Raw genomic sequence first — 70,982 nt, 5'->3', positions numbered from 1 at the left:
AACATTTTTACACCTTCCAATATAAAAATACCTACCACTCTGGTCTCTGAACACTCTGTTCTTCCCCTTAGGGCCTTTCTAAGCAGGAGTAGAAAGTGATACGGTCCCTACTGAGATGTTTGTTTACACTATGCTATAGAGACTTAATTCATAAGGCCTGGGCTTCCCAAACCTGACACCTTCCAAATGTCTTCAGGATTGGCACTTAAGCAACTCCTGGGAGATAACCTCCGAGTCCTTGGAATATCTTGCCTGATAAGACTGTCTTTGTATGCCTAAGACTTTGGGCCATACCAGTTAGTTTATGCTAACAATCTAACTTATGGAGAATGTACATTTTTTAATGTCCAGGTCTTTAGATCACACTGTATTTGTTTGGTCTCTAGAGGGTTTGGAGACTAAAGAGCTAAAGCACACAGGTGACCCATGCCAGAGACTGGCCCCCAGTAAAAACCCTGGACTCCAGGCTCCCGTGAGCTTCCCTGATTGGCAATACTTTATCTATATTGTCACATATTATTGTTGGGAAAATTAAGTGCTGTCACTGTAACTCCATTGGGAGAAGAAGTTGGAAGCTAAGCACCTGGTTTCTCCTGCCCTCTGCCCTAGGCACCTTTTTCATTTGCTGATTTTAATCTGTGTTCTTCTGCTGTAATAAATCACAATCATGCATACGATCACTTCTTTGAGTTCTTTGAGTCTTTCCAGTGAGTCATGAAACCTACAAGTGATCCCGGAGACCGTACATTGTCATCAGGAGTGACATTCTCTAGAATGACCCTGGTTCACCAAAACATGGCAAAGATATTTTTGGAGAAAAGGAAAATGAGGCAGTGGAAGTTAATGAACCTTTGACACCTGGATAGATACCAAATCACCCATGGTGTAAATAGTAGCTACGCTGTGATCAGTTACTAGAGGTGAAAGTTACCAGTGGAATTCAGAAATGACAGACCTAACTCCTGAGCAATTGGGTCTCTGGATATATTACTCAGGGTCCTCCAGAGAAACAGAACCAATTATATATTTTTAAATTTTTATTTATTACTGGTTCTGTTCTATATTACTTTATATATTTCCAAACAGGAATAGAACTTGTATAAAAAGATACAACCTCCATAATATAATGAGATTTCTTATAGAGAACTGGTTCATACAATTATGGAGGCTGAGAAGTCCCACAAGATATTGTCTATAAGCTAGAGATCCAGGAAAGGTGGTTGTAGAAGTTCCCATCCAAGTCTAAGGGCCTGAAAACCAGGAACGTCAATGGTGTAAGTCCCAGTCCAAGGCCAGGAGAGAGCCAATGTCTCAGCTCAAAAGGTCAGGCAAAGCCCTTCCTCTGCCTTTTTGTTCCATCTGGGCCCTTGATGGATTGGGTGATGCCTACCCACACTGGGAAGGGCAATCTGCTTTACTCAATCTATTTAAATTCTAATCTTCCTTGGAAGCACCCTCACAGATGCAACCAGAAATAATGTTTAGCCAAGTATCTGGGCACCCAGTGCCTACAGAAGCCTTATACTGACACTTGGTCACCTCTTACAAGAGCATGTGGTGTCCACAGCCCAGAGAATCACAAGTAAATGTAAGTTCCTGGTATGATTTCCTCAATGGCCTTTGTGATAAACAGGACTTCCCCCATCCCAGGACCTTCCCCTTGCATGCACCTTGTCTAAGACCCCGTGGAGCTTACCAAAACCTCACTCTTTATGGTTTCAATTGACCAATCTGGCCTTAGACCAGAAACCCCAAAGCAGTGTACTCACGGACGCTAATCAAGACTTGTCCCCCAGGCCCTACCTCTCTCTCTGCCTGCACCATGCCTTGACCTCCCCGTGTGGCCCATCAAGGTGTGTCTCTTCAGGACCTAAGAATGATAAGCCTCCCTATTTTCAATTTCTCTGTTGAACCTGGGCTCACCATCTGGCTCCCCAAGGTTCTATTTAACAGATGCTAATTTAATAAAATCAGAACAAGGAATTATCTCGTTTTTTGGATCAGTAACATCAATTTTTTCTGGATCTTACAGATGTTCTACTGACATCAACATTTTTTGAGTTTCCAGACCTAACTCCAAAGTAGGGGAAGGGAGCTCCCCCCTAAACACACACACACACACCAAGCAATTCTAGGACACCAGCAGGATGTCTGAGAATTTGACCCAATTGTGAGAATTCGACCTATCTACCCAGAGGTAGAATCAGATTCCACAGGCTAAAGGCTCAGTCCTGCAAGACTATCCCCTCACCCACCCCTACCCCCAACTTTAGACACCAGTGACAAGCCCCAAGCTGTTACCTATGTTTCTGACTGACCAGCTACAGACTGGAGGTTCCAGCAACCTCCTCCTTGGACTTCAAATGCCAGTCACAATTCCAGATTATTATTTTTACTTCTGTCCAATTAGCTATAAATTAGGAGTTCCCAGAACTTTCTTGTGAACTTCTTTGAATTTGCTAGAGCAGCTCACAGAACTCAGGGAAACACATTTGCCACTTTATTAAAAAATACAAAGCAACAGCCAGATGAAGAGATACATAGGGCAAGGTATGGGGAAAGAGCACCACTGTCCTCATGTTTTCATGTGCCCACCAACCCAGAATCTCTCTGAATCCAGTCCTTTTGGGTTTCTATAGAGGCTTCATTATATAGCCATGATTGACTAAGTCATTGGCAATGGCTGATTCAACCTCCAGTCCCTCTCCTCTCCCCAGAGGTCAAGGGGTGGGGGGTGGGGCTGAAAGTTCCAACCTTCTAATCACATGGTTGGTCCTCCTGGCAACAGGCCTCCCCAAGGGTGGGATCCAGAAGTCACCTTCATTAGTATCAACACACCCATGTCACCTTTAGGTTTCTGAAGCCTTCTTAGGAACTGTGGATGAAATCCAAGTACATCTGAGAAATATATCGTGGTCATCTGAATGACTAAATATATATGTCTTATCAATTATGATATCATAGGTGCTAAGAAAAATTAGAGTGATGCACAAAAGAATGGGGAATACAAAAGGGAGAGTCAAGGGACTTGTCCAAGCAGGGTGAAAATCTTTAAACAGTTATTGAGAGATAGGATTAATAAAGCAGATATTGATAGAGCCAGAACCAAGGCATTCATGCAGCTCTATTGGAGGTTCGGTGGACTGATGGGCCCTCTGCTGGTCCACCAACAGTGGCGTGCCCTAAACGAATCCACTCTATTCTCCCTAGTCTGGAGGAATTTTTAAAGCCAGAAGGCAGGATACCTGGGTGGTTCAGTTGGTTAAGCATTTGGCTTCAGCTCAGGTCACGATCCCAGGGTCCTGGAATCGAGTCCTACTCTCTCTGCCTTCCCCCCCAATAAATAAAATCTTGTTTTTTTAAAGGGCCAGAAGGCAAAGATAATGATGATGGGAAAACTGACCTTGAGTTACCAGGGGTCATGGTTTGGCAAATTAATCAGGATAAAGATTGATAAAGGAGCCAGAAATCCCATGGACAGATCCCTGGTGTGAGGATCTAAGGCTATATGAACATGAGTGAGTAAAAAGGTCAGGGTAGGGAAAAACTTTCTGGGACTCCTTGACATGAGATCCCCGTGCAGTTTTCCAAAACCTGTTGGTGAGGTCTTAGCAGAGAATACAGCTAGATTCGGAGAACATTGGGATGTAATAGTTGATGAGATTAAGATGAAAAGTTGGATGAAAATTGAAATGCGTGAATGGACTTTATGTGAAGTGTTTGCATCTCCCTTATCTGTTGTATTATTGGGATGAGTCCGACTACGGATCTCCTCTCCTACCTAGTATTGGAGAACAGAAGGCATGGAAGTTTACCCTTCGGCCAGTATTAATTGAACATGCTAATGGGAACCTACAGAATTGTCAGACCCCACACAGTTTCCTAATTTGAAGCTGTATAGAAGGGGTGCCTGGGTGGCTCAGTCGCTTAAGCATCTGGCTTCAGCTCAGGTCATGATCCCAAGATCCTGGGATAGAGCCCTGCATCGGGCTCCCTGCTCCCTGGGGAGCCTGCTTCTCCCTCTCCCTCTTGCCCCTGCTTGTGCTCTCTATCTCATTCTGCCAAATAAATAAATAAAATCTTCAAAAATAAAAAAGAAACAGCATAGAAGACCTATGGGCAGTAGATGGGAACCTATGGCAAAAGTCCATGAGCGCCACCCAGTGGCGATCACTAAGAGTCTGGACCAGAAAATTTCCAGATAGCAAATAGAATAGACACTGGTTGAGAAACAATTGTTACCTTGCTATTAGGCGGTCCTTGAAACCGTCCCCATGACTGAAGATCATACAATGACCTTGAAATATGAGATACCCTTCAAGTCTTGGATAATGTCAGAGAAACATTCCGCGAAGAAAGGCAATAGCCGGAAGTGTTACATAATTAAATGGAAATGGTTTACATAGGAACATGCTGCCAGAAGAATGCTAGAAATCTTATTCCCAAGTGGGTAGACCCCTTTCCTGAGGGCCGGCTTTGGAATCACCCAAGGAGCTGCCAGATCCTATTGCTACACGGAGTGGTGTTCTATGAACAGGAATACATGGAACAACAAAAAGCGGCTGAGTCCACAGATGGTAACTCCAACGTGGACAGACGACATCCTGTTTGGAAGGCCACCACACAGCAGCTGACTGCTGTGAAAACTCTAGTTAAAGAAAGTGAGAACAAATCAGCTCGGTGGGTTGAATTGCATGCTGTTTTCCTTGCACTGACGGATAAATAGAGCAAGGATAAGAACCACTATGTTTGAGTTTTCACTGACTAATGGGTAGTAGTCGCTGGGCTGGCCATATGGTCAGGCAGATGGGGAATAGAAAACTGGACTGTTAAAGGGGTCCCCATGGGGGTCACCTGTCCTGTGAAAATCACTGGGGAGTTTAAATGGCACAATAAGTAGAGCATGTCAATGCCCATCAGAAGAGCCCGTTTCCAGGATGCAAAGGAACTGGCAAGTGGATATCCTGGTGTGCCGGCTTGAGGCAGCCCTGCCGGTCTGTGAAATGAGTGGACATGGGAGAGATGCAGCAGTGTAGACATTTTCCTCCAGCACCCACTGAGACACAAAATGTCAACAAGAGCTGTCCTGTCGAGGGACGCCTGAGTGACTCAGTCGATCAGCTGTCTGCCTTTGGCTCCAGTCATGATCCTGGGGATCCTGCAATCGAGCCCCGCATCAAGCTCCTTGCTCAGTGGGGAGTCTGCTTCTCCCTGTGCCTGCTGCTCCCCAAGCTTGTACTCTCTCTCTCTGACAAATAAATAAATAAAATATTTAAAAAGAAAAAAAAAAAAGAACTGTCCTGTTGAGGGACACCTGGGTGGCTCAGTCAGTTAAGTGTCTGCCTTTGCTCAGGTCATGATCACAGGGGTTCTGGGATGGAGCCCGGAATCCAGCTCCTTGCTCAGCAGGGAGCCTGCTTCCCCTGCTTGTGATCTCTCTCTCTAACAAACAAACAAATAAAATCTTGATATCTGTCCTGTCGAATGACAAGAAAGAGACCTCTGGATGACTATGGGCAGACTCTTTTGGAGAGTCTGGCAAGTCAGTTATGTCAGACCACTGCTGGTAATTTTGGGAAGTTTTAAAAGAGTCTTTGGGTTTGGGGGGTGTTTTTTTTTTTAAAGATTTTATTTATTTAGTTGAGAGAGAGAGCATGAGCTGGGTGAGAGGTAGAGGGAGGAGTGGACTCTCTACTGAGCAGGGAGCCCCCTGCCCCATGTGGGGCTCGATCCCAGGACTCTGAGATCATGACCTGAGCTGACGGCAGATGCTTAACCGGCTGAGCCACCCACATGCCCCCTTTGTTTTTTCATTGAGTTATAACTGACATGTAACATTACTTAAGTTTCAAGTGTGCAGTGGTGTTGATTTGGTACAGTTCCATATTCCAATATGGTTACCACCATAGCATTCATTAGCTAACACCTCTTTCATACCATATAATTATTATTTCTTTTCTAAATGGGTCTTGACCGGAATAGATACTCTACTGGGCTTTGCATACTTGGTGGTAGCTGCAAATATTCAGAATGCTAGATTTTTTTTAAAGGTCTTATTTATTCATTTGAGATAGAGAGATACAGAGAAAGAGCCAGGGCAGGCGGCGGGGCAGAGGGAGAGGAAGAAGCGGACACCCCGCTGTGCCTGGAGCCCGAGGTGGGGCTCGATCCGAGGACCCCAGAAGGCAGGTGCTTAACGGTCTGAGCCGCCCAGACGCCCCCGTATAGACTCTCCTCGCCAAGCACTCACCCTGCGGGCGAACCCTAATGTCGCCCGATGAAGCTTGTGTGTGCTACTGCCGCCTTGTGGTCATATATTTTTCCATGCTCAGTACGCCCCATACCTCCAACTCCTGCACACAGCGGCAACGAGCAAGAGCAGATTTCTGGAGATAATTAGGAAATGGACGGGCGGGGGGGACCCAGTCGGGGGGACGACCAATTGGCAAAAATCCGAGACAGCCTCAAATGGCTGGGATTCAGAATCTGGAATGCCACTGCCTCATTTGGGTATGGCATTGCTCTGGGCTATCATGGTCTCCCTGTGCCTCCTGACCTCAGCAGGGCAGTTACACCAGTCTTTGAATGAATCCAAGCCACTAAAACTGACTCTTGAGGTCAGAAGCACTGAGCTCCCCTTCCTAGGCTCACCATTAAATGGCGATGAGGAACAGAGAAGGGGCAGGAGGACGTGCCTCCCCGCCCCCTGCCAGCCCCCACACTGAGGGTGAGCTACCCTTACCCCATCCTAGCTATGGTGGGAGGAACTCCCTGTCATGGGCCAGTCCCTCAGCCGTCCTCTTAGAGGAGAGGCCATCTTCATCTCGGGACCACTAAGGCAGCTGAACAAGCTTATGTGGCAGAGACATCAGGCCAAGGTTGGTCTCCTGAGTGCACCTGGGGGAGGCACCTTTGCACACAGCTGGCCTAACTCTGAAACTGTGGCCCCCAGATCGGCTGTTGCAGATGCCATTCTAGTCCCAACCCCGGAGGGGGCTGAACTGAGGCTCCACACCAGGAGAGACACACTAGGCCTTCCCCTTGATGGGTCCTCACCAGGACCGGGAGACAAGATGGAGAGGAGGCTGGGGGGGGTGGCGTGGGGAAAAGAACTGGTGCCTTTTAGAGGAACAAGCAGCACGATACCACCATGGTTGTGGAAAAGGGAACCTACCCTTTCCCCAAGACCTCCTGCAAGGTAATATAGATCCAAAAGACAAGAGGGGAGGGCCAAGAAGGAGGGGCTGGTTTTCATTTGAAGGTGGGGACTCCCCTTCCTCCTCCTCCTCTTCCTCCTTCTCTCTCTCTCTCTCCCTACCCACACCCCAACCCCTACTCCCAACCCAACGTGCCCATTCAGAGTTCCACCTAATAGGGGCTAAAACACAACCCGTTGGCCGCCATAGTACAGGATGGGAGGTGGAGGGCCTACTTCAGGACCCTGATCAATTGGTCAGGAAGGTGGGAATGACCCCCAGAGGATGCTGCAGACCCCATTCCACACATACCTTGTTGATATGGATTTTTACGGCTTCAAGGACCACCCACCCTACATTAGGCTTTATATCCACCTGAGCAGACTGTCAACAGAAAATGCTAGCTGAGCCCAAAGATCTCCTCCATCAGCTGGGAGTGCTGGAGTGGGCTTATCAGGTAACAGATGGTGTGCCTCATGACTTGGCAAGTTAGAGGAGGCGGAATTGAATCCTGAGTCCACACAGTTGTTTCTCTGGGGGGGGCGGGGAGGCTCCTGACAAATATAAGTCATCTTTCCTGACAATGATGGCTAATGTTAAAACAATACAAGAAACCATAGCTGCCCTGAATTAAATAGAGATTCATGAAAAACAAACTCAGGGCCAAGTGTTTGGGCCATCTGACCCAAATCAAAATCAGGATCAAGAGGGAAGCTTTCCCCCCCCTTCCCTTCCAACCCTCCCCCCAACCAAACAAACCACCTACAGCCAGGCCTCTGCTTAAGCGTGAACCTTAAGAAAACAAGATAGGTTATACATTAGTCAGGTTTCTCCAGAGAAACAGAACTAATAGGATGTACACATATAGAAAGAGGTTTATTAGGAGGAATTGAATTCACGTGGGTAGAGACACTGAGAAGCCTTAAAATCTACAGTCCTCAGGCTGGAGCCCCGGGAGAGCCAACGGCATAGTTCCAGTCCAAACACTTGCTGGCTCAAGGCCTAGGAAAACCAGTGGTTCAGTTTGAGTCCAAAAGCAGAAAACAAAACAAAACAAACAAATAAACAAAAAACCCAAAGTCCCTGCTCAAGGCAGTTGGACAGGAAGTCATGCCCTCCTACTCACGGGAGGGTCAGCATTTTTATTCTATTCAAGCCTTTAACTGATGGCTTGCTGGTCGCCCACGCTGCAGCCGGCGATCTGCTTTCCTTAGTCCACTGACTGAAATGGAATCTCCTCCAGAAACAGCCTCACAGACAACACCCAGAATAACGACTGACCAAATACCCTTAGCACAACATGGCCCAGTCAAGGTCACACATAAACTTAACCATCAGAAATGATATTGAACCCTGAGAGACAAGAGGGTCCCAGATTGGATGTTCTCTAATAAATAAGGGGAGGAATTACAATGCTAGGGTTAGATTACAAACTACAGCAGGCTTCCCCTTCAGAGGCAGCCACACTTTTCAATCCCTACCTGCGACCTCCATCAGCACCCAGGACAGCCCCCACGTAGGGATTCAGCAGCCACAGAAGTGAGGACCCTTCTAGAAGAAAATCACCCTCGTAACATATGATTTGGGGCACCAAAGAGTAAATACACTGGCTGGCTCTGTTGGACATGGGTGCTCAAGCCTCCCTAATGCCAGGGAGCACCCATGCTTCAAATGGATCCTCACAGGAGAGGACTAGATTGGGAGGAGAATTAATTAAAGGCAAAATTACCAACTTAACTATTAAGATTGCTCCCTCCCAGGGAAGGTGAAAGAGATAAAAAAAAAATAAAGTCGGTCCAGATTTGCTAAAAGATGTTTCTTTCCTGGTTGGTCCCTTGGAGACTCTCCCAGTTCCCATTATTGGAATGGACCATCTTGGTCCGCGGTTAAACTCATGGAACCAATCTAACCTCAAACTATATGTGAAATGTTTAAAAACCCAGAGCCCTAAAACACTAAAACTGTTTAAGAATGGACGTATAGACGTAGGGGGATAAAATGAATTCCTTTTGATTTTCTTTCCCACTATCTTTAATTAATCTGTAATTCAAATGTGCTAGTATTTGTTAAACGCCAAGAAAACTTTTCACTGGACCTAGCCAAGACTCTGTCTCATGAGCTGTCACAGCCCTGAATGAACACCTCACTGAGTGAAGATGGGCTCCTGCCCTCCCATAAGACACAAGGGTCCTCCTAGTCTATTAAATTCAGAGGTTACATTTGGAACTGAGAAGGGCAACCATTCCCAGCCTGGTAAAAAACAAAAAAACAAAAACAAAAAAAACAACTCTAGTGTTCCCAATGCCCACATCAGAATGGAGGCTCACCATTTGCTAGAAAAATTTGGATTTGAGTTTCAACACATTCTTCACCTTAACTATTTGCTAGGCCCTAGCTCCTGGGTAGTAGTTCATAACTTTTGCATATTTGATGGGGCCCTGAGCAACAACAAGCATTACATAAATTAAAAAAGGGGGTTTTCACTTCAGTTCTTCCCAAGGACAGGACATACAATTAGAAGTTTCTGCCACTGGGGTGCCTGGGGAGCTCAGCCAACTGGTTGGGCATCTAACCCTTGGTTTCAGTTCAGGTCTTGGTCTCAGGGTCATGAGTTCAAGCCCTCTGCTGGGCTCTGCACTGGGCCTGGAGCCTACCTAAAAAAGAAGTTTCTGCCACCACAAAATTTGCTGGGGTCTCTGGGCTAAATGGATAGGCAAACTCCTACTCACAAGCTTTGGCTGTAAGTGGCTCCCATCTCAGTCCAAATGTATTTGCTACTGGAGAGGCAACTCAGGGCCGCATACAAGGCATTTATGGAAACTGAGGCCCTTTCTGGGGCAAAACTAGTTACCCTCAGACAGAGATTTCCAATATGCACTGCATAAAGGAAAAAGCTCCCTATAAAAATCAGATCAGCAACAGAGGCCTCCTTATTAAAATGGAAATAGTATCTGAGGGTAAAGCTAAACCTAGCCCACTGGAATATTAGAAACTCCATGAGGAGATAGCTCCATACGTACCCCACCACTGAGGCTAACTTGCCCAAGGTGTCCCTGCTCAATGGGGACAACGGGGAGGATGGTCGGCACTCTCAAAACAAGAAAAGCAGTGGTTTTCCGACACCAATGGCGTAAAGCATGGGCTATGAGGGACCAGCAATGGATAGCTACAGCCTCTCACTCCCATTCAAACGCTCCAAAGTCCACATGGGGGGCATATGATATGCCCAGGAGGCCAAACTGGGTGTAATATCCTAGCAAAAGAGTATGACTTTGACAAACATGCCCCAAAGGTTGACATTTTTACTGACTCCTGGTCAGTGGCTAATGACCTAAATACTCAGTCAGGACTTCGGCAAGATCAGGGCTAAAAAAAATACAAGCTGACTCTGCTCAGTAGGGAGCCTCCTTCCCCTCCTATCTCTCTGCTTGCCTCTCTGCCTACTTGTGATCTCTCTCTCTGTGAAATAAATAAAATCTTTTTAAAAAATACAAGCTGAGACATTTGGGATACAGAGATGGGAGGAAATCATCACATTGGCTCCCACTAGCCCATCTGGGTACACCATATCTCTGTTCATGCCAAACAAGGGACAGAGGAGGCATGCTACGATGCCAAATCTAAAGAATTGACCAGACCACCAAAGGAGGTAGGGCTCTAGAAAGAGAGGGAGTCTCCAGACCTTTGGGAGGAAATACCCTATCCCTTGTGGCCACATGAGAGGTGAGAACATTTGGGCTGCATGTGGTTGTAAAAATGCATGGCTTTTTTTTTTTCAAAATGGATTGTTAATAGAAGAATCTACACAACAGAGAGATTTTAAACAAAACCATTAGGGACTGCACGAGATGCCAGAAATCTAGACACTGGGCCTACTTCATGGGAGAAAGATTTACAAAGAAAGAGGGCTACCTCTGAAATAGCAAATCTGGGAGACGAACCACAAGAGACTGTGGGCTCCAAGAAACAAACTAAGGGTTTCAGAGGGGAAAGGGGAGGGGGGTTGGGTGAGCCGGGTGACAGGTATTAATGAGGGCACGGAATTCATGGAGCACTGGCTATTACATGCAGTGAATCAGGGAATACGACATCAAAAACTGTAAAAACTGATGGACTGTCTGGTGACTAACATAACACAATAAAAAAAGAAAAGAGAAATGAAATAGCAAATCAATTTCATTAGGCCCCTCCCTGCAGTGACAGGAACTATCATATATGACTGAACAATGGTGGATATTGACATGGGCCTTCTATCCGCTTCCCTACGCAGGGCACCAGCCTGTGCTGATGTATAATTAGATCAAGGCTCCCACTTCACTGCAGAGAAAATGCAGTAACAAGCATTATAAAGTAACATTGCTCGGGTTTTTTTTTTACCTACCCTGTGGTCCCACAGCAGCAGGTGTCATAACAAGACATAATTTTTTGTTGTTTTTTTAAATTTTTACTTATTTATTTGACAGAGAGAGACACAGCGAGAGAGGGAACATAAGCAGGGGGAGTGGGAGAGAGAGAAACAGGTTTCCCATGGAGCAGGGAGCCCAATGTGGGGCTCAATCCCAGGACCCCAGGATCATGGCAGCCCGAGGCCAAGGCTGATGCTTAACGACTGAGTCACCCAGGTGTCCAGCATAATGCTATTTTAAAACAAAGGCTCCTAAGAGAATGTGGAGGCATGTGGTCCCTCCGGTTCACAAGTACTGCTCACAGTCCTGATGACAGAAAATTTGTGCCCCCGTGACATAACTGCGCCATATTAAAATTCACAACAAATGAAGAAACCATTAATAGAGATGCTATGACCTCTGTTAGCATACACATCCACACCCAGACACAACTCAATTACCAATTTTTTAAAAGATTCTATTTATGTATTTGAGAGGGAGGGAGTGTGCCCAAGCAGGGGGAGAAAGAAAGGGACAAGCAGACGCTCCACTGAGCATGGAGCCCAGTGTGGGTCTCGAACTCACAGCCCTGAGATCAAGACCTGAAACCAGCATCAAGAATCAGACACCTGGGGTGCTTGGGTGGCTCAATTGGTTAAGTGACTACCTTCAGCTCAGGTCATGATCCTGGAGTCCCAGGATGGAGTCCCACATAAGGCTCCCTGCTTGGCAGGGAGTCTGCTTCTCCTGCTGACTTTTTTCCTCTCTCTCTCTCTCTTTCAAATAAATAAATAAAATCTTAAAAAAAAAAAAGAGTCAGACATTTAACCAACTAAGCCATCCAGGCGCCCCTTATTACTAGTTTTCACAGGCACGGGAGCCCTCACATAGCCTCCCACAGCAAAGCTGCTTTCTTTTTTCCCTTACAGAAAATCCGGCCTCCTTCCCCTCCAGCCTGACAGGCACCAGCCCCAGACCGCTGGTTCTGGGCCCATCCTCTCAGCCTGCCTCTGCTCCTCCATCCAGTGGAAGCTGAGCAAACCTCTCCTGCCGGCTGGAGACAGAGAGAGGCATCCCCATCATCTGCTGCTCACCAGCTCCACTGAAAAGGCCTCAGAACAAACCCAGTAAGACCATTTGACTGATTCGCTTCTCCCTGCGCCGACTGCTGCACACAGATGACCTCTGATTTTCACCTCGACCCTTTGGCTGTGTCCTCTCCTTACCTGAGAACTTCCTTCCTTCCTACCTTACTGCTGACGAAGTCTGTCTGAAAATAACATACTGCTTGTCGCTCACAGGTGTCTTCTAACGCTATGCACCAACTTCTAGTTCAAATATGTGGCCGGAGTCTGAGCCCATAACCAATGGATCTGACCCAGGTGCTGAATACGAGGTGACTAACACACAGGTTTATTTTGCTACACTAATACGTTATAAGCATCTGTTTACACCACCTGGAATTGCATTAAGCCACACGACTTGCCTCCATAGGAACATGAAATACAGGCAACCGAAGGAGCCTGGTGGGCCTGCAAGGGAATCCCTTGTAAAGGGGCTTCCTCTATTACAGGCTTCCCCTTGTCCAAGCTCAGACACTGGATTTAGTCAAAGTTCCGGTAGAGTTTTCCTCACAGCAACCCCCACCCCCCGCCAATGACTTGTCCTCAGCAACCACACTAGCCACAATTCTCCAACACTATGAACTTTCCAAATATCTCTCAGATAGGGGCACCCAGGTGGCTCAGTTGGTTAAGCAGCCGACTCTTGGTTTCAGCTCAGGTTGTGATCTCAGGGTCCTGAGGTCGAGCCCCATGACAGGCTCTACACTCAGTGTGGCATCTGCTTGAGAGTCTCTCTGCTTCTGCCCCTCCTGCTCATTCTCTCTCTTTCAAATAAATCTTTTAAAAAATATTTCCCTGATACTAACCACTTGAGGATCACTAATTAGAGTAGGGGAAAGCAATAAAAGCAGCATATGTAAAAGACAACACACAGCAATGAACAGAAACTCAGACAGCTGTGTCCCAGGAGTTACCCACACAAATTAAATAAATCGCCAAGAACTGAAACTCTTGGCCAATGTCACCATACTTTAGCAAACATGATGTTAGACAACAGCATAGCCCTAGATTACCTATTGACTGATGAAAGAGAAGTCTGGGGACACCTGGGTGGCTCAGTTGGTCAAGCGTCTGCCTTTGGCTTGCGTCATGATCCCGGGGTTCTGGAATCAAGTCCCACATTGGGCTCCCTGCTCAACGGAGAGCCTGCTTCTCCCTCTACCTGCTGTTCCCTCTGCTTGTGCTCTTTCTCTCTAACAAATAAATAAGTAAAATATTTTTTTAAAAAAGGAAAGAAGTCTGGGCCCTTATTAATACATCTTGCTTCATGTTGGTTGTCAAAAATCAGGACTCTGTAAGAAGAAACTTTTTTTTCTCCGAAAGGATTATTGCAAGGGAGGGAAAAGATCATTTCAAGGGTGGAGGGGGGTGGTTGCAATGGGGAGAGTGCTGTGATCATAAGTATGCAAGGTTCTCAAAATGAAGCAGGAAAAAAGGCTTTTATTTTATAGGATAAGGAGAAAGCAACCAAAGATAAGCTGAATCTTTGGGGGGGGGGAGTTGGAGAAGCAAGGGAAAATGACTGGTGGGTTCTGACAGCAAAGTATCTGGCTGTTGTCAGTCAGTTCTCAGGAGAAGCTGAGAAGGGGGGCACATGCCACTCTTTGTGTGTTTGCTGGGAGACAAGCAGAGTTCAGGTGCCTGTAGGAAAAGAGAAGCCTGACTAAAGTTAGGTCAAGACAAAGCAGAGGGTAAGCAGTTGGTAATTTTGAAACTTAGTCCCCCCTGTTGTTTAAAACAAAGTCTGTCCTTAAACACTATTAGGGGATGGAATAAGACTCATTGGGAAGTTGAGTTTAGTCCAAATAGCTTCAAGAGGGGTTGACCTTCGTGTTCTTGTTGTTCCTTTGGTATCATCTGTTGATTGAGCTGTCGGGCTGCCACCTGTTGGGATGTATTAGAGATTAGGCATTTAACAAGAAGATATACCCAGGAAGAAAACAAAAATCATAGTTATTCATGGCTAAATCAAAGAACAAAAGCAAGAGTTAAGGTTTAGAGAGACCCAGTCAAAAAGATTCCTAGACATTGGGCCTGAAGCATATCCAGACAGTAGAGTGGCAATCTGAAGAATTTCCTGAAATGTTTGAATGTTTTTGGCGATGTCATAAACTTCAGCGAGGTTTCGGGGAGTACATGCACAGTGGTACCTTCTAGCCACTAAACAAGTGCCCCCTTGGGATGCCTGGGTGGCTCAGTCCTTTAAGCATCTGTCTTTGGCTCAGGTCATGATCTGAGGGTCCTGGGATCGAGCGCCGCATCGGGCTCCTTGTTCAGCGGGGAGAACCTGCTTCTCCCTCTGCCTGCTGCTCCCCCTGCTTATGTTATCTTTCTCTGTCTCTCTGACAAATAAACAAACAAAATCTTAAAAAATTAAAAGGTAAAATAAGCAATTGCCCCCTTGAGAAGCCAGGATCATGGCCAATACTAGATAGTTATGAAGGACCCCTGGCTGGAGTTCCTGGAGTTCTTTGGCAATCATCTTGGTGGTTTGGGTAAAATTGTCTACGGTCATAGCTATTTCCTGTAGCAGAGCATGGAAGATGCGGGAGTCCTGGTGAACTCCAGAGTGGCCCATACGGCAACAGCTCTAACCGTACCGGTTGCCCATACGTGATTTGCTGCAGCAAAATTCTTAGATTTACTCCCGGCCTAGCTTCTCATTCAAAGGTTTCTTGAGAGCATGATGAGAAAAGAAAGTTACTGCCCCCTTCTGGGACTTGAAGAATGCCTAAACTTAGAGATATAACATGCTTTTGTAGACCTTTAGCTCACTGAGAGTCTAGAAAACTTAAATCAGAAGGAACAGAGTACTTAAGATGAAAAAAAGAAAGCAGTCTGGCTAAGCATACATTGCCCTTTTTGAAAAGTATTGAGGTTGAAGGAGATTCCTTATATCTAGGGAGAAAAGTCCAGCATAGGGTTCTATCCCCACCAGGGAGTCTACGTCTCTCCTTCCCCCTCGTCCTCTGTCCCTCCCCACCACTCACGCTGCTTTCTCCTCAAATAAATAATCTTTTTTTAAAAGTCCCTGATTATAATAGACAAAATACAGAAGCAACATGTCTGATACACCACAGTGTGCTGTGCACGAGTATATACTGTGCTTGTTTTCATGGACAGAGAACTACTAAACAGAATGCCGGGGGGAGTGGGTTTCAGATAGGATAAAGCAGTAGGCATCACATGCTTGGTCCAAATTCCCAGCATGACAGCCCCTCTCTGAGATGAAGAAGCCTTTTGGAGGCCTCATTGGAATACTCAGACTAAACTACATCTAGATATGCCGACCACTCAGCTAGCCCTAATGGAGGTCCCGAAATTTTGGAGTACAAAACATGTATCCTAACGACATTCAGGCCATTAGTACCCAGCGGCAACAACATGGTTGGTGCATTAAAACAACATTAGTAGAGGGGCGTCTGGGTGGCTCAGTTGGTTAAGCCTCTGCCTTTAGCTCAGGTCATGATCCCAGCATCCTGGGATCGAGCCCCACATCAGGCTCCCTATTTCGTGGGAGGCCTGCTTCTCCTTCTCCCTCGGCCCCTCCCCCTGCTTTTGTTCCCTCTCTCACTGTCTCTCTCTCTCCGTCAAATAAATAAATAAACTCTTAAAAAAAAAAAGAATGTCTTTGCATACCTGCAATCTTGGGTCATGCCAGTGTATGCTAACAGAGCAACTTACGCAAAAGCCTGGTCTTTGTATGCTTTAGTCTTTGGGCTACCCTGTAGCAGTTTGACTTCTTGGGAGCTGGAGACTGAGTAGCTAAGGTCAGTCACTCCACTCCCACAGGTGGGCACTCCATGCCTACATGACTGACCCGCAATAAAAACCCTGGACAGCAAGGCTCAGATGAGCTTCTCTGATTGACTATACTTCCTGTGTATTGTAACACATCATTGCTGGGAGAATAAGGACTCTCTGTGTGACTCTACTTGGGGAGAATAACTGGAATCTTGCTTCTGGTTTTTGCTGGACTCTTCCGTATGGACCTTTTCCTTTTGCTGGTTTTAATCCATATCTTGCACTGTAATAAATCATAACCACAAGTATAGCAGCATTTCTGAATTCTGTGAGTTCTTCTAGTAAATCATCATGACTGAGAGTGGTCTTTGGGACCCTCAACACAGTATTCCTCATTGTTTTTCCATACAACAAAATGGAGAAGGGAAAATAATTGAAAAATAGGGCTAGAGAAATTTAGAATAAAAAGATGAATAGCTCATATTCCCGACTTCTATACAAACTATGCATTTGTCTGTTAGCTTCCTGACAACCAGAATTGAAAAAAAAAAAAATGGCAAACGTGATCAGCTACATGATTCGCATTCTCCACACAGAGAAAACAAATCAGTTCCTAAGGAAGTAAATAATGATTGCCAGGCACTGAGGCCTAGGAAATTTTATTGTTGGTTCTTTCTAAAGGTCAGTGATTTTCAGCTCAGAATTTTCCCAGTGAGTCCAAATTTAGTAAAAAATTCTGAGCAGATGCTTTCAGGGCGGAGGGTAGGCTTTCTTGGTTTTTCTATGGCTTCTTTGCAATCATCTCTATGAGTTTATCCCCCAGCTGAAGGCAAGTTCCTTTTCCTATGCTCTTCTACTTGAAAAGCATTATTTTTCTCCACAAACACAACCTGTATATGGAGAAAATATGTAAACAATATAGGTAAACATTAGGAAAAGAAAAATCTCATAAAAGGAAAAGAAAAATCCTCCATAATATATTCCCTAACCTTCAGTCTAACACAACCAGGATTATCTGGTCTGAAGAAATTCTGGCCACATTTTGTTTAATATATATATAAGCCCATCTATCTGTGTGGGGGGGTTTGTGTAAAATGAGTGTGTTGTTCATCATATTCTGTATTGTCTTTGACACACAAAAAATCTACTCTATGTTCTATCCTGCTATTTGTTTTGTTGACAGTAGTTTTTGATATAATTTGAAGAAAAACATGCTTATAGAGAAAAACTTACCAATCTTTTATACTGTCTAGGTTTTTTAAAAAAGATTTTATTTATTTATTTGACAGAGACACAGCGAGAGAGGGAACACACGCAGGGAGAGTGGGACAGGGAAAACGGGCTTTCTGCAGAGCAGGGAGCCCAATGCAGGACTCGATCCCAGGACCCAGAAGGCAGACGCTTAATGACTGAGCCACCCAGGCACCCAACTATCTAGGTTTTATATAATGCTTTATAAGGACTCTTCCACTAAGAAGTTATAAACAAAAACTCTCTTTATTCCCTTGTATTTCTCTTGTTGTTTCTCTCTATGTTTTATGGTTTCAATATTTTAGGTTTAAATTTTTGTCATATATGTAATTATCTTTTTCTAAGGTGTGAGGTAGGAGTCTGACTAGATTTTTTTTTCTCATGACTACTTGGTTTTAAATAATCTATCTTTCCTCCATGGATGTAGGATGCCATTTCTATCATATTATTAAATTCCCATTTGTAGTTGGGTCCCTTTTTGGACTCCATTTTGTTTCAATTACTATTCTGCTGATGGCAGGATTTTACATTATTTCTCTTATAAAATACAAGCAAAATCTAGGTCCACAGTAAGCATTCTACACATTTTAATGTGGTAAAAATGATGAGGATGATCACTTCAAGCTGAACAGGTATGTGCTGAACAGAGATCAGTAGCCTTTAAGGACATGGCTCTGGACTTCTCCCAGTAGGAGTGGTAGAACATGGGCCTGGAGAAAGGGAAACCTTCTTACACTGGTTGCTGGGAATGCAAGCTGGTGCAGCCACTCTGGACAACAGTACAGAGGTTCCTCAAAAAGTTGAAAAGTTGAAAAGAGCTATCCTATGACCCAGCAATCACACTACTGGGTATTTACACTAAAGATACAAATGTATTGATCTGAAGGGGCACGTGCACCCCAGTGTTCATAGCAGCAATGTCCACAATAGCCAAAGTGTGGAAAGAGCCCAGATGTCCATCAACAAATGAATGGATAAAGAAGATGTGGTATATATATACAATGGAATATTATGCAGCCATCAAAAAATGAAATCTTGGGGCGCCTGGGTGGCTCAGTGGGTTAAGCCGCTGCCTTCGGCTCAGGTCATGATCTCAGGGTCCTGGGATCGAGTCCCGCATCGGGCTCTCTGCTTGGCAGGAAGCCTGTTTCCTCCTCCTCTCTCTCTCTGCCTCTCTGCCTACTTGTGATCTCTCTCCGTCAAATAAATAAATAAATAAATAAAATCTTTAAAAAAAAAAAAAAGAGTTGGGGGAGAGCCATTGTTTAACAGCTAGTTTGACATATGAAAAACTAAAATCTCAAGTTGTCATATCTTCCCATTTAAAAAAAAAAAAAAAAGAAATCTTGACATTTGTTACAACATGGATCAAACTAGAGGGTATTAGGCTAAGCAAAATAAGTCAATCAGAGAAAGACAATTATATGGTCTCACTGATATGTGGAATTTAAGAAACAAGACAGAGGATCTTAGGGGAAGAGAGGAAAAAAAGAAACAGGAGGAAAACAGGGAGAAAAACCATAGGAGACTCTTAATCATAGAAAACAAAGTGCTGCTGGAGGGAAGGGAGTGGAGGTAGGGAGTAACTGGGGGATGGACAATGGGCAGGATATGTGTTCTAATGAGCACTGGGTGTTATATGGGACTGATGAATCACAGACCTGTTCCCCTGAAACAAATAATACATTATATGTTAATTGTTGAGTTTAAATTTAAAAAGAAAAAAAAAATCTTTTAAAAAGAGCTATCAGGGGCACCTGGATGGCTCAGTGGGTTAAGCCTCTGCCTTCGGTTCAGGTCATGATCTCAGGGTCCTGGGATCGAGCCCCACATCAGGCTCTCTGCTCAGCCGGGAGCCTGCTTCCACCCTCTCTCTGCCTGCCTCTCTGCCTGCTTGTGATCCCTCTGTCAAATAAATAAATAAAATCTTAAAAAAAAAAGAAGAGCTATCATTTCTAAAGCACATCAACCTAACAATAATAAAAGAGTAGTGAGAAACACACAAAAACTAAGAAAGACAACTCTCTCATGGAGAAATTATGAATTTTTTTCTTTCTTTTCTTAAATTTGAATTTAATGTTATTAAAAGATTGTTATTTAATAAATAAAAAGCAAAAAAAAAAAAAAAGGTTCTCAGGGTGTGGTCTTCTGAATGCCTTATTTCTCTCAGCTCTTCTTTCTTTTCTGGCCCTGATTCTCCAGACTTCCATTGATTCTGTGATTCTAGCCACTGCACTGTAAATAAAATGCTTTTCTGCTTTAAAAAAAAAAAAAAAGAATATGGGCCTTGTTCAGAGGACCCTGAATATGAAAGTGAAGCTGCGGACTTAAAACCACCTGACCTCTGTGGGTAAGAATGGCCACCCTCTGTAATTTAATGAACCTAATCCTTTTCTCCGTCCTTCAGAGCTGTCAGTGCCAAGGTCTTTGTTTTTCCTATAACAGAGTGTTTCTATTTTTATTAGGTTTATGGTTTCTGGGAGTTTTTTAGTGTTTACCTTTCTATTACATATGGAATTAATTGTTTTTTTAAATATTTTATTATTTATTTGTGTGTGAGAGGGAGAAAGAGCACACGAGCAGGGGGAGGGGTAGAAGGAGAGGGAGAAGCAGACTCCTCACTGACCAAGGAGCCTGACACGGGATTCAATCCCAGGACCCCAGGGATCACGACCCAAGCCAAAGGCAGATGCTTAACCAACTGAACCCTCCAGGCACCCTGGAATTTATCTTTGTGTATGGTATGAGTTAGGGATCCAGTTTTAATGGGAGGCTAATGTGCAGCTTCTTTATGATGTCCCTGAAATTGCTTCTTTTCTACGTGAATTTTTGAAGTGTCAAGGCAAAGACCTTTATGATTTTCCCTTAACAGCATTTCTTGTTTGTTAATAGAAACATTTTGGGCTAATCATTTTGAGTACTACTTTAACTGTGATCCAATTCAATGGTATTCTGTTTTCTAATAACTAAATTTAGTCCTGTTGTATTTGTAGATCTAACAGATCTATTTAGCCTCCTATTTGTTACAAACATCTTATTATCGGGGCACCTGGGTGGCTCAGTGGGTTAAAGCCTCTGCCTTTGGCTCAGGTCATGATCCCAGGGTCCTGGGGAATCTCTGCTCAGCGGGAAGCCTGCTTCCTCCTCTCTCTCTCTCTCTCTCTGCCTACTTGTGATCTCGTCTGTCAAATAAATAAATAAAATCTTTTTTTAAAAAAAAAGCACATACACAATGGTGGCACTGCGATTTAAATGATTTCTTTTAAAAAAAGGAATATCTTATTATATTGTTTAATTCTTCTCTAATTTTTTATTTGTCCATTTGATCTATTATAGATCAATACATAAATCTCCCATTTTTAAAATTTTTGAATATTACTTTATTTCTTATTTTTGTTGTTGTTGTTTTGGGGGATTATTTTTAGAGGAGAGGGACAGAGGGGGAGGGAGAAAGAGAAACTTATGCAGGCTCCAAGTCCAGCACAGAGCCCAACGGGGGACTCGATTTCACAACATGACCTCAGATCATGACTTGAGCTGAAATCAAGAGTTGGACACTTAACCGACTAAGCCACCCAGGTCCCCTGTAGTTTTTGGTTTTTTATAAATATCAAGGGGTGCCTGGAAGGCTCAGTCAGTTAAGCTTCTGCCTTTGGCTCAGGTCATGATCCCAGGGTCCTGAGATCAAGTCCCACATCAGGCTCCTTGCTCAGCACAGAGCCTACTTCTCCCTCTCCCTTTGCCTGCTGCTCCCCCTGCTTGTGCTCTCTCTCTCTCCTCTTTCTGTCAAATAAATAATAAACAGTGAATCTTAGTACACTGAAAAATTAAAATAAGTAAATAAATAAGTAAATAAATAAAATCTTAAAAAAACTATTGGGGTGCCTAGCTGGCTAAGTCGGTAGAGATGTGACACTTGATCTGCCTCTCTGCCTACTTGTGATCTCTGTCTGTCAAATAAATAAATAAATAAAAATCTTTTTAAAAAAAAATAAAATAAAATCAGTCTATATTTTGTCACTTGTTGCTAATTGTCCTAAAGTCAACATTTTCAGATGTCAACATTCTCTTCTCACTTCCTTTTGCAATTGTCAGGTATGATTTTATATTTTATATTTGTCCTTCTTCTAATCTTTCCAAATTATCTCTTGTATTTTGAAGTTTTTTAAACTATTTTATTTATTTATTTGACAGAGAGAGAGATCACAAGTAGACAGAGAGGCAGGTGGTGGGGTGGGGGTAAACAGGCTCCCTGCGGAGCAGAGAGCTCAATGGGGGACTTGATCCCAGGACCCTGAGATCCTCACCTGTGCCGAAGGCAGAGGCTTAATCCACTGACCCACCCAGGTGTCCTGTATTTTGGGTTTTGCTTTGTATTTCAGACTGAATATATTTGGTCTTTCAGTAGACAAGTTTACCCTGATTTTGTCTGTACACATGACAGAGCTATTTGGTCTTAGGTCTCCCAGTCTATTTCCTATCGTTCATGCTGTTTCCATTGCTTTTGTCTTTTAATCTTTTGTCATGTGGTCCTGGTTGCCTTCATATTAGTTTGGGCAAGTTTCTTCTGTAACAAAGGGAGGGACAATTCTAAAGGGTTTGTGGGGAGCCAACATAGTTGAATCAAACAAATCTGAAAAATATGGACCAAAAAAGCAAGCTACAGATCAGTTTTATTTGCAACGATCAATGCAAAACTACTAACTAAAATACCAGCAAAAGTTTGTCAGCTGCATGCTGGCTCATAGCATGAGCAAATGAAGCTTATTCTACTAATGCAAGAAGGGTTCAATATAAGGACATTTGTTAATATAATTTATTATATAATGGATCAAAATGAATAGTCATATGATCATCTCCATAAATGCTGAGAAGGTAATTTGATAAAATTCAACAGCTATTCTTGACTCAAAAAAATAACTCCAATAAAATAGGGAAAGATGGAGACTTATCATCATATACTATCTCTCTGTCAACTCAAAGCCTGCATATTCTGTGGGGAAACAATATATATGCTGACTCAACAACATGCGAAGCCCAGGAAGAGTGTTATTGTGTAATGCTGTTCTGAAAATACCTGAAAGGGTGCCTGGGTGGCTCAGTGGGTTGAGCTGCTGCCTTCGGCTCAGGTCATGATCTCAGGGTCCTGGGATCAAGGCCCGAGTCGGGCTCTCTGCTCAGCGGGGAGCCTGCTTCCCTCTCTCTCTCTCTCTGCCTGCCTCTCTGTCTACTTGTGATCTCTCTCTGTCAAATAAATAAATAAAATCTTTAAAAAAAATACCTGATAATGTTTTTAGACTTCAAGTATGTCTCTTAAAATGGCATACAGCTAGATTTTATGTCATACAATCTGACAATTTTCTCTTTTAACTGGTGGGTACAGTTTATCTGTATTTATTATGACTCTCTCTCTCTCTCTCTCTCTATATATATATATATATATATATATGTGTGTGTGTGTGTGTGTTGCGACTATCTTATTCTGTGCTTTATATTTGTAACACTATTTTTCAATATTTTTGTCTCCCTTCTTGTCTTCTTTTAGGTTGATTTTTTTAATCCATCTTTGATAAGCAGGATGATGACCACCAAAAATACCCATGCCCTAATGCTCAGAACCTGTGAATATGTTACCTTACATAGAATAGGGGTCTTTGCAGATATGATTAAGGTTAGGGATCTTGCAATGCAGAAATTATCCTGGATTAGCAAAGTGGGTCTAATCCAACTACAAAAGTGCTTAGAAGTGGAAATCCTTCCCCTGTTATAGTCAGAGAGAAATGTGACAATGTGGGAAGAGTCATAGAGCTGTAACTTGAGGGCTTTGAAGATGAAGGAAAGTGGTCATGAGCCAAAGAATTCAGACAGCCTCCAGAAGCCAAAAAGGGCAAGTAAATGAATTCTCTCTGAAAGCTTAGAAATAAATGTAGCCTTGTCAACACTTTGATTTAGCCCAGTGAGATCTGTGTTAGACTTATGACCTACTCTAAGATAAATCTAAGTTATTTTAAGCTGCAAAGTTTATGGTAATTTGTTATAACAGCAATAGGAAAATAATACACCATTTCTTGACTGTCTTAGTTTGGAAGTTGTACACTCTTTCTATTATTTTACTGGCTACCTTAGAAATTTTAGCATGCATTTGAACTGACTAAAGTCTAAATTTAGTCAATATATTTCCTACTAAGTGTAATATGCATATTTTATTTCTGTCTTGTTCTTATACCCATGATTTATCATTACCAGGTTTTGTAGTTACTGTTCATTTTAATTTACCCACATCTTTATCACTTTTTTTGCTCATCATTCTTGTATCTCGGATCATTATTTGGGATCAGTTTCTGTTGGAGACACATCTTTTAAGAAACCCTTAAATATTATCTATGTTACATTAAGCTTTTTATTTTATTTTTTACTATATTAAAAATACACTTATATATGATACATATTATACAAATGTATTTTAATATAATATGTATAATTTTTTATTGTCCATCTCTCCATGAGGACTGGGACATTTCTGTCTGCTTTGTTCACTGCAGAATCCTTAGAGTAGTGCCTGCCATGCTCAGTAAAGATTGGTTGCACATGAAGTAATAATGTCCATACACACTCTGGGACATTTTTAGGAAATTCCCCATTCTTGCTGTGGCGTGCTGCAAGTCACTGACTCCATAAGAGACCAGACCCCAGAAGTTGGGCCACACCACAGCAAACAGACATTTCACTATTGCATATCCTTCACTTCAAGAACAATCACCAAACCAAAGTCACTCACACTACAGTTTTCAAGAACATGTCCTGTTCAATGTGGGCAAAGACTGCTGACATAAATTCGGAAACAAAAAGGCTTTACTCTCTGTGAAAAAATGAGCTAAAAATAAAAACATCTCTGCCCAAAAGGACTGTAAGAGAAATTATATACCTTAAATCATGGCATTAAGCAGAAAGGTAAAAAAAAAAAAAGTCCTCTGAACATTTATGATCAAAAGTTTGCCATCATGCTTTCTTGCAGCCTCAAATCTCATCTCTCAGCTACTATGAGTTATCAAGATTCTGGAAACCATAATTCTGCTAGCTTCCTGAAAACCTTTTGGAAGTGTACCTCCCTTTGCTATGCTCTGGAACACAAGTAACACATCCAGAACAGTACAAAAGAAATTAGAACACATGATGAAAGATGAAAATACATAAAAGCAATGAAAACAGGATGCACAACAGGAAATATGCTGAAAGACCTAAGACTAAATAGATCTGTTATATCCACAAACAATATTGGGTTATACAGTAGGACTAACCTATCAAAAACCAGAATACTCTCAGACTGAACCACAAATGTCCAAGGTAGTTCTCAGATTAATACACAGCCCAAAACACATCTATGAATAGACCAGAAAGAATGAGATTAATTGACATACACATTCAACTAACAAGGTTAGAAGAAATAGAAAAGAAAATGGAAGGACTTTAATGAAATAAAAAGTACCAATGAATGAATTGGAAAATAGAGAAATTATATAAATGCAAGAATTGGTCTTGGGGGGGGACATAAAATAAACAAAACATAAGTATTAGTTTACCTAACTGAGGGGGAAAAATCACAAATACACTCTATAAGAAATGGTAGTGGAGAAATAACTCCATATTTAGAGGAAAATCAAATTAATCATATGAGATCACTTTGCTCAAAATTTCACAAATATATTTTTTCAAAATTTCACAAATATATTAAGAACCTTCAGGAAATGGATTATTTTTATGAAAACTACAGGGATTCATATATCTATATCTATATATCGATAGGTATATCAACATAAATATATGTGTAATCTAAAGAGAGAAAATATGGTGAAAGAAATACAGAAAGATCACTTTCAAAAAATGCACCATCCCCAAACAAATTCAAGGAGAGTTCTACAATACCTTCAAGGACCAAATAACACCAAAACAATGATAATTGTTCCAGACACATTTATTCTGTGAGGGGGGGATAGGATACTTTGAGGGTGAACAAATGCATTCCAAATTTACGGTATTGAAAATATTCTGAGAGCCTGACAAGATCATTCGGCGGAGAGGTAATCAGAAATACTTCAGAATTGGGTGGTTGGGTGGCTCAGTCAATTTCAGCCCAGGTAGCGACCTCAGGGTCCTGAGATCAAGCCCCGCGATGGGCTCCAAGCTCAACACAGAGTCTGCTTGTCCTTCTCCCACTCCTCCTCCCCACCCCCTCAAATAAATAAATACAAAATCCTTACAGAAAAAAAGAAATAGTTAGCAGCATATGAGGCTATTCTACAGTAAAGGAGGTGCCACATTTTCTTCCTGTCCAACACATCCATAGATTTCTGTTCAGTGTGAGTTTTTTCATGCACAGTGAGATCTGACTTCTGGGAAGACCTTCCCACAATCAGTACGTACACGTTTCTCTCCTATGTGGATTCTGATGTCCAGCAAGATGTATATGCTGGCAGAACACCTTCCCACAGTCACTGCATTTTGACGGTTTCCCCCCTGTGTGTGTTCTCTGATACGTGATCATCTGTGATTTCCAGGGAAAAGCCGTCCCATATTCAGCAGATTTAGAGTTTTTTTCCCTAGTATGAGTTTTCTGATGCACAACTAGTGGAGACTTCTCACAGAAGACCTTTCCACATTCACTACACTCATATGGTTTTGCTCCAGCATGAGCTCTCTGGTGTATAATGAGATGTGACTTCAGGGAAAAGGCCCTTCCACACTCAGGACATTCATAGGGTTTCTCCCCTGTATGGATTCTCTGATGAATAATGAGGGGTGATTTCTGGGAGAAGGTTTTACCACAGTCATTACACTCATAAGGTTTCTCCCCCGTATGAATTCTCTGGTGTATAATAAGAGGGGACTTCTGAGAGAAGGCTTTTCCACATTCTGTACATATATAAGGTTTCTCACCAGTATGAAGCCTTTGATGTCCAGTAAGGTGTGACTTTTGGGAAAACGCTTTTCCACAGTCAGTACATATATAAGGTTTCTCTCCTGTATGAATTCTTAGATGCCCTATGAGGTGGGACTGCTGGCAAAAGGTTTTTCCACATTCACTGCACGTATAGGGTTTCTCTCCAGTATGTGTTCTCCGATGGATGATGAGTTGTGTTTTCCGAGGGAAAGTTTTCCCACATTCAATACATTTATAGGGTCTCTCTCCAGTATGAGTTGTCTGGTGTGTAAAAAGGTGAGACTTCTCACCAAAGGCTTTCCCACATTCACTGCATTCAAATGGCTTCTCTCTAGTATGAACTCGCTGATGTATAATGAGATGTGACTTCTGAGAGAAGGCTTTTTGACACTCAAGACATTCATAGGGTTTCTCTCCAGTATGGACTCTCTGATGAACGATGAAGGGTGACTTCTGGGAGAAGGCCCTTCCACACTCAGTACATTTATAAGGTTTCTCCCCAGTATGAATCCTCTGATGCACAATGAGGTGTGATTTCTCACTGAAGGCCTTTCCACAGTCTCCACATACATACGGTTTCTCTCCAGTATGAATTCTTTGATGTATAGTAAGCTGTGACTTCTTAATAAACCCTTTCCCACACTCACTACAAACATTGGGTTTCCTACCAGCTTGATCTTTCTTATACCAAATATGGACTTGTTCATGATTAAGACCTTTTTCACATCGACTATGTCCATGGGGTTTCATGTCAGTATAAATTTTCTCAGGCACAGTACAGGAATCACTATAGCTAAGTGGTGTCCCACATCCAAATATCTCAATGGGGTTCTTTCTTGCATAGCTCCTATTGCATGTCAGTGAGTCTAAATTAGATTTCAAGCCCTTTTCACATGAATCAAAATCATGGAGTTTTATACTTGAAGGGCCAAGGTCTATGCACCCACCAAATATTTTCCCAAATGTATTATATTTGGGGGTTTTCTCCTTGGCCAATGTTTCATAGCTAAGGACTGTGACCTGCTTCAAAACCTTGTCTTGGTTTCCTTGATACCTACCTATCTGACCCTCAGTAGGCCAGGCTTTTAAGAGAGAGTACAATGAATTATCTTTTGGGGTTTTCTCCAATATCTCCTTTTGAAATGAACATTCTTCTGAAATAATCTGCTGGGAAGAATCAAGGCTTTTCTCCCTGTCTGAAAGAGGAAGAAAAATATAAAATAAAATAGGAAAAAAAGAAAACAGCAGCAAACAGAAGTGTTAGGAAGGTGCTAGTGTAAGATGGATGCTGTAAAAAAGGCATAATAAATTTTAAGAAAGAGAGGAGGCCACTGATGTCAGAGAAGAAGAAAATGTCCTCCCAGCCATCTACACAATTCTCACTCACCTGAGTGGATCCACGTTGACAATTTACTCTTTATGATCCACGGGTCCTCTTCATGTTCCAACTTGAAGATTACACCTGGTTTTATACTTGAACACCCTGTTAAGGGAAAAGTATAATTGTCTTGGCCTTGGCAGCTCAGAAATCCATGAGGAGAAGAAGCAGTCTCAGGGGCCTCCCAAGAAAAGATGGATCCTTAACTCACAAATATAAATTTCAGATATAACAAAAATATGAATGGAAAGCGCAAGCTATAAAAGAAAAGACTTTACTCATGGAAAACCATAAAGGTCATGGTCTTGACAGCTCTGAAGGATGAAGAGGATTCGATTCATTGTTCCATGGAGAATATGCCCTTACCCACAGAGACCAGGTGGCCATAGATCTCCAGCATCACATCTCTGTGTAGGGTCTTCTGAGCAGCATCCAGGTGCTGCCACTCTTCCTGGGTGAAGTCCACGGCCACATCTTCATATGTCACTGGTTCCTATGACAGCACATTCCTGTACAATCTGCTCATTCTGATCATTTTTACCACAGCAATACCTGTAGGATACTTACTTAGCATTTTTGTGTAGCCTACTTAAGGAGAAAAACTTTGTAAAATTCTGCCATTGCCAAGAATAGTTAGTGGAACAGAACAGATAGTCTAAAGCTAGATATAAATAAAAATGGGACATTTAATATATAAGAAAGGAGTATTTTAAATAAGTGCAGGGGCGCCTGGCTGGCTCAGTCGGTGGAACAAATGACTCCTAATCTCGGGTTTGTGAATTTGAGCCCGATGTGAGGAGTAGAGGTTACTTAAAAATAAAATAAACAATATAAAAATATATAAATAAATAAATAACTGCAAAAAAGACAGATTATTCAAAACTGGGTAGCTATCAGAAAAAAATGTAAAGACAGACTCCCTATTTCGCACCATACACAAAAATAAATTTGAGATACAACAAAAACTTAAACAAAGAAAAAGAGAAGCCATAAAATAAAGAAAGACAGGAGAGATTTTTTTTAATTTTTTTAAAAGATTTTATTTATTGGGCGCCTGGGTGGCTCAGTGGGTTAAGCCGCTGCCTTCGGCTCAGGTCATGATCTCAGGGTGCTGGGATCGAGTCCCGCATCGGGCTCTCTGCTCAGCAGGAAGCCTGCTTCCCTTCCTCTCTCTCTGCCTGCCTCTCTGCTTACTTGTGATCTCTCTCTGTCAAATAAATAAATAAAATCTTTAAAAAAAGAAAAAAGATTTTATTTATTTATTTGACAGAGAGAGATGATAAGCAGACAGAGAGAGGAGGAAGCAGGCTCCCTGACGAGCAGAGAGCCCGATGCGGGGCTCGATCCCAGGACTCTGAGATCATGACCTGAGCCGAAGGCAGTGGCTTAACCCACTGAGCCACCCAGGCACCCCAGACAGGAGAGATTTTTAAAATAAGTTTAAAGTGGAGAAAAATCTTCTAACTAGGCATGCTACAAAACCCAGATGCCACAAAGGAAAACAGTGATAAATCTGACTAGTTTCTGTATTGCACAGCAAAATATATCATAAACAAACTCAAAGCACAACACATAAGATGGACAAAGAGATAATTTCCTCAACTTATAGAGCTCCTACAAAGCACAAAGAAAAAGACCAACAACTTCACTTTAAAAAAAAATAATCAGAGGACATGACCATCAATTCACAGAGAAGGAAATGCAAATGGCTTCTAAACATGGAAAAAGATGTTCAAATTCATTTACATGAAGAGAAAGGCAAATTAAACCAAAACAAAACATCATGCTTTTCTTACATATTATCAAAGATTAGAGTTTGATAAGTCACTAAGTTGGTAAAGATACCAAAAAAGAGCACACTCAAATTGTGTGTATACACTGGTACAAAATATTTTGAGGGCAATTAATTTGATAATGGCCATCAAAATTTTAAATGTGTACATTATCTGACCAGCAATTCCATTTCTAGAAATTACTTAACATATATACTCAGATATGTGAACAAAACATCACATGTGAAGTTATTTCACTATGGTACTGTTGGGTGCCTGTGTGGCTCAGTGGTTAAGCGTCTGCCTTTGGCTCAGGTCATGATCCCAGGGTCCTGGAATTGAGTCCTGAATCAGGCTCCCCACTCAGCGGGAAGCCTGCTTCTCCCTCTCCCACTCCCTCTCCTTGTGTTCCCTTTCTCACTATCTCTCTCCCTCTCGGTCACATAAATAAATAAAATCTTTTTTTAAAAAACTACAGTACTGTTTATAACAGCTAAATGATGAGGACAACCTCATGAGGATTGGATGAATTATGCTTCAATAATTCATAAGGGAATACCACAACCATAAAAAGCAACAAGGAGTGATATGCAACAATCTCTAAGATACACCGTTAAGTGAAAAAAATTTCATCTATGCAGAAAGCTGTTACTGAGACCCCACTGAAAACCAGGGATTGTTCTTGGAACTGGGGATTGAGCCAAAAAGAAACCTGGAAAAAATATCTTCCCTCAAGCATCTCATAATCTAGTGAGACGAGACAGCCAATAAGGCTGAGTGACAAATCAACACATAGCCAAAAAAAAAAAAAGAAGTTTTAATGTGTACTTCAAAATTCCTATCACTCATAAAAAAGTTTCTAGAAAGCAATAAGCAGGGCATCTGTGTGGCTCAGTCAGTTAAGCATCTGCCTTCAGCTCAGGTTATGATCCCAGGGTCCTGGGATCAAATCCCATATCAGGCTCTCTGCTCAGCTGGGAGTCTGCTTCTCCCTCTCACTCTCACTCTGTGTGTTCAGTCTCTCTCTCAAATAAATAAAATCTTTTTAATTAAATTAAAAATAAATAAAATAAAAGAGCCCATCAACAAGGGGCTGGTATCCTACAAACATTAAAAGAATAATAAGGGGCACCTGGGTGGCTCAGTGGATTAAGCTGCTGCCTTTGGCTCAGGTCGTGATCTCAGGGTCCTGGGATCGAGCCCCGCATCGAGCCCCGCATCGGGCTCTCTGCTCAGTGGGGAGCCTGCTTCCTCCTCTCTCTCTGCCTGCCTCTCTGCCTGCTTGTGATCTCTGTCTGTCAAATAAATAAATAAAATCTTTAAAAAAAGAATAATAAAAGGATGCTATGAACAATTTTATGACAAGAAATTTGACAATGCAGATCATAGGACAGCAGATTATGGCATGCAGGCTAAATCTGGCCCATGAGCTAAGAATGGTTTTTACACTTTTAAATGGTTGAAGAAAAAAACCAAAGGAGAATATTTTGTGGCATGTAAAAATTATATGAAATTCAACTTCCAGTGTCCATAAATAAAATTTCACTGGATCGCAGCCACACTCATTGGTTTGCATATTGTCCACAGCTGCTTTCAACCTACAAAAAGAGAGCTGAGTCGTTGCAACAGAGACCATATGGCTGACAGGCCTAAATATTTCTATCTGGCCCTCTACAGGAAAAGTTTGCTGACTCCTGACTTAGACTTAGGCAAACTGGACAAATTATTTGAAAATCACAGCTTAACAAACCCAATGTACAAGGAAATAGAAAATATGAATGGTACCATATTTTTTCAATAAGTCAAATTCATAGTCAAAAACCTATCCACAAAGAAAACTCCACACCCTGATGACTTCACTGGAGAACTCTTCCAAATATTTAAGAAGGAAATAATAGTAATCTTACCCAAACTCTTTCAGAGAATACTTCCCAACTTGTTAAATAAAGCCAACCTAACTGTGATGGCAAAACATAAACAGAAATACAAGAAAAATTACAAGCCAATATGTCTCATGAACAGAGTAGTAAAAATCCTCAACAAAAATATTAATAAAGGACTGGCTTGATGATAATGATGAGGAGGATGACAGGAGTGGATGAAGATTGACCATAGATAAAACAAGATTGGCCACCAGTTGATAATATTTGCAGCTGGGAGGAAAGGACAAGTGGTTCACAAAAATCTATTTCTGTGTATGTTCAAAATTGAAATTTTCCATAATAAAATGTACAAAAACTATATTTATTGGTAATGTTTTATCAATACATTTTTTAAAAATTACAGAAGATATAGTGGGTGTGGTAAAGAAAAATACATGAAAATAATAAAATCACTCACATACATTCATGCAGATGTATCTATACACACAGGGGTTATATGTATCTGGAAGGATCATCCCCAAGCTACACAACACTTGTTATGCCAGGGAAGGGCAGAAGTTACATTAAAGAGATATTTCCATTTCTTTCTAATTTTTACTTTGCAATATTACTTACATTTTTTGTACCATATATACATTGCCCTTGCAAAGAAGGGATAAAAAGACATAAAATGGGGACACTTAGGTGGCTCAGTCAGTTAGGCATCTGGTTTCAGCTCCAGTGGTGATTCCAGGGTCCTGGGATTGACCCCTGCATCTGACTCCCTGCTCTATGGGCAGTCTGCTTCTCCCTCTCCCTCTGCCCCTCTCCCCCACTCGTATTCTCTCTCTCTCTCTCTCTCTCTCAAATGGATTGATAAAAATCTTTTTAAAAAAACTTGGGGCTCCTGGGTGGCTCAGTGGGTTAAAGCCTCTGCCTTCGGCTCAGGTCGTGATCCCAGGGTCCTGGGATCGAGCCCTGCGTTGGGCTCTCTGCTCAGTGGGGAGCCTGCTTCCTCCTCTCTCTCTGCCTGCCTGCCTCTCCACCTACTTGTGATCTCTGCCTGTCAAATAAATAAATAAAATCTTTTAAAAAAGAAAAAACTATTTTGGGGCACCTGGGTGGCTCAGTGGATTAAAGCCTCTGCCTTTGGCTCCGGTCATGATCTCAGGGTCCTAGGACCAAGCCCTGTGTCGGGCTCTCTGCTCAGCAGGGAGCCTGCTTCCTGCCCCCACATGCCTCTCTGTCTACTTGTGATCTCTGTCTGTCAAATAAATAAATAAAATCTTTAAAAAAATAAAAATAAAAAAATAAAAAACTATTTTTAAAAAAAAGACATAAAATGGAAGAGGAGAGAAGGAACTGGCCTTGTGTTGGGGAATGATCCCACAAACTATGTGATGACAGCAAAGGAGCCATGGAAAACCAGGAAACCATCCACCTTCCAAGCCTCTGCCAGAAAATTTTAACTAAAAAGCGCCTCTTTGAAACAACTACTGATGATACCACACTGAGCAGAAAACCACTGACCTTTAGGAAAACTCAACAATAACATTTTTTAGGCTAAAGTCCCAGAAATTGTGACTTGCTGAAGAGCTGGACTGATGAACTGATTTCTCTTGATGGCAAATACAAGCCATCTAACATATCCTGTTTGCCATTTTCACTGTGGCTGCTAGGAAGCTTGAAGCTAAAATGTTTAGCTCAGTTTATACGAAGTAAGGCCAGATAATCTATGTATCTTAACAGCAACTTCACCTGCATCTTGATCTTCTATTCTGTCTAAATTTCTCTAATTCTTCTTTTCAAAGTATTGTCCTTTTTCATTTTACTGTGGAAAAAACAAGAAGGAAACAAACAACTTACCTGGGACTCAGTCATTTTCTGTTTCTCTTCAGAGAGCAATTGGGGGTGCGGTGGGGTACAGAAGAGTCTTCAGAGACCAAGCTGGGTTTAACCACTCTTTGATGGCTGAATGTAACATGTGTTGCTTATTAATTCATTGATAATTTGTGTTTATCATCTGACCAGCATTTCCATTTCTAGAACTTTTTCTAAAGTAATAATCATGGATGCATGCAGAGATTTAACTGAAAGAACTTTCATCACAACTTTGTCAAGAACACCACAGTTTTGAAAATAACCAAATTCCCAGTCACTGAGGACTGAGAAAATAATTTGTGGAACCTCCAAGAAATGGAAAAGCAGGTGACCATTTAAAGTAACACTAGAGACAATTAAAGAGACTCAAAAGATACAGCAACCGCATGTAAAGTGCAGAAGTTGTCTGGATCTTAATTTGAATACACAAAAAAATCTTTGAGATAATCATTAAAGTTTGAGCCCTGACTAGATATTTAAGGATATTACAAAATTTTAACCAATGATGATCTGAAGTTATTATTGTTAATTATTTTACCTTGAAAAACAGTATTGACCTTTAAGACCTTATCTTTCACAGGTACATGATGAAGTCTTTATTATGAAATGATATATCTGGGATTTGTTTCAAAATAATAAGGACTACATATGTAAAGATTCATTTGGCTATACACTTAATATTTGTGCATTTTAGGAGCACCTGGGTGGCTCAGTCAGTTAAGTATCTGCCTTCAGCTCAGGTCATGATCCCACGGTCCCGGGATGAAGTCCCATATCAGGTTCCCTGCTCAGCGGGGAGTCTGCTACTCCCTCTGCCTGCCCCTCCCCCTGCTTGTGTGCGCACACACTCGCGCTCTCTCTCTCTGGCTCTCTCTCCCTCTCTATGTCTCTATCAAATCTTTTTTTTAAATGTGCATTTTATGTTACCAATAACAAGGAGAAAACAACCTAGGAGGGAGAAATAAATGGGTGGTCTAGATTACAGGTTGGCAAACTTTCTCCATACAGAGACAGATAGTGAATATTTCAGATTTGTCAAGCGTATGGTCTCTGTTGCAACTAAGTATTCAGCAGTTGAAAGCGGCCAGAGACAATATATAAGCCAATTCTGTTTATTGACTGTGTTCCAGTAAAACCTCATTTATGGAGCACCTGGGGGGCTCAGTCAGTTAAAATCAGTCTGACTCCTGATTTTTAGCTTTGGTCATGATCTCAGGGTAGTGAGATCAAGCCCTGCATTGGGCTTCACACTGAGCCTGAAGCCTGCTTGAGAGTCTCTCTCTCTCTCTCTTCCTCTCCCTATGCCCCTCCCCTCATGGCACTGTCTTGCTCTAAAAAAATTTTTTTAAGTATACTCTTTAAAAACCTCACTTATGAGCACTATAATTTGAATTTTATATCATTTTCATATGTCACAATATAGTCTGATTTTTTTTCCAAACATTAAAAAATGTGAAAACTATTCTTGGTTTACGGCTGCATGAAAAGAGCAGAGAGCCAGATACGGCCCACTGTCTCTGGTTTTCCATACCCTGGTCTAGGTGAAACAACAGTGGCCATCAGGACATGACTGATGTGACTGGGTGATGGGCATAATGGGAGGTTATTATAGAATTCCCTCTTATTTTGCTGAATGTTTAAAAATTTCCATAGAGGGACGCCTGGGTGGCTCAGTTGGTTAAGAGACCTGCCTTCGGCTCAGGTCATGATCCCAGCGTCCTGAGATCAAGTCCCACATCCGGCTCCTTGCTCGGCAAGGAGCCTGCTTCTCCCTCTGCTCCTGCCTGCCACTCTGTCTGCCTGTGCATGCTCTCTCGCTCTTCTCTCTCTCTCTCTCTCTCTCTGACAAATAAATAAAATCGTGAAAAAAAATTTCCAAAGAAATGAGCTTAGTAGTAATATGGAAATAAAGTTAATAGTATGGAAATACAGCTGCAGAATGAAGACAAGGCAGTCCACAAGATCACACTCCCAATTGTTTAATAGCAACAAACATCTGACCCCTAAGATAATCGCAATGGTTTGTGGCCCTTCAAAGCTCAACGCTACCTGACAAAATCTTATTACTTGGCATTTGATTTCTTTCATTATATTTTCTTGGGAATCACACGAATAGAACTGACCTTCAGTTCATGGACGATCCGTACAAGATAAGTGCTACAAAACCATGGTGAATAGATAATAATCCGGTATTAACTTGCTTAATTTCATCCAAGCCTCAAAGGATAGACCCTACTATTATCCTCATTTCACAGTGAGGAAACTGACGCCTAAAAGTTTCAGTAACTTATCCATGATCACACAGCCAGTGACTAGAGGGTGCGCTGGTGGGAAAACAAAAAGCAGAGAACTAGGGGTGCCTGGGTGGCTCAGTGTGTTAAGCCTCTGCCTTCGGCTCAGGTTGTGATCCCAGGGTCCTGGGATCAAGCCCCACATTGGGCTCTCTGCTCAACAGGGAGCCTGCTTCCCCCTCTCTCTCTGCCTGCTGCTCTGCCTACTTGTGATCTCTGTCTGTCAAATAAACAAAATCTTAAAAAAAAAAAAAAAAGGCAGAGAACTCCTCCCTGGCTGTCATGGCACTGAAGTTTTCAGAGATGCAACACGCTATTTCCCAGTGCCATAAAAAATTAATTCTCATCCTAAATTACAGAGGACATTGTCTGTTTTTTAACTTGAGAATAGCAAAACTCTAAACTTACACTGGGCTTTACAGTTCAAGGTTAACTTAAAACCTTAATATTCAAAGCCACAATGAGGAAAAGAGAAGCCAAAAAATCAAGGAAATATTGGCAAAACACATACCACTGCTAAAGGAGTAGTTACCAGAATATATGAAAACAAGTCCTACAAATCAATAAAGAAAAGGCAGACATCCAATAAGAAAATGAGCAAAAGATCTGAACAGGTGCCTCACGAAAGAGGATCTAAGAGATCAATACATATATGAAAAAGCAGTCATCAGGGAAATAAAGTAAAGCCTCAATGTCTGACTCCTCCATTGGAATGTTGACCCCACAAGGGCAAGGATTTTTGTTTATTCATGGATGTATTATTGATCTCAAAGAGCCATCATGGACCCCACAGAATCCCAACATTGACCCTATATTTGCCCACTCCTGACCCCATGGACCTTCATCACTCACCCTAATAAAGACCACCCCAGATCCCCCATCATTCACCAGAAAAACTCTCCATCACTCACCCAGACCCCACTCACTCACCCCACAAACCCCTTTCACTCACTTCCTAGAAACCCCATCATTCACCTACAGACCCCCCCATCATTCACGTCCATAAATTCATCGCATATCCCACACACAGTCCTACAGACACCCTTCCCTATCACTGCTCTCCACATCATTCAGCCCAAACAACCCCTTCATTGGTCCTTCCACATGTCCCCATCACTGACCACACATCCGCATCACTCAACCGGGTCCCTCACCCTGGCTCTGCTCTCAGGACCCCAAAGCTCCTTCTCAAGACGAGTTTGGCTCCCTGCTTCCACAAGCAGGCTCAGCATCACCCGAAATTCCCCTTCCCCTCCAGCCCTCCTTGGTAACTCTAGATGACGCATTAGCTTATCTTTCGCAGGCTCAGCAACAGCCTCCCAGCCGAGCTCTGCCAGTAACAAAAATGGCGTCATTCGGGCTACGCCAGGAACTCTGTCGCCGGCCAGGGCCTCACACTGCTTCTGGAGGCTCCCATTCCAACCAGAAGAGATAGGCATTTTAGGGGACGGGGAGTCCCCGTGATATTTTCGAGGCTGGGTATTCGGAATTAGTGCATCGAAAGCAGTGTGAGGCTCGGATGTGAAGGACTGTTCCGGGAGGGTGAAGGGGCGTTCCCGGTCCTCCAAAGGCGGGGCGACGTGCGGGTCCGGAGTGTTGGGTGGGAACCGGGATCTGGGGAGGGGAGCGGAGGACTGGTAAGGCCAGAAGGTAGAAGCACAGCCTGGGAGATTCCTCTGCAGAAGCCTCGTTTCCAAAACCTCTGGTGAAAGTGAAGAGTCTTTGGACATAGCGTAGTCTCTCCTTCACACTCCCGGCACGCCTCTGGCAGCCTCGCGTCAGAGCCCTCCAGCCGTCAATGGAACTGAGTCCCCTACCCGTTGGTCACTCAAGGCCCCGCCTCAGGGCTCTCCTGCTCTTCTATTGGCTCCTTGGAACACAGAAGGTCCGCCCCTCTTGTCACTCACAGGCCGGACTCTCTGCCCCGGTCTCTTAAAGTGGGCAGATGTGGCCTTTGGCAACCCATGTCAAAGCCGAAAGAAATAAGAGGGGCAGAGGTTTAATGTAGAGCCTAAGAGGCATTGATTTTAGAAAACTTAACAAAAGACTAGCGTTGAGGTCAGCCCAGAATGGGATTGAATATTTAACAAAGCCTCGCATTCTAGATCTACAAAATAGAGGAGTACCGATGGTGAAATAGTCAAGACCTCTATCAAGGTTCATGGATGGAGAAAACTAACAAGTAAAGTCTGCCTTCAGCTCAGGTCACGATCTCAGGGTTGTGGGATCGAGCCCCACACCGGGCTTTCAGCTTGGCAGAGAGTCAGCTTCTCCCTCTCACTCTCCCCCTCTGCTCTCTCTCTCTCTCTCTCTAATAAATAAATAAAATCTTTTTTAAAAATCTTACTTCTAGGTCAGACTAGAAGGACACTGAACGTAAAATAGTGACCTAAATAGGAAGTGTAGCATCTTCAAGTCTCCATTAACCTCTGCTTCCACCTTCACACATTCTTTGAATCTAACCCTCCTCTTCCATCTCAAAAGGATCCTTGTGATTACATTGGACTCATCTGAATAATCCATAATAATCTTCTCATCTCAAATCATATCTGATTCTTTTTCCCATGTAAGACAACAAATTAGAGGGTTAATGGTGATGGAAGACTTGATTAAGGCACAAAGTATTAATAGGGAAAGACTAGTGACAGTAAATCAGGTTTGAATTCAGACCAGATGGTTACCAATAAAGGGCCCAGGCTTTTATGTCAGAATTTTTTCAAAGGCCTGGGTTCAAGGTCAGAACAAAGGGAACTGTTGGAAATCTCAGTAGACACCATAGGTAATGGTCATAGGAGCACACTGGTGGTGGAAAAGTTAACAGAAGCCCAGGTTTAAGATCTAGAACATAGACACATTGATGGAGGACTACTCAACAGAGCCCTGGGTTTAAGGTTAAAGCTAAAGGTCATTAATGAATAAAGATTTAATAGACATGGAGAGTCAAGGTCAGAAAAGAGGGGCATTGATGGTAACATCTAGAAGTGCAATCTGGATTTAATATATAGCTCAACAAGGAAAACTAATGTTAAGAGCCTTGGATTTCATTCACAGGTCAGATTAGGCACTGATGGAAGTAAAGACTCAGGTTTGCTTTTCATGACAGAGTAAACTGATGATAGAACAACTAGTTGACAGTTGACCTAAGTTAAATGCCCCCAACCAGTGGAGCATTAGTGGCCAAAGCATTAATAGAAGGCTGTGTAGAGAGAAAACTGAGCAGAGAACCAGGTACAAGGGCAGACCTGAGTGTCTATGAGACCTATATGAGGTCCTCTATGGAGGACCAGGACCAAAGATCGTATCTGAGGGATATCGATTCATAATTATTATTATTTCATGTTCAGGCTCCTGGTGAAATTGTTGGCCTCCAGGAGATGTGTTTGCCATGATTCCATGCTCCAGTTCCTTTCTGCAGTAAATGTCTCCGAGCCCTGATTGCAAATGTCCCTGCCTTCTGGACTCCCTGGGTGTGACGTGTTGCAAGGAGGTAGGATTCACCTGAGCTCCCCGTTGTTAGACTGTTCAGTCTAAAGACTCAGAAATTGAGAATTTTTCACTATTTTATTTAATTTAAGTTTTAAAAAAAAGAGAGAAAGTTTGTTTTGTACACCGGGGTGGCCAATATACAGTTCTCATCTCTAGAGGAATTGCTACGATGGTAGGAAATAAAATGTTACAGATAATTGTTTTTCTACCTAACCAACATGAATTAAAGTTGTCCTTGAAATAAAGTCTAGCTAATTATGCAAAATATACTTTCAAGTTTGTTTGTTGGCTTGTTTTTCAAAAACAAGAAGCTTGTAGGTATAAGTAAAGAAAAAAAAAAGAAACATCATTACGATAACCTACAGCATGGGGAGAGGGAGGACTGAGCAGATGGGCCCTTTCCAGTTCAGGAGTCTTGTACTGAAGTGGAAAGATGGTGCTGAGAGTTCTTCATCTTCCCCTAGCTGCATCCCTGGAGGTTAATGCCACATCTTCAGGGGTGGTTTGCAGTGAATCTTTTCATTCAAGCCTGGGAGATGGTGATGCACTGGTGACCTCAACAGGGTGTCAGCACTGTCAGGGTCCCCCAGGATGTGACAGCAACGGGTGATTAAGGGCAGTGTCACTGGCGCTTTTTGTGGTTGTATTAGGGTTTGAACATCAGCTAGAGATGTGGCAGCCAACACCTTAAGTCAAGAGGCAAAGAGGAGAGAAGAACCAAAGAGGGAGGGTGTGGGGGAAGGAGAGAGGCCTCTGAGAGAGACCATAAGAGGAAGAGAACAGAGAGAGAGAAAGAGATAAGCAGATAAAACCAGAGACAAAGTGGACAGCTAACTCGGTGAATCAGGGATGGAGGGTCTCCTGTGCCAGGAACACCCACCCAACTCACAGGCAGAAGTGAAGGGGATCAATAAGAAATCTACATCAAGGATCCGGCTACCCCAGCCTCCCTCTGGAGAGCCCTTGCCCTGTCATCTGTCCCACTGAATCCCTACCGTGCCCCACTCCAGGATAAATTCACATGTCAAGTGAAATCTGGGGAAAACAATCCCAAGGGAAAAGGTCAGGAGCTGAGAACTGATGCCTTCTTTCCACTGAAGAGGTCTTGAAAGGGGCTTGGGAGGGATTAAAGGAAACAGAAACCATGTCAGAGTCCAGGAGCAGCCAGGGTATCCTCAGGGTGGGAGGGAAGGACCTATACCCGACACCCTTGGAATGGAGCTGCAGGAAGTGTCCCCTCTCTATGCCACATATGCCCCAGCAGGTCTTTTTGTCCAAACCTCTGCCTCCAGGTAGCCAGGTACCAGGACATACCAGCTGCACCAGTGGATCCAAAGGCCTCAGGGGAAGACCCTGTCTCCCAGGTTTCTTGGCAGATGGCCTTAGCTACTTTGCTTTGCAGCTCTGTAGGCTGAAAGGGATCCAGTGAAGCCATGGGAACTGTTGGGTCCCCCAAAATTGGGTACCCCAATAATGGGTCCGTGATTAAAGGAGCGAGACTGATACAACGCGAAGGTCAAGCAAAGCTCTATTTCGCGCCAAGCATCAGGAATCAGACCGACCGTCAAACAGACTGGTCGGGGCCGCCCCTACAGAAAGGACGACCCCTCCCTGCTTTCCAGACTAACTTTTATAGAGCAAAGGCCATGTGGTTGGGCCTGGCCACACACAGGTGGCCAATGAGATTGTAACACACACAGGAAACTCCACAGTGATGCTAGGTGACCAATTGAATTACAATTTACCCTAGTAGACATTTGAACCAGCCTATCACCTAGTTCAGAATTGGCGCCCAAAATGTGCCCAAAGGGCGGGACCCATACTCCTTGGTAGCTAGGAGACAGTATGCGCCCCCCACTGATTGAATACCTCCACCTGGCCTGACCCACCTTTGTATTTGGACTTTGTTACATGGGACTGGTTTCCCAGACTTGCTTTTAAATAAGTTCCCCTGGAGCAGGGGGGCAAGGTCAATTTAAGCTTTACAGCAAAATGGCAGTTCAACCTGGGTGGGGCTGCTCTGGCTGAATAGGTCCTTACAGAACCATCTGGAATGAGGTGCTGAGCCTGAATGTTAGTGCCACCCTTCAACGGTACTGTACTTGGTGATCCAGCTGGCTTTGACCACTGCCAGAGGAACCCAGGTTACACAGTCCCAGCCCTATTAACATATCAGTTCTCCTGGGTGATTCAGACCACAGGGCTGAGCCATCAGGTGGACACTGAGCCCCCCAGGAGCTGATACGGCTTTTGCTGCAAGGAAAAGAGGGGCAGGGTCACTGCCCGCAGAGAGTGTTTCAGCCATGGATGACTGTGAATTGAGGCATTGACTCATCTTACCCTGCCCATCCTTCAGAGGCTTAGCTTAGAAACTCCTCACATCCACTCCCATTTCTCCAGGTTCTGGACCAGTCCAGTTTCCCAAAAAACATGTCTCACCATGGGGAATCTGACTCCATAGCACAAATTTGTTCTAGCTTGATCAACCTAAAAGAACCAGAAACAAATCTTATAGTACTACAATGTCAAGTTCATTGACCCTTTCCAATGAGGGAAACTGCACATCAGAAGAGCCACGGGACACCTCACCAAGTAAAAGAGAAAATTCAATTTTTACAGGATTCAAGGAAAGGATAAAATTTATATGAAATTTAGATGAGCCCTGCTACATCTGTCTAAATTGTACTGTCTGAATAAAGACATTTATCGTGAGGATCACATCTGTATATGTACTGATTTCTAGTGCAGAATTTCTCAACCTCAACACTATTGACATTTGGGGCTACATAATTCTTTGTCACATTTGTGATTTTGTGCATCGTAGAACGTTTACCCTCTATCCACTAGTTGTCAGTAGCCCCCTCATCCCAGTTGTGCCAAACAAAGTTTTGCAGACATTGCCAAATGTCCTTTGGGGAGTGAAATCACACCTGGTTGAGAACCACTGTTCTAATGGTTTATTGATAGTGAGTAGGATAGTGAAAACTCAGTAAAAGGTTTTGTGGGATGGCTTCTGTTTTCACTTTTCTATACATATTTTAGGGGGAAGTATTAAATGAAGAACACATTAAAATGACAAATCTGTGTTTAAAAGCAAGTTCATTGTTAAAAAAAAAAGACAATGTTAGAGATGACATGACCATCTTTGTAGAAAATCCAATAGCATTTATTAAAAGGCTACTAGATTTGAGGCACTTGGCTGGCTTGGTTGGTAGGGCATGCGACTCTTGATCTTGGAGTTGTAAGTTCAAGCCCCACACTGGGTGTAGAGATTATTTTAAAAATAAAATCTTGGGACCCCTGGGTGGCTCAGTTGGTTAAGCAGCTGCCTTCGGCTCAGGTCATGATCCCAGCTTTCTGGGATCGAGTCCCACATCGGGCTCCTTGCTCAGCAGGGAGCCTGATTCTGCCTCTGCCTGCCATTCTGTCTGCCTGTGCTCGCTCTCTCCCTCTCTCTCTGATAAATAAATAAAATCTTTAAAAAATAATAAAATAAAATCTTAAGGGGTGCCTATGTGGCTCAGTCTGTCAAGCATCTGACTCTTGATTACAGCTCAGGTCATGATCTCAGGGTTATGACATTAAGCCCAGAGCCTCACATTGGGCTTTGCATTCAGCACAGAGTCTGTGGAGATTCTCTCCCTCCTCCTCTACCCCTCCCTCTCCCCACTCACACTCTCTCTCTCTCTCTCTCTCTAATAAATAAATAAGTTTTTTAAAAAGTAAAATAAAATCTTTGAAAAAAAAGCTACTAGATCTAATAAGTGAGTTTAGCATGTTTGCAGGATACAAGATCTATACACAAAAACAAATAATATGCCTATATACCAGCAATGAACAATCAGAAATTGAATTTAAAAACAAATATCATTTAAAATACAGATCAAATATAAATAAAAAATATTTAAAATTAAAAAACAATAATATTTACAACAAAAGCAAGTCTGCTTCTCCCTCTTTCTCTGTGATCTCTCTTTCACTCTCTCTCAAATACATAAATGAAATCTTTTTTAAAAATTTAATTTGTTTGACAGAGAGAGAGAGAGAGACAGTGAGAGAGGGGAACACAAGCAGGGGGTGTGGGAGAGGGAGAAGCAGGCTTCCCACTGAGTAGGGAGCCCAACTCGGGGCTCAACCCCAGGACCCTGGGATCATGACCTGAGCCGAAGGCAGACACTTAACTACTGAGCCACCTAGGTGCCCCAAAAATAAATAAAATCTTTTAAAAAATAGATAGCAATTGCACTACTAGCTATTTACCCCAAAGATACAGATGTAGTGAAACAAAGGGGTACCTGCACCCCAATGTTCATAGCAGCAATGTCCACAATAACCAAACTGTGCAAGGAGCCAAGATGCCCTTCAACAGATGAATGGATGAAGAAGATGTGGTATATATACACAACGGAATATTACTCAGCCATCAGAAAGGATGAATACCCACCATTTGCACTGACATGAATGGAACTGGAGGGGATTATGCTAAGTGAAATAAGTCAAGCAGGGACAGATAATTATCATGTGGTTTCACTCATATGTGGAACATAAGGAATAGCATGGAGGACCACAGGGGAAGGGAGGGAACACTGAATGGGAAGAAGTCAGAGAAGGAGACAAACCATGAGAGACTCTTCACTCTAGGAAACAAAGTGAGGGTTGTTGGAGGGGAGGAGTGTGGGGGGATGGGGTAACTGGGTGACGGGCATTAAGGAGGGCATGTGATGGGATGAGCACTGAGTGTTATATGCAACTGCTGAGTTGTTGAACACTTTATCTGAAACTAATGATGTAGTATATGTTGGCTAACTGAATTTAAATGAAAATAAATAAATAAATAAAATTCATATAGAAATGCAAAGTATCTAAGAATAAATAAAACAGCTCTTATTTAAAGTTTTCTTTTTTGTTTTTTTTCTTTTTTTATTAATTTATTTATTTTCGGCATAACAGTATTCATTATTTTTTCACCACACCCAGTGCTCCATGCAATCCGTGCCCTCTATAATACCCACCACCTGGTACCCCAACCTCCCACCAACCCCTGCCACTTCAAACTCCTCAGATTGTTTTTCAGAGACTATGGACTCTAAAGTTTTCTTATTAATTATTTTTATTAACATATAATACATTATTTGCCCCAGGGGTACAGGTCTATAAATCATCAGGCTTACACATTTCACAGCACTTGCCATAGCACATACCCAGCTAAAATAACTCTTAAAAAAGAAAAAGTTGGGGCGCCTGGGTGGCTCAGTGGGTTAAGCCTCTGCCTTCAGCTCAGGTCATGATCCCAGGGTCCTGGGATCGAGCCCCGCCTCGGGCTCTCTGCTCGGCAGGGAGCCTGTTTCCCCCTCGCTCTCCATGCTGCTCTGTCTACTTGTGATATCTCTCTCTGTGTCAAAGGAATAAATAAAATCTTAAAAAAAAAAGAAAAAGAAAAAGTTGGAGGACTTAACACTGACTCAAGAATTATTATACATATGCAGTAATTGACACTGTGTGGTATTGGCGTAAAGATAAATGGAGCAAATGGAGCAAAATAGATACTCTAGACAAACCCACGCATATATGTGGGTTATAACTAATTTTTTTAAGATGCAAAGATAATGCAGTAAGGAAAGGCCATCCTTTTCAAAGAACAGTGTTGGAACAATCGGATATATAAATATTCAAAAATTAACTCAAAATGGATCATAGACCTACATTTAAAACCTGAAAGCCTGGGTGGCTCAGTTGGTTAAGCATCTGCCTTCAGCTTGGGTCCTGATCCCGGGGTCCTGAGATCGAGTCCCACATCAGAACCCCTGCTCAGCTGAGAGCCTGCTTCTCCCTCTCCCACTCCCCCGCTTGTGCTCTCTCTCTCTCTCTATGTCAAATGAACAAATAATATCTTTTTAAAATAATTTAAAAACTATAAATAAATAAAACCTAAAAGTGTAAAACTTCTAGAAGAAACCATAGGGGAAAATTTATGACATTAAGTTAGGCAAGGATGGGGCGCCTGGGTGGCTCAGTGGGTTAAGCCGCTGCCTTCGGCTCAGGTCATGATCTCAGAGTCCTGGGATCGAGTCCCGCATCGGGCTCTCTGCTTGGCGGAGAGCCTGCTTCCCTCTCTCTCTCTCTCTCTGGCTGCCTCTCCGTCTACTTGTGATTTCTCTCTGTCAAATTAATAAATAAAATCTTAAAAAAAAAAAAGTTAGGCAAGGATTTCTTAGATTTGACAACAAAAGCACAATTTACAAAAGAAAAAATGATAAATTACAATTTCATCAAAACTAAAAAGTCCATTCTTTAAAGGACACAGTTAAGATTATAGAAAAACAAGCCACAGACTGGGAAGTGTTAGCAAAAACATGTATCTGAATGTAAAAAAAGACTCACAAAACTCAACAATGAGAAAATAGCCCGGGGTGCCTAGGTGGCTCAGAAGTTTGGGCTTCTGTGTTAGGCTCAGCTCCCGATAGGAGAAATAGCTTCATGACCTGGAGTTAGGCAGTTTTTTTCACATGACACCGAAAGGATGATCCATAAAGGGAAAAAATGTCAGATTAATGGCTCCTGGGTGGCTCAGTGGGTTAAGCTACTGCTTTCGGCTCAGGTCATGATCTCAGGGTCCTGGGATCGAGTCCGACATCGGGCTCTCTGCTCAGCAGGGAGCCTGCTTCCCTCTCACTCTGCCTGCCTCTCTGCCTACTTGTGATCTCTGTCAAATAAATAAATAAAATCTTTTTTAAAAATGTCAGATTAAACTTCATCAAAATCACAGTTTTGGGACGCCTGGGTAGCTCAGTCGGTTAACCATCTCCCTTCGGCTCAGATCATGAACCCAGGGTCCTAGAGAATGGAGCATCAGGCTCTTTGTTCAGCAGGGAGTCTGCTTCTTCCTCTACCTCACCTCCTGCTTGTTCGCGCATTCTCTCTCTTTCAAACGAATGGATAAAATCTTTAAAAGAAAAAGAAAGAAAATAACCCAATAAAAAATGGGCAAGGGGCACCTGGGTGGCTCAGTAGTTAAGTGCCTGCCTTGGCCTCAGGTCATGATCTCAGAGTCCTGGGATCCAGCCCAGCATCGGGCTCCCTGCTTGGCAGGAAGCCTGCTTCTCCCTCTCACACTCTCCCTGCATGTGTTCCCTCTCTCTCTGTGTCTCTGTCAAATAAATAAAATCTTTAAGAGAGAGAAACAGAGAGAATGGCTAAAATTAAAATGACCATAGGGGGGCGCCTGGATGGCTCTGTCAGTTGAGCTTCTGGGTCTCAATCTCACAGTTGTGAGTTCGAGTTCTGCTCTGACTCTGAGGTGGGTGTGATGCCTACTTAAAAAGTTAAGGAAAAAAAAAAAGGAAATTAAAATCACCATAGCAAGTATTGGCATATATGTAGAGGAGCTGGAACTCTCCTACACAGCCTGTAAAATGGTACAACCAGTTTGGGAAACAGTTTCATAGTTTCTTTAAAATCTAAACATGCACCTACCATATGAGTTATCTTTTGCACTCTTTAGGTTTTTAATCCAGGAGAAAAGAAAAGATATGTCCATACAAAGATTTGTACAATATTTGCGTGGCAAGTGCATTTGTAATAGTCAAAAACTGAAAACAACCCAAATGTCCATCAAAAGGTGAATGAATAAACAAATTAGACATGGAAGAATCTCAAAATAATACTAAGCGAAGGAAGCTATTCAAAAAAGAGTACATAGTGCATGTTTCTATTTATATAAAATGTTATAAACTGCAAACTCATCTTTAGTGACAGCATCAGTGTGAATGAGAGAATCATGAGTATGTACTATCTTGATTATGGTGAATATATATATGCAATACATAAACTTATCAAATGATATATTTCTAATATGTATAATTAATTATATGTCAGTTATATCTCAATAAAGCCATTTTTTAATGTCATAGATTACAACAGTCTGCATGGTCAATCATACCAGAAATACATGCAAGGAAGTCTAAGTTGGGGGTGCGTGGGTGGCTCAGTTGGTTGGGCGACTGCCTTTGGCTCAGGTCATGATCCTGGAGTCCCAGAATCAGGTTCTGCATTGGGCTCCCTGCTCTGTGGGGAGTCTGTTTCTCCCTTTGACTCTCCCCTCTTCTCATGCTCTCTCTCTCTCTCAAAAAAAAAAAAAAAGACATATAAAGTTGAATATAAAGTTGAAGGGGCACCTGGGTGGCTCAGTGCGTTAAGCCTCTGCCTTTGGCTCAGGTCATGATCTCAGGGTCCTGGGATTGAGCCCCACATCAGGCTCTCTGCTCAGTGGGGAGCCTGCTTCTCCCTCTCTCTCTGCCTGCCTCTCTGCCTACTTGTGATTTCTCTCTGTCAAATAAATAAAATAAAATCTTTTAAAAATATACAAAGTTGAATGAAAAAAAGAAGTGGAAATATACTATAGCATGAAAAATTGGGGGCTTAATGAACAATATTCTTGGGGAATCGTGGGAAACTCTCAGAGTCCCATGATGTTGGCCTTCTCATCCATTCAACCCGGAGTCAACAGGTCCACAGCATCCTGGATCCCAGTGCAGGTCTTGCTCTCATTCAGGGGTCTGTCACCACTACCAGTGCAGGGCCTTTTATTGTCTTCGTGGAAAAGTACTGAGCACAAAGATGCCCTCCATCCTTGGTTTCCACACCAGAGTCTGCAGCCCCAAGAGTTGGCAAGTCCCTCCATACAACTGGCCAGAGACTTTCCTGCTTGCAGACGTGTTTATCATTTACATATGCGCTCTGCATGTGCTGGGATTTACAATCCCCTCCTGTGATGGAGATTCACATAGTGTTGAAAGATTAGCCATACTTGGTCTTCATCTCTTCCTCTGCTATTTGTTGACTGGCCAACTCTGGGCGAATCCTGGCCTCTTGAATCTACATCTGTGACACGGGGCAATGAGGCCATCTGTATGATATATTCCTGGGAGTGTATGTCAAGATCCCTTGTGAACCCAGAAGAAAGTAAACACAGAGTAAGTGAGTGTTATTATTGTCACCATGCTCCTGACTTAATACAGACAGCTAATGTCTGTTGATCACTCACTATGTGCCTAGCCCTGGGCTAAGTGCAAGTTATAACAACCTCGTGAGAGAGAAGCAGTTATCACCTCATTTCACAGAGGGAGAAATGGAGTTAGAAAGGTTGAGTGACTTGCCCAAGGTCATCAGATATCGGGGCTGGGAAGTGAATTCTGGTCTATCTGACCACAAAGCCCACATCCTTCCCACCAGGCTGCACAGACTTCTACCCCTGTGGCCTCAAAAAGCTCCAGTCAGCGGCGCGTGAGTGGCTCAGTCAATGGGCGTCTGCTTTTGGCTCAGGTTGTGATCAAGGTCAGGGTCCTGGGATCAGGGTCCTGGGATGAAGCCCCGCATCAGGCTCCCTGCTCTGGGGGTAGCCTGCTTCTCCCTTTCCCACTCGCCCTGCTTGTGTTCCCTCTCTCCCTGTGTCTCTCTCTCTGCCACATAAATAAATAAAATCTTAAGAAGAAGAAGAAAAAAAAGAACTCTCCAGTCACCCTTTTCAAAGCCCAGTGATCCTAGAACTTCAAAACAAAGTGTCTGACTTACTTCTTGTAGTAGGCTGAATGATGGGTGCCCCCCCCAAAGATATTAAGCCATAATCCCTGGAACCTGTAAATGTTACTTTATTTGGAAAATGGTTCTTTGTAAATATGATTAAGTTAAGGCTGTTGAGATAAGGAGATTATCCTGGATTATCTGGGCAGGCCCTAAATGCAACCACATGTATACTTGTAAGAAAGAGCAGGCCAGGGTGTTCGTGATCCCAGGAGCTAAAGAAGCTAAAGAGGCGGGGAGAACAGAAGCAGCCAAGGGTTGGAGCCAGACCAGGAGACAGAGCCAGAGTTGGAGTAAAAGCTGCTGCTGCTTTAGCAAAAGCAGCTTTTACTAAAACTATTTAAAACTAAAACTATTTAGGGGCACCTGGGTGGCTCAGTGGGTTGGGCCGCTGCCTTCGGCTTGGGTCGTGGTCTCGGGGTCCTGGGATCAAGTCCCGCATTGAGCTCTGCTCGGCAGAAAGCCTGCTTCCCTCTCTCTCTCTGCCTGCCTCTCTGTCTACTTGTGATCTCTCTGTCAAATAAATAAATAAAATCTTTAAAAAAAAACCTAAAACTATTTAAAAGATGCAGTTATCTTGGGACTCTTCACCTCCTTCCTTTTCTTTCCTATATGTGATCCCTCTATCTGTTAGGAAGCTCTTTGCTCCTGGGGTTTGGAGAACAAGCATGCCCTTTCCTAGGAAGATAGTGGTAATCACCGGAGCCAACACTGGCATCAGCAAGGAGACGGCCAGAGAGCTTGATAGCAGAGGAGCCCAAGCAAGCACTGCCTTCTGAGATATACTGAAGGGATAATCTGCTGTGAAACCCAGGCCAATACCAACAACTCTCAGATGCTAATTCAGAAACTGGACCCATCCCATACCAAATCCACCGGAGCCTTTGCTAAGGGCTCTCTGGCAGAGAAAAAACAGCTCCATGTTCTGATCAACAATGCAGGAGTGATGATGTATCCGTATTCCAAGTCAGCCGGTGGCTTTGAAACCCACCTGGGAGTCAATATCCTCAGCCACTTCCTTTGTGCCCACTTGCTCCTGGTGCCACTGAAAAAGTCTGTGCCCTCGCAGTTGATGAACCTGTCATCAGTAACCCACCATGTGGTTAAGATTCACTTGCACAACCTCCGGGGGTCTCGCGCATTGCCACAGCAAAGTGACCAATGCGTTTTTAATTGGGAACTGGCCAAGAGACTCCAAGGCACAGAAGTCCTCATCTATGCAGTGGACCCAGGCATCATCCACTCCCAGCTAGTCTGGGACTCCTTCCTTCTGTGCCTGGTCTGGACATTCTTTATCCCCTTCATCAAGTCAACATGGTAGGGGGCATAGACCAGGCTGCACTGTCCCTTAGCTCAGAGCCTAGAGCCCCTGTGTGACAAATACTTTGGTGACTGCATGAAGACCTGGTTGTCCCCAAGGGTCTGCAATAACAAAACCATTGAGTACCTGTGGAATGTAACTGTGAACTTCTAAAAACACAGGAATAGAGCTGATGGAAAAGTCACAGCTTTATTAGGACCAGTCCAGCCATAATGAAAGGGGACAAAGGAGAAGGCCCACCCTGAAAGATTGTCCTTTGGGCTGACTACTGTTGAAAATTCTTCCCTGTTCTGGGAAGATTCTCCAGATCCTTCTAGAAGGCTTTGCATACCCAACTTTCTTGTGAAGCTGGCTCATGGTACAAGATATTGACACCTGCCGGAGCATTCTTCTCCAAAACTTATAAGAATTGGTCGCTCTCTTGGGGCAGGAGGACTGGGCAGATCCCAGGCTGGTCATGGGGAAAACAGAAGGACCTGGGAAACAGGGGCAGTTTTCTCACCAATACCAGAATTGCTAGCTCAGCTGAGATGACAAGAGCATTGGCGTTACATATTTCCAACGGCTATAAGACTCAAGCTTTTGACCAATCACTTTCATCTTTGAATTACTAGTCACTCAGGAAATACTAGTCATTCAGGAAATACTCAGGAAATTTTTGGTTAACTTTGGCCAACTTTGATTTCTTCCTCTGAACACACTGGAGCTACTGCATGAAACTGGACCTTCCCATTTTCTTTTTCCGATTTTTTTTGTATTAAAATTTTTTCTCAGCTCTACTGAGATATAGTTGACATATAACATTGTATAAGTTAGGACCTACCCATTTCAAGCATGCAGATGGTTTCCTTTTCAAAAAAGTTCCCTTTACCTCAATTTTTAGAGAAAATAAAGACTGTGCATTGAAAAGAAAAAGAAAGAAAGAAGCAGAAGAAGACTTGAAAAGACACAGAGGAGAAGGCAATGTAATGATGAAACAGAGAGATGTGAGGATGTTAACCTTGATGATTGAAGCAATGCCACCAGAAACCAAGGAATAATGACAACAACAAAGGTTGAAAGAGGTAAGGCATGATTCTCCCTAGAGCCCATGAGGGTGCATAGCCCTTCTGACAACTTGATATTGACAAGTGATACTGATTTCAGATATGACCTATAGAGCCATGAGAAAATAAATTTGATTTTGCATTGATCCACTGGGTAGCATGTTGTTTAGATTCCATTTTTTTTGTTGTTGTTATTTTTTTTCTTGTGATTGATTTCTACTTTTTTAAGGTTTTATTTATTTATTTGAGAGAATGAGACAGAGAGAGCAAGAGAGAGAGCACAAGCAGCTGGAGAGGAAGAAGCAGACTCCCAGCTGAGCAGGGAGCCCAATGCAGGGCTTGATCCCAGGACCCTGGGATCATGACCTGAGCCGAAGGCAGATGCCTAACTGACTGAGCCACCCAGGCACGCCTGATTTCTAGTTTCATTCAGAAAAGACGCCTGATATGATTTTAATAATCTTCAATTTGTTGAGACTTGTTTTGTGGCCTAACATGTGATCTATCCTGCAGAATGTTCCAATGTGCACTTGAAGAGAATATGTATTCTGCTGGTTTGGGATGGAATGCTCTATATATACCAGTTAAGTCTGTCTGGTCTAATGAGTCTTTCAAAGACACTGTTTACTTACTGATTTTCTATCTGAATAATCTAACCACTGATGTAAGTAGTGTGTTGAAGTCTCCTACTATTATTGTATTACAGTCAATTTCTCCCTTTATGTCTGTTAATATTTGCTTATATATTTAGGTGCTCCTATTTGGTACATAGATATTTATAATTTTTATATCTTCTTGTTACATTCCTCTTTATCATTATGTTACACCATCCTTTATCTCCTGTTACAGTCTTTGTTTTAAAATCTATTTTGTCTGATGTAAGTACTTCTACCCCAGCTTTTTTCTTATTTTCATTTGCATGGACTATCTTTTTTCATCTATTCACTTTGAGTCTGTTTGTGCCTTTAGGTCTGAAGTGAGTATCTTGTAGGCAGCATAAAAATGAGTCTTGTTTTTTCATCCCTTTGGTGATCCTATGTCTTTTGATGGAGAATTCATTACATTTACATTAAAAGTAACTGTTGATAAGTAAGACTTACTGCCATTTTGTTCATTGTTTTCCAGTTATCTTTATAGTTCTTTTCTGTTCCTTTCTTCTTCTCTTGCTCTCTTCCATTGCAACTTGATGATTTTCTTTAGTGTTGTGTTTAGATTCCCTTCTCTTTATTTTTCTTTATGTGTATCTATTATAAATTTTTGGGTTGCGGTTACCATGAGGTTTGACTGTAATACCCTATGTCTCTAAGTGTCTTATTTAAATTGGTGGTTGCTTAAGTTCAAACACATTCTAAAAGCACTACATTTTTACTCCCTCCCTCCTGAATGTTTTGTGTATTTGATGTAACAATTTGCACGTTTTATTTTGTGTATCCCTTAACCGTTTATTGTAGATATATTTGATTGTACTACTTTTGTCTTTTTTTTTTTTTATTTGACAGAGATCACAAGTAGACAGAGAGGCAGTCAGGGAGAGAGGAGGAAGCAGACTCCTTGCCGAGCAGAGAGCCTGATGCGAGGCTCGATCCCAGGACCCTGGGATCATGACCTGAGTTGAAGGCAGAGGCTTTAACCCACTGAGCCACCCAGGCACCCTGTCTTTTAATCTTCATACTAGTTTTATAGGTTATTGATCAACTACCTTTACTATATGCTTGCTTTTACCGATGAAATTTTTTCTTTCATAGTTTCCTTACACCTAGTAAGGTAGGTGTACTTCTTTACACCATGTAAAGAAGTCACTTTAACATATCTTGTAAGCCTGATTTAGCGGTGATAAACTTCTTTAACTTTTGTTTGTCTGGGAAACTCTATCTCTCCTTAAATTCTGAGTGATAATCTTGCTGAATGAATGAAGTATTTTTGGCTGTATGGATTTTGTGGGATTTTTGTCCATCAGCCTTAAATATATCATGCCACTTTCTTCTGGCCTGCACAGTCTCTGCTGAAAACTGCTGCTTTTAAGATTCTCTCTTTTGCTTTACTTCTTGACATTTTAATTATTATGTGTCTTATGCTCTTTGGGTTCATTTATTTGGGAATCTCTGATTCCTGGACCTAGATGTCTGTCTTTCCCCCAGCCTAGGGATGTTTTCAGCTATCATTTCCTCAAATATGTTTTCTGCCCCTTTCTCTCTCTCTCTTCTCCTTCTGGGACCCCTATAATATGGGTATTAACATAAAGAATGTTAATATGCTTGATGTTGTTCCAGAGGTCCCTTAATTAATGTATCCTCATTTTTAAAATTCCTTTTTCTTTTTGCTGTTCAGTTTGGATGATTTCCACTACCCTGTCTTCCCAGATTGCTGATCTGTTCTTCCACATCCTCCAATCTTTTACTGATTTCCATTAGTGTGCTTTTGTTTCAGTTATTTTATTCCTCAGCTCTGAATTTTTTTTTTAATATTTTCTCTTTGTTGACATCTTCAATGAGTTCATTAACTCTTTTCCCAAATTCTCTGAGCATCTTTATGATCATTACTTTGAACTCTTTATCAGGTAGATGACTTATGTCCATTTCATTTAGTTCTTTTCCTGAGTTTTTGACTTATTCTTTCATTTGTAACATATTCCTGTCTCCTTATTTTGTCTGACTCTCCGTGTTTTTTTCTATGTATTAGGTAGGTTCACTACATTTCCTGGTCTTTCAGATAGTGGCCTTAGTAGAAGGCATCTTATGGGCCCCTAAAGCACAATGCCCTCTAGGCACCAGAACGAGGCACTCCAGAGGTGTTCCCTGTGTAGGCTGCATGTGCAGCCTATTGTGACTGCTGGTGGGTGGTGCTGGCCCCCAGCATGACTGCCTGAGAGCCCCAGCTGAAGCTGCTGTGGATGTGTTGGTGGGTGGAATTATCTCCTGGTGTTGCTGGCTGTGAGGCCTGCCCATGACTCTTGCAGGCATGCTGGTAGATGTGGCTGCCTCTCCCTGTCATAGGAATCACTTTGGAGGGGCACTGGTCCCAACTGAGGCTGCCCACAGGGTGTGGGGGCAGAAATTACTTTGGAAGGGTGTCTGCTGAGAGAGGCCTATTGTGCAGGGTGGGGCTGCAAAGGAATCAGGTGGGGCAAGTGGTGCTAGCAAGGTAGATGGAGAGTGTCTGAACTGGTACCTGCCAGTACTGGCCAAGTGAGGCTGAAGGAAGGCAAGAAAAATGGTAACTGCTAGCACTTCCATTCCAGGTAAAATTTCCTACAGATCTCCACCCCTCCAGAACATATCCTAAAATTAGTCAATAATTTTCACATGTGGCCCAGGTATTTTTTAATCTGCTATCTCTGTGCTGAGCAAGTGAAATTGTGTAGAGCCTTGGTTTCCTATAGCCCACAAGCTCTCCCAGAATTAAGCTCCACTGATTTTCAAAACCAAATTTTATGGAGGCTCATCTTCCTAGGGCAGATCCTCAGGGCTGGTGGTCCCTAATGTGAGACTTGAACTCCTGGCTCCTCACAGAGGACCTCCATGCCTGCAATATTCCTTACACTTATGAGTTGTTACACCAGGGTTTGGTTCTCAACCAGGGTGTATCTCTGCCATTCCTACCTTTCTTTTTTTTTAAGATTTTATTTATTTATTTGTCAGAAAGAGAGAGAGTACAAGCAGAGGGAGAAGCAGGCTCCCGACTGAGCAAGGAGTGATTTGGGATTTGATCCCAGGACCCTGAGCTGAAGGCAGACCCATAACCAACCGAGCTACCCAGGTGTCCTATTTCTTACCCTACTTTTCTCTTTTTTTTTTGAGATTTTATTTATTTATTTGACAGATGCCATGAGAGAGGGAACACAAGCCAGGGGAGTGGGAGAGGGAGAAGAAGATTTCCCACCGAACAGGGAGCCAGACATGGGGCTCAATCCCAGGACTCCAGGATCATGACCTGAGCCAAAGGCAGATGCTTAATGACTGAGCCACCCAGGTGCCCTCCTACCCTTCTTGATGTAACTTTTTCTTCATATCTTTGGGTGTGGACGGGCTTTCTGCCTGTCTCTAAGTTATGCTCAGAAAGAGCTGCTCCAGATAGTTACAGCCTTGATGTGTCTCTGGGAGGAGGAGGTGAGCTCAGGATATTTCTACTCTGCCATCTTTCCCTCTAAGAGTGATCGCCTGATTTCTAGTGTCCATGTCCAAAGAGAAATTTTGACCAGGATGGATCATACCCAGAATTTAATCCATACCTATTTTAGGTTTTTTTTTTTTTTTGACAGAGAGAAAGAGAGATCACAAGTAGGCAGAGAGGAAGGCAGAGAGAGAGGGGGAAGCAGACTCCCCGCAGAGCAGAGAGCCCGATGCAGGGCTCAATCCCAGGACCCTGGGATCATGACCTGAGCCAAAGGCAGAGACTTAACCCACTGAGCCACCCAGCCACCCGAGATTTGGTATTTTTGAGCTGATAATATTAAATGAGATTTGGGACTTGAGTTCATAGTGCAATGTATTGAGAAATTTGGGGAGGTTTTTTTCCTTGTGGGAAGGACATGAATCCTTGGGGACCAGGAGGCTGATTACAGGTGAATAATCCCCCCCAAAAGATATTCTATTTCCTGTAATGTAAGTATGTTACCTTACAATAATAACAAAAAAGGACTTTGCTGATGGGATTAAGTTAAATATCTTGAGATAAAGATCTTATCTCTTATCTTATCTTATCTGGGTAGATCCTAAATGTATCACAAGCATCCTTATCAGAGGGAAGCAGAGGGAAATTTTACACCAAGAGAAGAAAAGAGGGGGGTATGACCATGGAAGCAGAGATTAGAATGATGTGGCCACAGCCAAGAAATGCTGGCAGCTACCAGAAGCTGGAAGAGCAAGGAGCATATTCTCTCCTAGAGCCTCTGAAAGGAGCACAGTCCTGCTGACACCCTGATTCTAGCACAGAGAAACTAATTTTAGACTGCTAGTTTACAGAACTGTGATAAAATAAATTTCTGTTTGTTTTTTTTAAGATTTTTATTTATTTATTTGACAGAGAGACACAGTGAGAGAGGGAGCACAAGCAGGGGGAGTGGGAGAAGGAGAAGCAGGTTTCCTGCAGAGCAAGGATCCCAATGCAGGGCTCCATCCCAGGACCTGGGATCATGACTAAGCCGAAGGCAGATGCTTAACGACTGAGCCACCCAGGCACCCCAAATTTCTGTTGTTTTATGCTGCAAGACATTAATTTGTTATAGCAGCCAAAGGAAATTTGAGTGATTGCAAGAGTTTATGTAGATTTTGTTGAAGGTTCTTTGTAGTGTTAAAACGCATTCATTAATTCATTCAGCAACCAATAAATATTTGAGGCAATATGAAAGAGTAATTAAAACCACAGACTATGGGGGCGCCTGGGTGGCTCAGTGGGTTAAAGCCTCTGCCTTCAGCTCAGGTCATGATCTCAGGGTCCTGGACTCGAGCCCCGCATCGGGCTCTCTGCTCAGCGGGGAGCCTGCTTCCTCCTCTCTCTCTGTCTGCCTCTCTGCCTGCTTGTGATCTCTCTCTGTCAAATAAATAAATAAATAATCTTTAAAAAAATATGGATTCAGACTATGGATTCAGTTCAACTTGGGAGTGAATTCTGGCTCTGCTACCCACTGACTGTGTGACCTTGATCAGGGTGCCTAACTCTCTGAGCCTCAGTCTCAACATCTGCACAATAAGGATAATAACAGTACTTAACTCAAGGTGAGGTTCTGAAAATTACATGGGAAGATGTGCATGAAGGGCTTTGTGCTGGCAGCAAGGGTCACTGCCATCCCTGCTCTCAGAGAGCTCTGTCATTCTGGGAGGAACAACTTAGAGAGATCAAGGCTGTGGCTAGAAGCACAGGGGAGGTGCACCTGCGTGGCTCAGTGGGTTAAAGCCTCTGCCTTCAGCTCAGGTCATGATCCCAGGGTCCTGGGATCAAGCCCTGCATCAGGCTCTCTGCTCAGTGGGAAGCCTGCTTTCCCCAACCCCACCTCCCTCTCTGCCTACTTGTGATCTCTGTCAAATAAATGAATAGAATCTTTATATATATATATATATATAAATTTTTTTAGAAAGCACAGGAGATATTGGGGACCCATTACCCATTAGAGCATTAGAGACACTGGTGGTGGGGAGGGAGAGAAAAGAATGCCAAGAGAAAGTAACTTCTGAATCCCCTGAGGGACACAGTGAACCGTAATTACATGGATACTTTTTAATACTATTGTAAGTATTACTCTTAAGGGATAAAACTTGTTCCTAGCTATTGGGTATTCTAAGAAAAGTGCATTTTTAAAAAGCACCTATCAAGGGGCACCTGGGTGGCTCAGTCATTAAGTGACTGCCTTCAGCTCAGGTCATGGTCCCAGGGTCCTGGGATCAAGCCCCGCATCAGGCTCCCTGCTCGGCAGGAAACCTGCTTCTCCCTCTCCCACTCACCCTGCACGTGTTCCCTCTCGCTGTGTTTCTCTCTGTCAAATAAATAAATAAATAACTTTTATTTAAAAGCACATATCAAAAATGGAGGAAAAAAAATGAAGTTTAAGATGATTCCCCTCCTCAACTGGGTTTGCATGGGGAGTCAGGCAGGCGGCCACTGCCACCTTGGCTGCTGAACTGCTGCTGCCACCACCATTGCTTTGATCCTCCATCCGTCACCACCATTGCTTTGATCCTCCATCCATCTCACCATGGCTGAGGAGCTCTCTGCAGCCTCATCCTACATCAAAGATGATTTCTACTGTCCCATCTGTTACAGGTGCTAAAAACTGCCATGAGGCCATGGTCTATCAGCACGTCTTCTGTAGAAAATGTTTTCTGACTACAAGAGAAAGCAGAATACATTATCCCCTCTGTTACGGAAATGTGACTAGAAGAGAGAGTGACTGTCCTAAACAAGCCTAAGACCTTGAAACTATCATGAGGTTTGCTGATAGCTGCAGATGCTGTGCAAAACAAATTAAATTCTATTACTTGAGACATCATTACAAATTTTGTTAAGAAGTATCAAGATGTCCTTGCTCAGCAGGGAGGCTGCTGCACCCTCTCCCTTTGCCTGCTGCTCCCCGTGCTTGTGCACTCTCTCTCGCTCTCTCTGTCTCTGTGTCAAATGAATGATTAAAATCTTTAAATTTTTTTTTTAATTTTAAAAAAGGGAAACCTGGGTGGCTCAGTCAGTTAAGGGTCTCCCTTCGGATCATGTTGTGATCCCAAGGTCCTGAAATCAAATCCCACCTTGGGCTCCCTGCCCAGCAGGAAGCCTGCTTCTCCCTTTTTCTCTGCCTATTGTTCCTCTTGCTTGTGATCTCTCTCTCCTTGTCAAAAGAATGAATACATTTTAAAAAAAATAAGAAGTATCAAGATGAACATGGTGATTCCTCTCCCATTCCAAACATTCAGATCTCTCAAGATTCAGTAGGAAACAGTAATAGGAGTGAAATACTCACCTCTGAGAACACAGAAACTTATCAAGAAAATACAGGTTTTTCTGGGCATCCCACTTTAAAGTGTCCCTTTCATCAAGGATCAAATTTTACCTGACAGCATTTATGAAATCACTGTAACAATGACCAGATAGTTCCTATTTCAGATCATTCCTGTGATGTGTCCTATTTGTGTGTCTCTTTGCTAGGGAGCTTCTAGCTAAATTACTAGAAATTTTGTTAGTCATCTAATCAAAAACATCAGTTTGATTACAGATGATTTGTTAATCTTCATCTAGAGCAGAAAACCCAATATCAGACTGCTATTGAATCTTTTCAAGTGAACATATGAAGACTGTGGACATCTCTGTAACTTTATACCTGCAAGTACTATCTTTAATGGGACAACTATATGAAGTCATTGTCTCAGTATTTCGAAGTGTGTATTAACAAAAGTAATTCAATCTAAAAAAGAAGTTTAAAATTCTTAAGTCACTAGAGAGATCCTAGAATAGAACCCTGAGGAACTTGCAACTGAGGAAGTTGCAAACTGATAGCAAGGATTCGAGGTGGTGGCCTCGTACTTACTATTTATTAAAATGAAACAATAAAGTCAGAGCAGAGAGTAGCAAGATGTACGCTGAAGGGAAAAGGAACATCTGAGCATGCGCAAGGAATGAGCTTATGGAATCCGGAGTGGCCAATTCTGGCAGAGCGCAATCCTGCTTCAAGCGGGAAAATCAACCCACTTTGAAAAGACGGTCCTATCCCTGGAGCTGGACTTTGAGACCCCGTTCCTTACTCATTTGCCCCGCCTACTCTCCTAGGTTTTGATTGGACAGTTCAAGTTCATTAACTGTTCTGATTGGTTGACTACTCTTGGACAGCGGAATTCTGGGACTTCATCTCGTGGAGCGATTCTTAGCCGCCACCGCTTCAAGCCTGAGGTAAGCGCTCTCTCTGGACCATCTTGAACAGGTTAAAGATAGGCTAGTTAAAAAGTGAGGAACCTCTGTAGATGATTCAAATTGTTTAGTTCTTGCTGTACCTCAAGATTCTTAGGACTGAAAAATGACTTAAAACTTTTCGGGGCAATCCCGGTCAGGCAAAGATAAAACTAAAACTATTTTTGGTCTGTGAGACTTTCTAATTGTTCTTCCCGAAGGAAAAAGAACTCCCCTTAGCCTGAGAAACCCCCAAATCAGCTAGATGCTGCTATATTTCTTTAACTGGAGATAAAAGCCACTGCCTAAGTGACTCCTTTATTGCCTCCTCCAGGATTAAGCAGAAACTTTCTTGGCCTCGGAGACCCCTAAATTTCCTCTCCTTAAGAGTTTCTAAGTGCCATCAGTTGGGGAACACCAGATTACTACATTAAAACTCTCCACATTCTAGGGAGCCTGGGTGGCTCAGCCCGTTAAGCACTCGCGTTGGGATTCCAGGGTCCGGGCATGAAGCCCCGCATTGGGCTCTCTGTTCGGTGAGGAGTCTGTTTCTCTTCCCCCGCTCGTGCTCATTCATTCTCTGTCTCTGTTTCTGTCTCTCTCACAAAAGTAAATAAAATCTTTTAAAAAATAGAAAAATAAAGCTCTCCATATTCTCAGCCTAAGCGAAGGTTGATCCTGTAGTCTTGGAGATTCCACTTCCCTTCACACTAAATATATTTTTTTAAGATTTTATTTATTTATTTGACATAGAGAGGGATCACAAGTAGGCAGAGAGGCAGGCAGAGAGAAGGGGGAAGCAGGCTCCCTGCGGAGCAGAGAGCCCCATGCGGGCTCAATCCCAGAACCCTGATATCATGACCTGAGCTGAAGACAGAGGCTTAACCTACTGAGCCACCCAGGCGCCCCTTTTTTTCTTAAATGTTTTATTTAAATATTTTCTTTTCTTTTTTTTCTTTTTTTATTTTTTATTAAGGATTTTTATTTATTTATTTGATAGAGGGAGACCACAAGTAGGCAGAGAGGCAGGCAGAGAGAGAGAGAGGAAGAAACAGGCTCCCTGAGAGCCTGATGCGGGACTCGATCCCAGGACCCCGGGACCATGACCTGAGCTGAAGGCAGGGGCTTAACCCACTGAGCCACTCAGGCGCCCTATTTTCTTTTTTTTAATAAAGATTTTATTTATTTATTTGCCAGAAAGAGAGATAGAGTGTGTCCAAGTGGGGGGAGGGGGCAGAGGGAGAGGGAGAGGCTTCCTACTAAACAGGGAGCCCAGGACCCCCGGATCATGACGAAGGCAGACACTTAACCAACTGAGCCACCTGGCTTCCCTGTTTCTTTTTTTTTTTTTAAGATTTTATTTATTTATTTGTCAGAGAGAAAGAGCACATGCGTGCGCAAGTAGGGGGAATGGCAGGCAGAGGGAGAAGTAGACTCCCTCCTGAACAAGGATCCCAATGTGGGACTCAATCCCAGTACCCTAGGATCATGACCCAAGCCAAAGGCAGATGCTTAACCGACTGAGCCACCTAGGCATCCTGCCCCATGTTTGTTTGACACCCCCTCCTTGTCCTTTCTCAGGGACAGATAAGCCCAGGATGGAGAAAAGTAGAACCTTGATTCCAGGTGATTAACCGAATATAACCTACCCTCAATGCTGTCTCTCTTCCTTAGGACCTTTGGCCTTGTGGCTGGAGAGATTAGGCTACATCCTTTGGAGATCAAATTATTCCTGGCACCATGAATAAAGGCAGCTCCTTTGCGAAGAACTCCAAGGAGGATACCCAGAAATCAGAGAAGAAATGCAAGGTGAAGTGTTCTGGAGGGGGTGAAGGAATGGCCCAGGGGATACCTAGGGGGACTAGATTTTGAGGAGTTGAGTTCAGAGGCACTAGGGAGAAGGAGCAGAGTATCGGGGGTCGGGGTGATCCATAGCCTCTGGAGCTTCCCACCTTCACTCTGTCCTCACCTAGCATCTCTCGAGACAACCAGTCTGTGACCTTGCACTGCATTTGGTGACTCTCAGTCCATTCTGGAAGGTGAAAGAGCATGCCATCAGCATTACGCATCTACCACAATCTGGGGAAGAGGGTAGGGAATGTTACCCACGTTCTCTTGGTTAGCCTTGACATTAACCAGGAGGGATTATTCTCCTCAGTTCACAGATCCCAACATGGAGGTCCTGTAGCAGAGGAAGAGACCCTGCTGAAGATCAGACATGTTCAGCTGAGTTGCTGCTCTAACGTACTTATTTTTCTTTCCTAGGCCTTCAAGGATATTTCCAAATACTTCTCTAAGGAAGAGTGGGCAAAGCTTGGATACTCAGATAAAATCACCTACGTGTACATGAAGAGAAACTATGACACCATGACTAGTCTAGGTAACAGAAAGTTCTGGGTGCAGGCAAACCTGGGAACACATGACCATCCCTCAGTCCCTTTACATGCCATGCATTCTTCCTAGGCTGCTTGAGTGTCCCAGATCTTCCTTTTGTGCAGGGAGAAATCCCAGGGCAGCTTTGAGGCACTGTTCTCTTTTTAATATTCTGTGCAGGGCTGAGGACCTGAAGTGGCCACAAAGAGACTCAGACCTAGGTCTTGCCCATTTCTCTTCTGTTCATCCTGGTTTGGAATTCCCAGCTGATGAGCTTGACCGTCCCTGCTGCCTCCCAGGATTCTACCCCGGATTCCTCCTCTCAGGTTGTCTCTTAAGGGACAAATATTTTGCTTCTTTGCTTCTTTCTAGGTCTCAGGGCCACTCTCCCAGCCTTCATGTGTCCTAAAAAACGAGCCATGCAATCCAACGGGCGTGATTCTGATGATGATCAGAACGAGAATCAGGGTGAGTCAAAGGAGAGGTTTTGAGAGAGCATCCTGTAGCCCAGTTACTTTGGGGTCCAGCTGCTTAGGAAGGATTCCCTGGAGTTTGTCTCCTCAAAAGCATCATGGCTGAGTGAGAAAAGCTGGATGTAGAAGGTTGAGTAGAGTCAGAGGCCATTCATATAAAATCTTAAAACATACAAAGCAAGAGTGTGTATTTTTATGGATAATAAGTAAATGGTAAGTGCATAAAACCTGATTGAGAATAAAACCCATCAAATTCAGGAGTGCAAAGGGAGGGATGTCAGGGATCAGGGAGGACTGCACAGATGGCTTCAGCTGTGACTTGTTTATAGTGCTTTGTTATATTTTGAATAAAGATCTCAGAACAGTCTGAAGCAGTTGCAGGATAATGGGAAGTTCTGACAAGACTCAGTGGTAGATGTGCATATGTTTCCAAAATTATTCTCCCTAAGTTTCTCTACTTTTGAAACATTTCGTTTTTTAAAAAAGAGTTATGGTCTTGCTAAACACTGTTAATGAATCACAGGACAATTAAGAAAAATTTAATTATAGTGTAGATCCATGTGGAGCGTCTGGCCAGCTGTCGGTAGAGCATAAGACCCTTGATCTCGGAGTCATGAGTTCAAGCCCCATGTTGGGCATAGAGATTACTTTTTTTTAAAGTGCGTCAGTCAAGTCTCGGGTCGTGGGATAGAGCCCCACACTGGGCTCCATGCTCAGCTCAAAGTCTGCTTATCTCTTTCCCTCCCCCCAGCTTGGGCTTGCTTTGTGCACACGTGTGCACTGTCTTGCTCTCAAATAAATAAAATCTTTTTAAAAATAAAATTTAAATTTAAAAAAGTGTAAATCCACAAAAAACTTCCAGAGTCAATGTCATAATAGGGCATATGTATCAGATAAATATCTTAAGAGAGAGTGATGAATGCATTAGAAATGACATACGGGGGCGCCTGGGTGGCTCAGTGGTTAAGCCGCTGCCTTTGGCTCAGGTCATGATCTCAGGGTCCTGGGATCGAGTCCCGCATCGGGCTCTCTGCTCGGCAGGGAGCCTGCTTCCTCCTCTCTCTCTGCCTGCCTCTCTGCCTACTTGTGATTTCTCTCTGTCAAATAAATAAATAAAATCTTTAAAAAAAAAAAAAGAAAAGAAATGACATACGGCTATATCCCCAAGTTTTACCTAAACCAAATAGTCTTCTTGCTCCCCACCAAACCTGATTCTATGTGTTGAGCTTGGGAGATGTTTGAGACAGTGATCCTTCACACATTAGCTTTTCTCCTTATCAGTGAGCAGAGGTAACATATGGTGAAAAGGGTAGCAGATTCTAGAAATCATTGTGTATTTGATCAGTGTGTGTACTCACCATAAAGGGGATGAAATGTATTCACTTGCTTTTCTGCTCTGACAGCACAGCTGTAAGCAGACAGAGTCAGAATTTTCAAACTGTCTCCAACAGACCTGAGACTCTGGGGAAACAGGTCAGATTCTGCAAGCACCCAAAATTGCTGAGAGGGCTGAAAATCCAGTGCTTGAGAGTCTACAGTTTTTGACACTACAGAAGTATTTTTTTTAAGATTTTATTTATTTGACAGAGAGAGACACAGCAAGAAAAGAAACACAAACAGGGGGAGTGGGAGAGGGAGAAGCAGGCTTCCCGCTGAGCAGGGACCGACTGAGCCATCCAGGTGTCCCTGAAGGAGTATTTTTATACTGGAAATATTCCAGAACCACTGGGCCAAATCACCCACGATTCCTCATACACCTAATGGCTTTGTTGAAATGTAATTGGCATACTATAAAATTCACCTGGTCTGAGTGGACAGTGATTTTAGCTGCCACATCCTTTTAAGTCAATGCAATCAATTTAATTAATTCAGTCAGTTTAATTCTTTGGGTGAGGGAAAGTTAAGAAATATGTAGTAGCACAGGATGAGGCAGTGATGGGGTTTGGTTCAAGGTTTAGAAATCATCAGAAGGGGACACCTGGGTGGCTCAGTCGGTTAGGCCGCTGCCTTAGGCTCGGGTCATGATCCCAGGGTCCTGGGATTGAGTTCCGCAATCAGGCTTCTTGCTCAGCAGGGAGCCTGCTTCTCTCCACCTCTGCCTGCTTGCATTCTCTCTCTCTCTCTCTCTGACAAATAAATAAAATCTTTAAAAAAAAAGAAAGAAATCATCAGAAGGAAAATTATGAATTGGTGCCACAAATAAATGTATAAATCATGATTTAAAGACAGTTCAAAAACCAGTCTCAAAATAACTCCTTGACAATAAGTGGACTCATAACCCTTTCCTGCAGAACCCCCTGATGCTACAGGAGTCTCAGGAGTTTGGGAATATTTGCAACCAAAGAAAAACTCCTATTTATCACTTTCTTTTAGATGAATCTTCTCAGGAAGCTTCTGATGCTCAAGAGAGAGAGAAAATGAAGGTGAGTATCTCCCAAATCTAAAGAACCAGAGATTCTCTCCCTCCACAGATGAGAACACCAGTAAGAGTGCGAGGATACTGAATATAGCCGGACCGTCACTGCCTCCCTTTCCTGATCTCTCCTGACAATTCCTGATGCATCGGTTGCTTAATAATGAGGGATTGTGATAGTCGATACTTCTTTTATTTTCACAGTGATGTCAGATAATTCACCAGTTTTCATTTCTTTAATCCTTCAGGAACACCTCGATGACATTTTCTTAGCATTATTCCCAGCTAATAATGAAGATATTATTAATAATAATAACTAATCATAAAGTTGAGGCTATCGTCGCACAGAGATTCTAAGTAATTTTTCCGAGACCACATGGCACTGATAGTAATCTGTACATTTGAAACATTTCTTTTTTTAAAGGCCCTTATTGTTCTTGCTGAACAACATTGTTCTTGCTGAACACTGTTAACGGATCACAGGACAATTAAGCCCCAAATGATATCCCAGCTCATGGGCCCTTTCATGTGTCTAAGTTCAGGGGTTACCCCCCCACACACACACACACCAAGGGTTCTACCCCACAGAAGCTGCTAAGGCCTTGGTTTAGACATCTAATCTCGAAAGAGGAAATACCAGCTCCCTGGCTGCTCTGTGGTAGGGCCAGTCTCTCCTGGCTTGAGAATGACCTTGACTGTCAGTCCTCCCTACCGTGAGCTCCTATGGGAACTCGTCTGCACCTGAGGCATCTCTGAAGCCTCCATCCAGGCCCGGGGCTGGGCGGTGGGGAACCCTCTGAGGTGCCCCAAATTGTTCCTTGAGTAAGTGATTCCACAGTTTTAGATTAAACTCTACTTTAGAGGGAAAAGGCCCCTGGAAGTTGGATTGCCAGTGTGGAGACCTTGGAGACAATGCAGAGAAGGATCAGAAGAGAGAGTATTCATTTTCATTATCACCACATTGCAAAGTGTTTGCAAGCTTAGAAAGGACTTTCCCTTAGCTTCTTCTACTTTTCTTCTTCCCTGTTTCAGAAATGAGGGAGCTGAAGGAAAGGTAGCTTAAGATTGTTGGTCAGTGATGCACACGCTGACACAAACAGAACTGGTACAGCAGCCACCTTGCCTACTTCCCCATTAACCGTTCTTGCCAGGGCAGGACAGAAGGTGGCATCTGGCGCGGCTTTCTTCGCTGTCTATATTAATTGCTGTGCACCATTTCCTTCCTCTCCCCTGTGCTCCTCTCCCTTCTACTGTTTTCCAGCAGTGTTCTGTCCCCTCTGAATTTTTACTTTTGTTCTCCCAGCAGTTCTCTATCAGCTTGTGCACGATTCCCTTATATTTTATAGAAGCCCCTCCTTTCTTCCAGAGACCATGTGGAATCTCAGAATGCTACTCTTCCCGAATCTTCTGTATACTACATACCACTTCCGTGGAGCATTTTTGCTGTTTGCAAGAATATCTGAAAGGGGGGTGAAGACGAACGTTCTAGCCCTGGAAACACCCTTCATTTAGGCCATTCCTTTTTGTTCTAACCTTCCTCATAATTTAGGTACAGGTTATATAATGATCTCCCAGAGTTGTTGAGGACATTAATCAAGGTATGGATGTGAAGACACTTCGTAAGCTCTAAACCACTAGAAAAATGCCATTGATACTCTTTGTATGTGACCTTCACATTAAAAAGGTGATGCTCGAGAAAACAATAAAGGAAGAAAGTGATTCGGAACCAATACCAATAACACCTGGCCCTGAGCAGGCTCAGAAAGAGCCGTGCCCCCCTGAAAAAGCGAGTACCTCTGATCAACAGAGTGAGAACATACCAGGTAAGGGATGCCTTGGTGGCTCCGTCAGTTAAGCATCTGCCCTCTGCTCAGGTCGCGATCCCAGAGTCCTGGGATCGAGTCCTGCATCTGGCTTCTTGCTCAGCAGAGAGCCTCCTTCTCCCTCTGCCTGCCGATCCTCCCTGCTTGCGCATGTGCTCTCTTGCTTTCTCTCTCTCTGACAAATAAATACAATTTAAAAAAGAAGAAGAAGATACCAGGTAAGAGGTAGCCATGTGGGAGCAACCCCTCTGCCTTTCCTGGCTATGTTCCAGTATGTGGTCTAGGCATGGGGGATGGATCCTGGACGGGCCTGGGGCCAGACCTGATGGAGGAGCTCACCCAGCTCCAGCCGAGATGTTAGAACGTGACTTCCAGAGTCACAGGTTTGAATTGTCATTGATATAACAACGGGTGATTCTAGGCAAGTCTTCCACATTCTCTGAACTCCAGATTCCTTGTCCGTAAAATGGAAATAAAGAATCGTAGTTCACAAATTGTTCAAGACGTTAAACCTAGAAAGCCTGACAACACGAAAGGTGGTCAAGTCATTCCATCTGTGATAACCCCGGGAACATATCTCACTCACAGTTGTATCCCCACCCCTCAGCTCAATGCCTGACTCACAATATCCCCTTAACAAACATAGGCTGAATGAAAGAAGGTCTGAATGAATGTTCTGGTAAGTAAAGAGGGTGGCAATCCAAACCTGACAATGGGAGGAGCCAGAAGCAAAAATTCCAACTGGCATTTAGTGTGTATCAGCACGGGTCTAACATCTCAGCCTCTCGGAGCCAGAACATGGGGGAAACAGGCTATGTCGAATGCCTGTGTGCCCTCGGGAAGGAGCAGGCATCTCCTTATCTCGGAAAACAGAGACTAACACTCCCCAGCCCATCTGGTCTCCCCATTTACCAACTCTTCTCCACCGTAGGACCCAGGAAATTGATGAGTAGCGTTTGGGCCTATAGACTGCGGGAAAGAAAGACCCTGATCGTGTATGAAGAGATCAGTGATCCCGAGGAAGATGACTAAATCTGTAAGTGACCCTTCAGTCCACACCCGCACCCCTCTGCAAAATGTACTTTCTTGTTAACAGTATTGGTGCCCCATCTTGTCACCTGTTCCCCAGAACATTCCTTTCTCCTAGTCCCTTGAGGTGCCGCTTTGAGGCTAAGTGACGAGGTTCCCCCAGGCTCTCTGTGCTCCTTGCTCTATGTATCTAGGGATCCTCCCTACCTGGAATGCCATGGGCTCCTAAAACCATGATGTGTAGGCCACGCCTTCCTCTAGCCTAGAAACTCCGAGGACAGGTAAAGGAGTCACTGTGGCCTGAGCACAAGGTTCTGTTGGAGAAGCAGTGGGAGGTGCTTGTAGACCATGAGACAGGACAGAATCTGAGTGCTCGGGGTACTGCAGGCCCGGAGGAGGAGTTTGGTGTGGATTTATCAGGTGATCGGAGCTCACTGCCACTCACGTTCCTTCTCTTTCCTTGCCTCAACTTCAGGGATGTGACAAGTGCCCATGATAAGGAGCAGAACCTGGTGGCCTTTCACGAACATGGGCACGGCTGTGAACTCCTAGCCATCAGGTGTATAGCGAGTAAAAGAGTTCACAATAGTGAAAAGTTAAGCACAATTTTTCTTACTATGTGCCAGATATTGTTAGATAATAGAGCTCTGTTAATAAGCAAGACATCTACTCAATGCATATTTCTTTCTGTGTATCCATGCACTTACTTTAGAAAACAAAGTATCGTGGGGGTATTCTCTTCCCAGAACAGCACAACCCTCCTCCCCTGATGTGATTGCTGGAGGGCAGCTCTGGGTGTTTGGTTCCACGTGTTTTTCTCTGCATTTACACACACGTGCGGTACCACTCTAAGTATCTCCCACCTGCTCTTTCCCACTGCCAGCACATCCTGGACAAGCACCCCTTATTTTGTTGCTGTCTAACAGGTGCCCCATGCTGCAAAACTCTCTTTCTTCATTTGTGTTGCCTCAGTTGTTGATAATTAATAAAAATTTACAAGTTTCTCTCGGTTGTTTGCTCGTCTTGTTCTTGGGCACAGAGCCCTGTACATATGCGTGAGTGTTTCTTTAGCACACGGTCTCAGAAGCAGAACTGTCGTGTCAGCGGGTTCATTCATTCAACAAACACCTACTGAGCACGTCCTATGTACTGAGCACTGTTCTAGGTGCTGGAAAAACATCAGGGAACAAGACAGACAAATGTCCCAGCCCATGTGGAGCTGGTATTCTAATGGGGGATTTTTCAGTTTTCATTTTGATGGACACCGTACACCCCAGAGCCGGGGCGGGTGCTGGTTGGACACCATGGCCTTTCATGTCTGTGAGATCTCCAGGGTCGGGGGCTGGGATGGTCCATTTGGAAGTCTGTGAGATGGGGCGCCTGGGTGTCTCAGTGGGTTAAGTATGTGCCTTCAGCTCAGGTCATGAGCCCAAGGTCCTGGGATTGAGTCTCGCATCAGGCTCCCTGCTCAGTTTGGAGCCTGCTTCTCCCTCTCCCTCTGCTGCTTTCCCTGCTTGTGCTCTCCTGGTCTTTCTCCTTGTCAAATAAATAAATGAAATCTTTTAGAAATATAGAAGTCTGTGAAAGGATACAGAGCTAAAACCATCTGCTAGGGAATGTGGAATGATACAGAAGGAGTGACCCACTGGGGACCATATGGTGGGCAGGAATGGAAGTGTCCACTAGTCATGAGGCAGGAAAGCAGCACATGGAAAAATCCACTGGACAGAGGTATGAAATTTTCCTTCAAGGGTCTCATGACCAGAGGTTTGGGGGCTGTGGTGGGGATGAAGAGTCACGAATGGGCTAGTCTTCTGTTCACACCATTGCAGACCACTCTTGGAAAGGAAAGAGGGGAGTCTTGGAAAGGAAAGAGGGGAGTCTGGTTGGGAACAAACCATTGTGTATGCTGGGAGACATTAAGGATGTCAACAAAGGTAACCAAAATGGCTTGCACAGGACTGTCAAATACCAGCCCCAGCTGGAAACAGCATTGATGCTGCCCATCACCTCAGCCTCCCAGCAACCATCCAAGCTTGGCAGGTCTCCGCTCTCCTGTTGAAGCCCCCATCTCCCCTACCTCTGCCTCTGTTCCACTTCCAGACCTGCCCCCTTGTCCCAGTAGATTTGGATCAAAGACAGGGAGAAACCATAAACCCACAGATGACTGGGTCCTGGAGGAGAAGGACAGGAATCGAGGCTCTCCTCGGGCTCTGATGGGCCATCATGACTCCAGGCTGAGGCCACATCCCCTGGGCCAGAACTGAGTCTGCCTTCTTCCATGGGCACCCCGTGACAGCTGCAGGGTTGCAGGCTTGCTTTCCTCACATCAGCCCTGGGACCGGGTCTCCTAGAGCCCTGGGGGTTGGTGGACCCAGAGAACTTTGCCCTGGGAGACTGAGAAAGGCTGCAAAGAGTCACCGTTGTTTGGAGCTCTAGACCTGGGAGTTGGCGTGGGCCATGATGAAGAATAAGGCATGGCCAGGGGCGTAGACAGATGTGGACACACACATGAACTCTCTCTGACCAGCATGTACCCCACGGCACAGCCTTCTACAGCAGAGTCAGCTCCTGGGGAATGGGTAGCAAGAGGATCCTTATTTACCTGCTTCTCTGAGAATATTATGTTGTCGCTTGAAGTCCCGCCTCTGGATGGGACAGGTCCCAAATCTAAGACTCTGCACCCCAGTCCAGGAACACCATCAACAGGAATGAGGGAAGTCTGGTTTATGGGGTGTTCACAGTCCACCTTCTGTAATAACCCCAGAAAGTGCAATTAATATTCATCTTGTGTTTTATAGATGTTATAGATGATGATATAGATAGATAGAAGATAGATAGATTAGATAGATAGAAAGATAGATATAGAGAGAGATTATAGATGAAACAGAGACACAGACAGATGTCAGACTTACTGCCAGAGCTCCTGCAGCTTGCATGTTTGCATGTGTGGGAAGGAATGGGTTTGGAACTCACTGCAACTTCAGAGACATTAAGGAGGACAGGTGTGTACTGGAGGGTGAACTTGAATATGCTTCAGGTTCTGTCCCAAGTCTGAGTAGAGGACAACTTGGATAGCCTTGAGGGCATAATGCTAAGTGAAGTAAGAGAAACACAAATAGCATATGATTTCACTCATACATGGAATCTAAACAAAACAGGGGTACCTTCAGCTCAGGTCAGGATCCCAGACTCAGGATTGAGTCCCAAATCTGGCCCCCTGCTCAGCAGGGAGCCTGCTGCTCCCCCCTGC

At 43.3% G+C, this 70,982-nt stretch overlaps 2 protein-coding genes and 2 pseudogenes across 8 annotated transcripts; 3 read left to right on the top strand and 1 right to left on the bottom strand.

The window, feature by feature from the left end:
- Positions 1 to 25,654: 25,654 nt before the first annotated feature.
- Positions 25,655 to 37,381, bottom strand: ZNF630 (zinc finger protein 630). Of its 4 annotated transcripts, XM_082718033.1 has the most exons (6): positions 36,977 to 37,381; positions 35,655 to 35,688; positions 33,517 to 33,621; positions 28,383 to 28,509; positions 28,026 to 28,121; positions 25,655 to 27,834 (listed from the first exon to the last, which is right to left on the bottom strand). In XM_082718033.1, exons 3-6 carry the CDS (start codon positions 33,529 to 33,531, stop codon positions 26,111 to 26,113), a joined length of 1,962 nt encoding a protein of 653 aa, XP_082574159.1. In that variant the 5' UTR covers positions 33,532 to 33,621; positions 35,655 to 35,688; positions 36,977 to 37,381; the 3' UTR covers positions 25,655 to 26,110. The 4 variants fall into 4 exon arrangements, 3 of the variants coding, with proteins under 3 accessions (XP_082574159.1, XP_082574158.1, XP_082574157.1); XM_082718032.1 differs by lacking the exon at positions 35,655 to 35,688; XM_082718031.1 differs by lacking the exons at positions 33,517 to 33,621; positions 35,655 to 35,688.
- An 11,672-nt stretch (positions 37,382 to 49,053) lies between these two features.
- Positions 49,054 to 50,361, top strand: LOC309855924 (retinol dehydrogenase 12 pseudogene; annotated as a pseudogene). The gene is made up of 2 exons: positions 49,054 to 49,063; positions 49,460 to 50,361. The product of its transcript is annotated as a retinol dehydrogenase 12 pseudogene (transcript).
- Positions 50,362 to 50,890: 529 nt separating this feature from the next.
- LOC309856705 (putative protein SSX6) lies at positions 50,891 to 68,714 on the top strand. Of its 2 annotated transcripts, XM_082718113.1 has the most exons (9): positions 50,891 to 51,272; positions 59,502 to 59,621; positions 61,293 to 61,427; positions 61,884 to 61,998; positions 62,364 to 62,459; positions 64,838 to 64,887; positions 66,562 to 66,700; positions 67,632 to 67,736; positions 68,205 to 68,714. In XM_082718113.1, exons 3-8 carry the CDS (start codon positions 61,359 to 61,361, stop codon positions 67,730 to 67,732), a joined length of 570 nt encoding a protein of 189 aa, XP_082574239.1. In that variant the 5' UTR covers positions 50,891 to 51,272; positions 59,502 to 59,621; positions 61,293 to 61,358; the 3' UTR covers positions 67,733 to 67,736; positions 68,205 to 68,714. The 2 variants fall into 2 exon arrangements, with proteins under 2 accessions (XP_082574239.1, XP_082574240.1); XM_082718114.1 differs by lacking the exons at positions 50,891 to 51,272; positions 68,205 to 68,714 and having other exon boundaries at positions 59,588 to 59,621; positions 67,632 to 67,979.
- On the top strand, positions 57,943 to 59,026 carry LOC309856700 (E3 ubiquitin-protein ligase RNF138-like; annotated as a pseudogene). Its single transcript has 2 exons — positions 57,943 to 58,255; positions 58,607 to 59,026. The product of its transcript is annotated as an E3 ubiquitin-protein ligase RNF138-like (transcript).
- Positions 68,715 to 70,982: the final 2,268 nt, after the last annotated feature.

Source organism: Mustela nivalis (assembly GCF_964662115.1).
Source record: "Mustela nivalis genome assembly, chromosome: X".
NCBI lineage: Eukaryota > Metazoa > Chordata > Mammalia > Carnivora > Mustelidae > Mustela > Mustela nivalis.
Note: the sequence above shows the minus strand (reverse complement) of the source record. Positions and strands in the feature narration are given on the sequence as shown.

Excerpts from the sequence above, each read along its gene's own strand:
- LOC309856705 (XM_082718113.1), top strand. The coding sequence starts at position 61,359 with ATGAATAAAGGCAGCTCCTTTGCGAAGAACTCCAAGGAGGATACCCAG. Across the intron at positions 61,428-61,883 it reads AATCAGAGAAGAAATGCAAG|GCCTTCAAGGATATTTCCAA; the intron begins GTGAAGTGTTCT and ends TTTCTTTCCTAG. Across the intron at positions 62,460-64,837 it reads TGATCAGAACGAGAATCAGG|ATGAATCTTCTCAGGAAGCT; the intron begins GTGAGTCAAAGG and ends ACTTTCTTTTAG.
- ZNF630 (XM_082718031.1), bottom strand. The coding sequence starts at position 37,261 with ATGCCTATCTCTTCTGGTTGGAATGGGAGCCTCCAGAAGCAGTGTGAG. Across the intron at positions 28,510-36,976 it reads GTCCTGAGAGCAGAGCCAGG|GAACCAGTGACATATGAAGA; the intron begins GTGAGGGACCCG and ends GTGCTGTCATAG. Across the intron at positions 28,122-28,382 it reads TGGCCACCTGGTCTCTGTGG|GGTGTTCAAGTATAAAACCA; the intron begins GTAAGGGCATAT and ends TTCCCTTAACAG.